Genomic DNA, 72,089 nt, shown 5'->3' with positions numbered 1-72,089 from the left:
TGTATTTGATGTGTATTCGGCCTAAGTGAAGATTAGTGTGCACCAGCCGATTGTCGCCAATATTGCAACCCATCGGATCCCTCTTATAGCAACCGTACTGCTGTTTTGTTTACTACTTTTTGCAATGGTTGAGTTGTACTTAAACTACAATTAAATTAGGAAAAATGTTAAATTAAAAATATTAAAAAAAATATCGATTAAAGATTTTACTTTTGTTCTTTATTATGATTAAAATTTATTAAATAAAGAAATTTAAGCTTATAATTAAAAGTTATTTTCTTCTTTCTTTTTTTCATGTGAATACGAACAGAAAATATTTATTCTTTTGCAATTTTTAATTGTCAGTAATCGCTTTAAAAAAATCGTCTGCATTCTCACTTTCAAAGACAGCTGCAAATGGAATTCTTCGCAGTTCTCGTAATTCTTTTGGTGTTATAACGGTTGGTTCCCTTCATAATTTGTTATGTCGGGATTATTTCGAACCTGTAGAATGGATGAAGGGCGAGTTAAATATGCATACATATATATTTTACGAGTTAATGAAATTAGGAAAGGATGCTTGTTTGAAATTTTGTATTGAGAATGGCTTGATATCGAACCGGCAGAATGGATGGAGGGTGAGTGGAATATATTTTTTTACAAGTTGATGAAGGTGGGAAAAGTATGTTTGTTTGAAATTTTGTATGGAGAATGTTCCGATTGCTTATTTCTCCGTTTTTTCTTTTCTCTTGGTTATGTACTGTTTCTGTTTTCCACACAGTCTTTATGTTCAATGTGCTAGCGAAGCTACTAGGTTCCCGCTCCCGCTGCTAGCGAAGCCGTAGAATGTTTTTTTTAAGTTAAAAAATTCTGCCCGGTGCCTTCTACAGATGCCGAAGGCATCTGTAGAAGGCACCGGGCAGTATGAAAAAAAAAAAAAAAGCTTATCAGTAAAAAGTTCTAATTAGATGGCGGGAAATAGTAACCGTAACTGTCCCGCGGAAGTATTTGTTTATTTTGTCCGCCATCTTTATTGGCGACTTGGCATTGTTGGCGCAGCTGGGTGCACACTAAAATTCACTTTTACCGTGTATTCTTCCTCACTCACTTCATTCCACATTTTAAAAAAATACGTTTAGCATTCATTAGCTCTCCTCTTGATTTATTTGATAAATTTCTACATAAATGTCTTTGTATAAAGAAGAGAATCTGGTATGAAATTTGGACTCCACTTTTTCCTATTTGGTCCAAAATTTTTTACTTATCTAAAATTTGTGTGGGAAAACCATACACCAAATTTTATTTATCTAGATTCATGCGATTTTAACTTTCCATGTACACATTGTTACGAATCTGTAATTTTGCTTTTTTGCCGGTTTAGTGTCATCACTGGAAAGAGAAATGTGAAGGAATTCTTCATGGATGCCTCATCTATGATCCCTGAATTTGGCGACGCACTTGGTGAATCAGTGCTTTAGAAAGTATAAGGCCTCATTTCTATCAGGAATAGAGATCTCGTGATTCTTCTAGAAAATTCCACACCAAATTAGGAAATTTATATAAATGTAATGGATTGCAGAGATTCACTTTCTCTTTTTAAATTTGTGAGGTTTATTTGTATAATCTGAGCTCTATTATTGTTTCGACAGCGATTCGCCGTCTTCTTGTAATGTGAGCTGTACTTTGAATATTATTCAGTTGTGTTTTTGCTACTTAAACTTCGTGTTTTTCGTGGAAAAAGGTGTCCTTCTCCAGGATCCATCTGGTACTAAATTCAGCTCCGATGTCCAGTAACATTACGCAAGTGGATAGATAAAATATGCATCCATGTTTATACCATTATGTAATGTATAAATTTGATATTAAATTTCTATGCCTGATACTGTGCTTAGACAATTGTCTATACTTGCATGATGTATTTTGTATATTTTTATTCTTTTTAATTCTTCATATAATTCGTATTTCAGCGCTTCAAATTATTTATTAAATTTTTTTGAATTTGCATTAATAGTATGATTAAAACATGAAATGAAACCTTTTGTATGTTTTGGGCAAAAATGGTGTTATTCGCCTACTTAAATTACAGATTTTATTTCTGATATATTTACTCAGATATAATTCGATTAAATCATCACTTCATCACTATTTGAATTAGAAAACGTGTCCGATGATTGAAATGATTACAAAATTGATAAAATACGTTAAATAATTTTTTAAAAATTCAGAGTATATAAACCTGTATTTCTAATTTTTTTCCAAAATTGTTAAATTGAAGAAAAAAAAATCACTTAATCAAAAAAGACATTAGGACTCTAAATGATATCTTTTTAAACCTTGTTTAACAAAAGCAGACTATTAACAGAAAGTGTTGTACATTAAACATATGTTTTATGATCATATTTCAAAAAACAATATTTCCTGTAGATAATGGAAACGGCCATCATAACTTAAATCCCTGATGAAGCCATTCTGTCACACTAAATGGCACAATAAAGCATTTTTAAGTGTATTTTTTACACTGATTCTCTCACAAGATAGTGTATTTTTAACTACAATCAATAGCTGTTGTTGGAATAGTTACCTGAAAATAGTTATTGTTGGCACTTACTGATACCACTCTCAAGCCGGTGAATCAAAATCTATGTGATGCTATTTAACTAAAATGAATGACTCCACATATAGATATATCAAATGTTCCATTTATCATAAATAATACCTGTTCCTAAAAGTACTGGGACTTCTTCATACGACAATGCATTAAAGTACATAAAAGGAAAATAAAATTTCTTTTCTTTTTTCTTTTCTTTTCTTTTTTTTTTTCTTTCAAGTTTCAGCTTCGGAGGTCTTCAATAATGATGGATAAAGGGCTTTCCAAACAAAAACTGGGTTCTTCTTTATGAATGATCCGATTAGAAACGGTGCGAAAGATCTCTCGTCAAAATGGCGCAAGTCAGTCCATTGTTTCAGGCTGAAAACAATAGCCAGACTCTGCCGTCGGTCGAGAAGAAAAAGTGCAGCGTTTGTAAAAATGAGATTTTCCAAATAGGGAATGGGATTTATAAAAATGAATAAATTTTTGCCACTGCAAAGATTTTCTTTTCGGGAAGAATAAAAAAAAAAAAGCAGAAGAAATTCTTCTCCTTCATCTGCTGTTCAGAAAACATTTGTGCGTAAGAGAAAAATGGCAAAGACAATGATTTTTTTTATATATTTAATGAGAAAAATGAATTTGGCGATTTTTTTTATCTTGAACTTTGCCATTTAAAACTTTTTAAATTGCTTTTTGATTCTTCTATTAAAGTTAACTTAGAGAAATATTTGAATCATTTGTCCATAAATGAAACATTCATCTAAATAAGTCATTGTCAGATTCATCGGGGCCGCGGTGGCCTGGTGGTAAGGTCTCAGCTTCGGAACCGGAGGGTTTCAGGTTCGAGAACCGATTCCACCGAAGAAACGTCGTGTAAGGAGGTCTGTTGCTTGTTAAATCCGTCATGACCAAACGTCCTCCCTCTGGTGTAGTGGGGTGTGGAGAGGGGGGTGCCAGCTCAGGTGTCGTACTCGTCATCTGACCGCGGTTCAAAATTACGAGGTCCGTCCCAAAATAGCCCTCGTGTTGCTTCAAACGGGACGTTAATATAACCAAACCAAACCAAAATCAGATTCATCGTAATATGCAACTGATAAGGCACTTTCTAAATATTGTAAAGAAGGCGAATATAAAACGTAATGAAAAGTACTAAAATGTACTACACAAACAGGAAAAATATAAATTTTTTTTTAATTTTCCCAAAGTAATTTTAATTAAAATTTATTTTTATTTACAGTAGCTAAATTTTATATTATCATAGCTAATATTAGTAAACTCTGTATTCTTTATTTATTTTGCATAAAGTATTTATTTATTTTGAACTAGTATTCTTTATTTTGAATCAAATATGTGGAACGTTTGGTCTGTACTTTTTGCGCATGCGTTTAATTAGCAAATGCTAAAAATCGCAATGACTTAAATTAATGAAATTCGATTTGTTATCTTTTCAGTTCCGTAACAAATTTTGACTTTATTTGGTCGGCATAAAGACGTTCAAAATATGTATTCGCACAAAAGATTCATTAAAAATATGAGATTCACTCCAAAGATCTATATTTCATAACTATTATTCGCTAATTCAATGGAAGGCTTTTTTGGCCTTACCTAAGATCCATAATTTTAAGTGGAAGGGGAGATAATTAAGAGTATGCAAGAAAGTTTCGAGGAGACCATTTTCGCTGGTTTAGAAGATTTTAAAGCAGAAAATTAAGATCCCGAGCAAAATTTTGTATGTTCAATTTTTCTAAACATAATTATTTACACAATTATTAGCAGCAACTAATACATCTTCCATACCATCAAATGATCTTGAAATGTAGAACTAGACTCTAAAATATACGCACGGGATGCTTACTCGAACTACCTTAAATGCTTATATTTTCTGTGAGTAGCTGAAATTGGCAATCATTGATATATTGCGAATAAGAAAGAGAGAAAGAGCGTTGCATTTATGATTGTTGCTGACATTGCAGAAATAACCAAATGACTATCTTATATTTGATGATTATTTTTTTTTGTTGTAAGTAATTGTTGGGTTCAAGGATTATTAAAAAAATGTATTTATTTTATAGCCCTCTAAGCAGAAACCCCAACTAAATAAACTCTATCTCTCTTACATTTAAAGCGAGTTCACAAATGCAAAATATTGTCAATTGCTACTTGAAGTATTTCGTTCATATGCTTATTTTCAAACTTATAACTCGTACAAATAACGATCCATTTGCATGCAATTTCATTGATTTAGTTTTTTCATTCAACTGAACGAATGAATGATAAAACCAAGAAAATCTGAAACTACATCAGGAACTCATAACACCCATTCTCAAAAACCCGCAACTATAATTAAATATGTACGTATATAATTTTTTCTTTAAACTAAAATGGCCGAAAATATGTTGATAATAACCACATACAGTAGACTCCCGATTATCAGCGGGCGGATTATCCTCGCCTGCCGCACTAAGTGTTGTTTTTTTTGCTTCCAAGCAAAGAGAAAATGCTTCCAAAGCAAGAAGCAAACACAAATAACTGATTTCTTCAAAAAGGTGCAGTTTTACAGTTATGCTTTTGTAATTATATAATACATAATAGTATTAAAACAGTACATATGTATTCATTTTTCTGTGTATCGTTGACGCCTCTCGTAAGTACAAAGCACTTTTCTGTTTTCATTAACAAAATGCATTTTAGGTTAGTTTTGAGTAATATATTAAAATATTAAGCGTTAGTTAAACATTTCCTGCTGTTTATTTTACGTTTTATTGTACATTAAACGATCTTTCAAAGTTGGAATGACTGTTTTCTCTTTTGCTATACCCGTTTTTAGCTTTTTTCGGATTATCCGCGAATTTTGTTATCCGCGGCGGCCGCGCCACCCAATCCCGCGGATAATCGGGAGTGTACTGTATATAAGACCTTTTACTGTGCAGTTGTACAACACAGCGAAAAAAATCGGACATGCATTTAGTTTTAGTACCTTTTCGCGTTAATGGCTAATCTACAGTTTAGATATGAGGATTAGGCATAAAATTGTGCTTTATAAGTAATGACATGTATTAATTATTCGTACTATTTATTATGAATGTAATAAAAAAACTGTTTTTCTCTTCAGAATATTTCTAAAACATCGAAATTCATAAAATTTAGATGTCCAATTCTCTTTTTATCAATTCTATCGTTTTTTTTTTTTTTGCAACTTTCTTAGTATACAAGAAAAGAATTGAAAGATTTATATTGAGCAATAAGAAATTGGTTTGATGGTGAGGCATTTTCGATTGTATTACAGAAAGGTGAAACAAACAATAACTTAAGATATCCTTTTTTAAATATGTTGTCTCTACAATTGATAGACATATTATAATTCAAATGGTCTCATAAAACTTTCTGGCATACTCTCTAATAAAGATGTTATCCTAAAGAACGCCTTCCATAAAGGGCTATGGTTACGAAATATTAAACTTTGGCATGAATTTAACTTTTTTGCTGAATACACCATGTGATCCTTTGGAGAACTTTTTGGCGGTTATTCCCCGCTTTGCGCTTAAAAATATAAGAAACTCGAATTTGTATTTTAGACGCGTTTTTTCCCAAACGATTAAAATCAAAATTTGAATACAGAACTACATTTTTAGTCACAAAATCATATACCAAATTTGATAAATGTTGCATTTTTTGAGTTTCTGAGAGTACAAGCCGAGAAACAATCAACTCCTTGTTGAATTAGGTTCAGAATTTGATTGGCGTCTACACTATAGAGGTAAAATAAGTGAATCAAATTTCATTTATCTAACTCTTTTCCTTTTGTATTTGCGGCGTTAACTTATATTCGAACAACCGAACAGATAGACTTCCTCTGAACGGATTTACTCAAAATTCAGCAAAAATCTACACATTTGGTGTAGTTTTGGTAGCCTTGGCGATTTATTTGGCGGTTCATTCCTGGCGTGCAGTTAATAGTATCCGAAAATCAAATTTCTGTTTTAGATGCATTTTTACCAACCTACTGAAGCAAAAATTCGACACAGAATTGTATTTATATTCACAAAATCACGTACGAAATGTGATATATTTTAGTGACTGAGTTTTTTAGTTATCCCGCTTACTTGATTCTGAAAGTACAGACCGACAGATTGTCAACCTGTTGTTGGATTTGGCTCGAACTTTTATAGGTGTCTGCACTATAGATATTAAATCTGTGTACCGAATTTTGTCCATCTAGCTTTCTTCGTTTTATAGTTATTAGTTTAAATCATATTTGAACAGCCGGACAAACAGACTTTCTCTGAATAAATCTTGCTCAAAACTTGAAGGAAATCAACAAATTTGGTTTAAATACCGTGTACCAAATTTCACTCATCTGGCTCAAAGAATTTTTGAGTTATCTTTGTTATAGACAGGCAGACAGACAGATATAATGTCTTTTCGAGGAGATCTAAAACGTCAAGATTCGTCAAAAGTTTCTAAAAAAATAAATTAATTTAAACAATTTAATAAAAATTACTTATGTTCTTAATATGCAAAAGCGTTATCTAAATTAAATAACAGATACAATATTTTTTTATTAATTAATAGGGTAAACAGTTTAAGAATTCCGCTTAATAGACAATGCCTTTCAAAAATCTAAGAAAGTTAAAAAAAAAATGGTTTGATTAAATAAAGAGCCTTCCCCTTAAATAAACAAAACCTATTACGTAACGGAATATAAAAAAGAAACTCATTTAAACACATGCAGTCCAAAGTTAGTCGTTTTCGGAACATTGCCCCTTAGACCAATTTCTCTCTGGATGACCTCCGAAAATTACTTCACTTCTTTTCAAAAATGATAAAGAATATAAAAGCTTAAGATGGAGCAAAGATTTTATATATCGAAATTTTAAGCAAATAGAAGGGATTTAGGATGCTGTTTTGCTTTTATCTAGTGTTCGATAAACATCATTTGAGCGGAGAACATGAAGTCCCCCTTTTGAAAAATGGAACGAAAGGTCCTCTATTTCTGCCAAATATAATCCCTTCTTTCTTTCATTCAACCACTGAAATTTAAAACTAAGACGACATACTAGCAAACATTCTTCCTTTAAAAATGACATAAAAATAACTTCGAATAAAAAGCACGCTTTTTTACTTTGTTGTATTAAAAGTATAGAGAAAGTATTGTGATCGTCAAAAAATTCGAAATTGGGATTTTAATGACTCTGCACGTTTCAGAAAACTAGAGTTCGAAAAACACATTTTTGGCATTACGTCTGTCTATTTGTCTATGATTAGGATTACTCAAAAACATTTTGAACTAAAAAGTTAAAATTTGGTATATACAACCAAAGTTGTGATACGATCATACGGCCGACGTTGACCAAAGTTTGAACTAAATAGTTTAAATTTAGTATATACGAAAAAAATTTCGATACAATTATATGGCCGACGTTGACTAGAGTTTGAACTAAATATTTGAAATTTGGTATATACGACCAAAGTTACGATACGATTATATGGCCCGTATATATGGTTGACCAGAGTTTGAACTAAATAGATGAAATTTGGTATATACGACCAAAGTTACGATACGACTATACGACCAAAGTTGTATATTTCTGTCAAATTTTGAAAGACACTCAGAGGAATTCAATTTATCTCGTTCTCCGAGTGCAGGGGAACTCGATAACAATAAAACGAAAGAGTTAGATAGCTAAAAACTTGAAACTTGGTTAACACAGGCACACAAGTTTACAGTCCAAAATATAGGCTCGTGTTAGTTATGGAACTTAATCTATCAAAGAGTTTACTGTCTGTCGGTCTGTTCTTTTGCATGTATGTAAAATCTATAATTCATAAACACAGTGACTGAATGAATGAAATTTGGTATGTGATCAAACTTCGGTCAAATTTTGTTTCTAATCGGTTTTAAAAAAGGCGTCCAAAATGCAAATTCTCGCGATATATTCAGAAAAAATATTGGATACATGTCAAAAACCTATGTATCGTTACTATTGTTCGCCTATGATGTGCAAGGCATTCGCTGCCTTACCCAAGGTACGTAATTTTATGATGGGAGAGGAATACGACCTTTATCGGAGAGAATGCGAGGAAGTTAGGGGAAGACCACATCCATTTGTGTGTTTATAAGTCAAGATGAAATATGAAAGAACCTTCTAAAAAATTCTCCAATTTTCCAATAATAATTAAATTTTAATTTACTTTTGTTGTCCAATAATTTTCCGGTGTTTGCCGATACGTTTATTTTGTAATAAATTTAAAAAAAAACTTTTTAATTTTCTTTCTATCTGAATAATTTAAAGTTACATTTCATCCGAAATCTTTTTATATTTTATATGAAAAGGAAGTTTATTTAGGAGGGAAGAGAGAAAAAGGATTTTTACCTATATACCTAATGCCTAAAATAAATAGCATAATATTGGTTTTATACTTCAGAGTAATGTTTATCAATATGGACTAACGAGTTGCTTTCTGCTCTATGGAAGCTTCTAATCAATATGGGCATCGAATGCACATTTTTTGCTATCCTTAAATTTAAAGTAACAATTTTATACATAACGCAATTATGTTAACAAAAAGCAATACATTTTTTTCAAAACATGACCAATTTTTGCCTCCTCTTATAGTAGTATAGAAAAAATATAGTAATCGTCAAGAAATTCGAACTCGAGATTTTGATGAACCTCTACGCTCCCTGAGTTCGAAAAACCCATTTTCGGCAATTGTCCCTCCGTCTGTCTGTGACAAAAACGCTTTGATCCGGGCCGGGATAGCCTGGTTGGTGGAGCGTCGGATTCGCGTCACTTAGGTTGCGAGTTCGAACCCCGCCGGCCGAAGATTCTCCACGTGCTTGGTGGCTGACGCGCGTATAAATCTGTCGTGGTCACAAAGTCCTCCATGTCGAGAGTAAAACCACTGGGAGAACTGGATCAGGGGTGATCGTTCTCTGATTCAGGTCTAAATTACGATCTGTGGATGAGTGAATGAAATGCGTGAATGAAGTCCCCCCGTAAAAAGGGTTGTGACGTGTGTGTAGCTAAGTCGTTCTCTTGGCCCTAGATGGCGCTACTATAGAAGCTAGAGGCGCTCCTCCTCAGGCTTAAATCGGCTGTCTTCGAACAGCGGGCTTGTCCATGGAAAGTGCTATAAGAAAAAACAAGAACAACAACGCTTTGATCTAGATGGATGAAATTTTGTATACGGTCTTTACATCAAGTTGGTACTTCTCTATCAAGTTTTGAGTAAAATCCGCTGAAAGGAAGTCTATCTGTCCAACTGTTTGAATATAATTTTAAACGATAACTACAAAACGTAGAGAAATATAGATAAGATTCAATGCACAGATTAAGCATCCATAGTATAGAAACTTAACTAATTTTGAGCCAAATCCTATAAGGGATTGAACATCTGTTGGTCTGTACATTCAAAAACATGCAAACATGATAACTCAAGGACGCAATGACTTAAACATATCAAATTTGGATGCGATTTTGTGACTACAAGGGCAGTTTTGTGTCTAATTTTTGTTTCAATCGGTTAAAAAAAAAGTATCTGAAACACATATTCAGTTTTGGGATATTGTTATCCATATGCCAGAATAAATCAGCAAATAAGTCGTCAAGAATGACAAGATAGATTGGATGAAGTGAAGAATAGTGTGCCCTCGAGTTTGTCGCCTATATGGCAATCCATCGGAACGCTCTTCTAGCAACCCTAATGCTGCTTTGTTTACTACTTTTTATAATGGTTGAGTTGTAGATGAACTACAACTATATTATGAAAAATGTTACATTAAAAATATTAAAAAAATATCGATTAAAGATTTTAATTTTGTTCTTTATTATAATTAAAAGTTTATTAAATGAAGAAAGTTAAGCCTATCATTAAAAGTTATTTTCTTCTTTCTTTTTTTAATGTGAATAGAAACAGAAAATATTTATTATCTTGCAAATTTTAATTGTCAGTATACGCTTTAAAGAATCGTCTGAATTCTTAATTTACGAAATCGTCTGCATTCTCACTTTAAAAGACAGCTGCAATGGAATTCTTCACAGTTCTCGTTTTGGTGCTCTAACGGTTGGTTCCCTTCATAATTTGTTATGTCGGCAATTGTGCAAGAATGGATGAAGGGTGAGTGAAATATATATATATATATATATATATATATATATATATATATATATATATATATATATATATATATATATTTACGAGTTGATGAAGTTGGGAAAGGCTACTTGTTTGAAATTTTGTATTTAGAATGGTTTGATATCGAACTGGCAGAATGGATGAAGGGTGAGTGGAATATATTTTTTTACGAGTTTATGAAGTTGGGGGAGGGATGTTTGTTTGAAATTTTGTATGGGGAATGTTCCGATTGCTTCTTTCTCCGTTCTTTCTTTTCTTTTGGTTATGTACTGTTCCTGTTATCCACACAGTCCTTATGTTCAATGTGCTAGCGAAGATACTAGGTTCCCGCTCCCGCTGCTAGCGAAACCGTAGGATGTTAAAAATTCTGCCCGGTGCCTTCTACAGATGCCTCCGGCATCTGTAGAAGGCACTGGGCAGTCTGGAGAAAAAAAAACTATACTTATCAATAAAAATTTCTAATTATATGGCGGGAAATGGTAACCGTAACTGTTCCACGGAAGTATTTGTTCATTTTGTCCGCCATCTTTATTGGCGGCTTGGCATTGTTGGCGCAGCAAGGGGCACACTAAAATTCACTTTTACCGACAGATTCAGTAGAAAAATTATAAATTCCCGTTTAAAGTTTTTTTTTTTGTATACTATGTAAGGTGTACACAGAGATAACAACTTTATTAGAGTATATGCGAGGAAGTTTTAAGGAGATTACTCCAGCAGGCTCTAAATATTTATCTACTGTCGTAAAAGTAAATTATATTAATCGACAATACAATTTTACAATTAAAATACAGCAATACAATACAGCGACAATACAGCAATACAATTTTTACTTACAAACCTGCTTTCGTCCATTCTGTTAACTATGATTTAATTATACGTAGAATAGTCAATGAAAGATTAAAAACATCCATTGTTTTTGGAGGAGGAAAAATCATCTGGTATATTAAAAATGGCCTTATTAATAATCAGGTTATTATGTGTATTGAATACATGTTAATAGTAATAAAGCAATAAAGCAAGCTTCATCGCGGATGGCAGGATGTACCTTCTTGGCAGGGATCTGCGCATGAGACTCTGATAACGTTGTTTACCCTTTGAGTTTCTCAATTTTCTTAGTGTTATTGCAGTGATTAGGTTATTCAATTAATTCATACTTTTAAATGATTGGATGTTTCTTGCTTTTGTTAAAATAAAAACTATATTGTGAAAATTTAATGTGGATATTCTGTATAAATTATAAAACTTGCAATTCATTACAAAAAATTTCAGTGTTCCAAATGCATTCAGACGATAGCAATATTAAAAGCTACCTTACAATTGAACTGTTGAAGGTAACTGAACTTTTTTCAATAATGCTTTTAGATATTAGATCCATCTTTAATACACATTAATTGTTAAAAACTGATTTGAAAATCTATATTTATGTTTTTTACCAATACAACCCAATTATGATCAAGTAAAGCTTCATAATAGCCTTGTGGAAAATTGGGTAGAATAGAACCTGGGACCTTGTGGTTCGCAGCCGAGTAACAAGACCACTAGACAAAAGTAATTAATCGTGTCCCGTAGCTGTTATCTGGCTTATAAGCTTCACCACAGCCTGAAATGAGTAACGGATATTTTTTCTATTTCTTTACATGATAATCAATAACTGCAAATAGCACTGTAATAAATTAAGTAAGACTCAACAACATCATAGCAATTGATTACAAAAATTTCAGCGTTTTAAATGCATTAAGACAATAGCAATATTAAAAACTCAGCTTCTGAAGGGTGAATTCATTTTTCAACAACGTTTTTACATATTAGATTTATATATAATACATATTAATTATTAAAAGCTTCTTTGAAAATCTAATTATGATTTTTACTTATAACAACTCATTTATGACCAGGTAAAGCTTTAATAACATAATAGCCTGAATCAGGAAAAGATTTTTTTTTATTTCTTTACACGATAATCAATAATTGTGAATAGCACTGTAATAAATTAAGTAAGGCTCAACAACATCTTAGTAATTGATCCATACTTTTAATGGTGAATATTTCATAAAATATCGGCAAAAATAGATCTTGTCAATCTATAGACAGCTGCAATTGTTCACACCAATACTGACTCTGTAATTAAATATTTATTTATTGCGAGCAACTTATTTTCAACCACCTCGCCTTCCATTAGATAAAATATATAACTTGAGCGATGTATTAATGGCACTTTGGGATTTGATATTACACTGCCTGTAATTGCTGCAGATTAATTTCGAATCTTTTTTGGAGGGGAGTTATGAAAAATTACTTCAAATATTATTAATCGTTAATCTAGTCTGAGTAATGATTAAACATATCGTGCTTTTAGGTAGAAATAAAAAGGAAAATATTTCAATTTATGACTCGTTTCCGAATGTTTTTTATAGTACACTCAATTTTGGAAAATCATTAAAATTTCTCCCATAATTCTAATCAAAGTATACGATTCATGATATTTCAAAAAAACTCTCCACAACTTTATGCTCTAATATTTTGAATTTTGTAAAAAAATCTCATGAAAGGATCTAGTCCTCGGATATTAAAAAAATCTTATGGAAATATGGCGATTTTATATTTTCACTTCATGATACCAGAGTGGGAGGTCACCACAAAATTCTCTTTCATAATCCAAGATAAAGCCATCATTTCCACCCAAACCCTGCTCCACAAATACAAATTGTGGATCTTGGCTAAGGTAATAATATTCCGAGTTCTCAGATTTTTATTTGAAGGAACTCGCACATGAGCGCTTTGAGCTTCGTAGTATAGAGAAGAAAACGAGTATGCATTTTCGACGCCTTTTTATCGACTGATTGATACTAAAAATTGACAAGAAACTACTATTGTAGAAACAAAATCACATTGCAAATTTGATTTATTTATGTAGTTGCAAAAAAAAAAAAAAAAAAAAAAGCAGCATGATAAATGTTCAAACCCTTGAATTGATTTGGTTTAAAATTTAATATGGATCTATCAACCAAATTTCATCCATTCAGCTTTGTACATTTTGTTGTCATCGAATTTCACTTGAATTCACATTTCAAATCTCTACCAAAATTTTACAGAAATCTGCTAAAATTGCTAAAGACCGCATATTAAATTTCATCTCCAAATTCGAAGTCTTTTTGAGGTATCGTGTTTACAGACAGAGAGACAAATACAAAAATGTATTTCTTGGATTCTGGGAAGATCTGAAATTCTGAGATTCTTCAACCTCACAATATCAACGAACAGACAACGCTAGACAAATAAAACTTGGTACGCAGATTTAAGATCTATAGTGTAGATACTGTGATATTTTGAGTCAAATCCAAATAAAGGTTGACTGTCTGTCGGTCTGTACTTTCAGAAACATGTAAGCTCAATAATTCAAAAATGCAATAACTTAAATGTATCAAATTTGGTATGGAATTTTGTGACTACAAGTGCAGGTTTGTGTCAAATTTTTGTTTCAATCGTTTGAGAAAAATGTATCTAATAACACAACTCCGATTTTTTGATATTATTAACCGCATTCCAGGGATTAATCATCAATTAATTCGCCAAGGATGACTCGATAGATTCCATTAAAATGCTAAATTCACGCCAAAGGTTAAAATTTCGCAATTATTGTACGCCGATGCCATGTAAGTTGTTCTCTGGCATGACAAGTTTATTTGAGTATGCGAGAAAGTTTTGGGGAGACTGCTTCTGCTGGTTTCCCAATCAACTGGAATCAAATTTTGGCACGGAAATATAATGGCTTTCCAAATTTGATATATTTTAGTCATTAAGTTTTAGAATCATCGCGTTTATATGCTTTTGAGAATGCCGGCCGAAAGACGGTCAACCCTTTGTTGAATTTGACTTAAAATTTGATAAGTGTCCATAATATATAAATAATATCTGTGGAACAAATTTTGTTTAACTAGCTCCTTTTGCTTTGTAGTTATGGTTTTAATTTATATTTGTACAACCGAACAGCCTTTCTGCGAATGGATTTTGCTCAAAATTTCATAGGTATCCGCAATTTTCATGCACAGATCGTACACCAAATTTCCTCCGTCTAGCCCAAAGCATGTTTGAGTTATCTTGGTTACCGACAGACAGAGAGGCATTTTCTAAAAATGGGTTTTTCGTACTCAGGGAGGTCTAAACCGTGGAGATTAGTCAAAATTTAGAGTCGAATTTTCGGCGATAACAAAACTTTCTCTATACTTCTCATACAAGAAAATAAAAATTGTAAAATGTTTTTAGTATCTCAAAATTCAATATTTTTTCAATGATGAAAATGTGTTGATTGTTATTATAAGAGACTGTTGTAAATATTTGAAATTAATTCAAGAATTTTTTTTACTCAGACAATACACAGGCAATATTGAGATTTGCTTAAAAGTCTAACTCAACTATTTGGAGGTTTTTCCATCATTAAAGTATCGAAAGACAATATTGTGAATTCTGCACATTTCTATTTTAGGCTTGATATACTATGACAATTAAATTTTTTTATTATATTTAAAACCGAACAAGAAAAGAATAAATTTTACAAATGTTTTGAAAGTTTTAGATTTACACATTCTTTTCAGAAACCAAATCTATAGTGATCTACTGTATTCTAGATGCTCTAATTTTTTTTTATATATTTTTTAGAAAATAAACAACACACGCTCTTTTTGAAAGAGGTTTTATGGGCCAATAAGGAGTTTTTGAGAAAGAAAAAAATATATTTATTATTAAATGTAATTTTACTAAAGAATATTACTAAATTGAAACTTAAGGAAGATTTTATGAACAAAATTTTTGTAAATTGTGGGAAAATATATGTACATTCAAGATCCTGTTACCACTTACCAAAGATTAAATCCCAACCCACAGTTTAACAACTTCTCGAATTATTTATAAGTTTTTCGGCTCCCACCAGAGGGCATCTTATAAGACGACGAGAAGCTTCCGGCATGGTAGTTGGCTCTCGCCACCCGAGTGGGTGCAGCAATTATGGAGGTAGGCTTTCACCTTCCGATGCTTCCCACAGGAAGGTTTTAACCGTGACCGGTGATAGTTCTTAGGACTCAAACTTAGTTCATGTCAATGCTATCGCGGCGGTCTGGCCATTCAAATTTAATCCGAATGTCCTTAATTAAGTGGGACAGAGTAGTCTTGTATGGTTATATATTATTTGGCAGTGGTGACAACAGTATGCAATGGGGAATTAAGTTCTCATCAAGGGAGCAGATTCCTATGCATAGGTATAGAATATTATGTTTCAATTTACATTACTAGAAAATATTATTACAAGCTTTACCACTTTGTAAAACTCAACGGTTCTAAAAGTCAATTCCATATGGGAATGAATTTTGAATTTAGTTCTTTATAATAGCTTTACAAACAATAGTCTATTTAAAAGATAACAAAACATTTTCCGACTTTTTTAGAACAATCTTCTGTACAAATTGTTTTCTTCCTTGACTAATTTTCCAGAAAGAACAGTGATTAAAACCAGTTTGAATGGTCTCCCCGAAACTTTCTCTTACATTCTCCAATAAAGGTTTTATCGCCTTTTCTCCGCTTAAAATTAAGGACTTTGGGTAAGAAAGCGAATACCTCGCATGGTATTGGTGAATGATAGTTATGAAATATAGATCTTTGGCTTCAATCTAATATTTTTACTACATCTATCGGAATATGTGCGGAATTCGAATAGCAACGTCTTCTATGCTCAAATTTTTTTAACTGTGACTGTATTCTGCTGTTTACAAGACCGTTTCTGACAGTGAATTGCCTTTGAAAAGTGAGCCTCGTTGCAACGAAACTGTAGTCCAGGTGATGAAATTCCAAAACAATAAAAATACGCAGTTCCAGCGAAGAATCCATTTTCGAAGCACACGCCAGGATGGAGAAGTAATATTGATAGGATGGACGGAATGCGTACCGAAAATAGCAGCGCCATCTAGGATGAAATTTTCTTAAAAGTGCCTGTATTGTGCCGTTTACAAGACCGTTTCTGACTATAAATTTCCTTTGAAAACTGAGCCTCATTGCAACGAAACTATAGTCGAGATGACAAAACTACAAAACAATAAAAATACGCTGTTTCAGCGAGGAATCCATTTTCGGAGCACACGCTATGGAGGAGAAGTAATACTGATAGAAATGGACGGAATGCGTACCGAATTGGAGCGCCATCTACGCCGAAATTTTTTGAACTGTGCCTGTATTTTGTCCAATATATATTTTGAACACATTTTAATACCAAAATTTGACGCGAAACTATAGTTCTAGTTATGAAACAACCTAATGAATTTCATTAATTTAAATCAAACCGACAGACAGTCAAGCGTTTGATGTATTTGGCTCAAAATTTGATATTTAAATTTAAAATTCCAAAAATGTGCACCAAGTTCTATCTGTCTAGACCTTTTTGTTTTATAGAGAGTCTCGAAGTGAACTCTCACTTGTATTCGATAGATCGACAGATTTCTTGTGCATGGATTTCGTTCAAAATTTGACAGAAACTTACACATTTAATCATAACTCCATATACTGAATTTCAGCCATCTGGTTCAAATTATTTTATAGTTAGCGTGTTGACAGACAGACATTATGCCAAAAATATATATTTCGGATTCAGAGGTCTGAAACTTGAAAATTCCTCTAAATATCGAAGTCAATTTTTTTTTTTTTTTTTTTTTTTTTTTTTTCAGGATTACAATACTTTCTCTATACTTCGAATACGAAAAAATAAAAATAAAGCATTCCCATTTTTTTCCCTTCGTTGTTATGCCTTATCTCGAATTCAGTAACAATCGTGGTAGACAAGCAACCTAATTCTTACACCTTATTTCATATAATATCGCAAATTCTTTTTTCCTCGAAATAATACTTATATTACTTGGAAACAATATTTATATTTGCAATAAGAATTGTCGCCATATTTCGTTTACCCTCTGGGAATTAAGAAGCTGCAATTCCTGAATGTGTCACTCACACCCCTAAATCCAGACATACGATAGGCAATTGTCAAATTTCCAAGGGCAGATTCGTTTAGATTAAAGTTGACATTCGCTCGGAACACGAATCAAAATATATCTAGGATTTCAAATTTTATTTATTTGAAAAATTGAAATTCTCACCTCGTATGGATGGAAATGTTTAAAAATTGTATTTGTTTTCGAAAAGAAACAAATTATGTATTACGTATTGAATATTTATATAGATATAGATAATATATAGATAATCGTTACTCTAGATCTCAATTTTGGGAAATATATCAAATACAAATTTATCTTTGAATTGATGTCAACTTTATTAAAATAAAAAAAAATTCTGAATTTATGCGAGTTTAAAAAACTTTTTTTTTTTGCTACTTTTCAAGAATAGATTGCTTTGTTGCCCCAAAATTCACATATTTATCATTCATCAAAACCTTAATCTTTTGCATTAGGAAAAGTAATTCGGTGCATAATTATTCGCCTAATATAAGTATCTCTTTATTGATCCGAAAAATAAATATGTATAATTATTTTAAGTTGAATTTTTCTTAAAAATCTAATATATAAAAATCTCAAGTCACGGTGTTTGTGTTCATACTCCTCCGAAACGGCTCGTCCAATTTTTATGTGTATTTGGTAGATATGAGAATAGGTCGTAAAGTATATTTCATAACGCTAGGTAATTAGGGTGTTCCTATCCACGTTCATCGTACGCTAATGAGATCTACGCTTGAATGAAATCATCGCCGCTGTGACGTAATGTTGAAAAAGTCCAGATAAAAATAAATATGCGCGTCCAAATGCTACAAGATCCATCTGCTGACAGATTCTCGGACCAATTGTTAGATATTGGCGATTGAAAAGTTGCTGTCTATGAAAATACTGGATGCATAAAATTGCCCACTAATTTCTGCACTATCATTGATTCGCAAAATGCTCTCATTGACCGCATATCTCCCGATGTACGCACATAATACATAAATCATGCGTGGCTGGCAGAAAGAGCCATTTTGGCAGCAAAAAATGTGGACGTCGACGATTTAAACTTCAAGATACAGCAGTTGTTGCCAGGTGACTTGGTATCATACAAATCGATAGATACAATTTGCAATGCTAACGAAGCTGTAAATTATCCAATAGAGTTTTTAAGCTCACTGGATTTGCCAGGCATGTCACCACACCTTCTACGACTGAAAGTTAGATCTCCGGTTATTTTACTTTGGAATTTGAACCCACCACGGCTGTGAAATGGTGTGCGATTGGTCATTAAAAAATTGATGAAAAACGTTATCGAAACCACCATTTTGAAAGGTAAATTACAAGCCGAAAATGTTTTGCTGCCACGAATTCCAATGATTCTCACAGACGTGCCAACTGAATTCAAACGCATTCAATTTTCTATTAGATTGGCATTTGCAATGACAATCAATAAGTCGTAAGACCATACGATGTCTGTTTGCGGCTTAGATTTGTGCACACCATGTTTTTCACTCAGACAATTATACGTGGCATGTTCTAGAGTTGGCAAACCATCGAGCTTATTTGTATTGACTGACAAAAAATATCGTACACTCAATTGTTCTTCGAAATGAATATTGATTTTCTTTATTTCATTTTTATACTTTAGGATAAAAAATATATTACTTTTTTCACTTTACGTTTAACTTTTAAAACATCAAACAATGTATATGTTCGTTACGTTAATGAAATACATTGTATTGAGAAAATGAATGGTTGGTGTGTTTTTTTTGTTTTTTTTTTTATCGGCTATCATCGTTTACAGCGCTCCATTCGCTTTTCTGTCATAGATCCCACCCCCACACACTTGCAATATATTCGTTATTTTTTAATTAACAATCAAAATATTCACTAGAAATAATTTATATGGCAGAACAACTCTTGCCGGGTCAGCTAGTTAATCTATATCTTCTTACTAGTATGTAAGTATATTTAAGAATAAAAATTTCAAATAAATAAATAAAATGTCAAATGTTGAATGGCGTTTGAGAGGAAATATCCAAATGCAAAGAGTTAATAGCATGATTTCCCCCCTTTTTTGAATGCTAAGAAAGAAAAATTCTGTTTAATATCTGTGCAATTTGCAAGACGAATAAAAACGCGAAGCTACAATAAAATGAATGGTAGAACTTCAGTTATTTTTTTAACAGAACTGGGATGTCGTGCACACCATTTGGAAGGTTCATGTACGCAACAAATAGAACATGTGTAAGGCTGTTCAAATAACACGTCATTATTTCCTATGAAAATTTGATTCCTAAAAGTAGCTTATTGATGCAATCATGGATATGAAGTTAACTCTAAGAGATTTAATTGAAATTGAAAACTATCAATACCTGCGGCGAACCAGATAGTTGTCAAAAGCGGCTAGTTTCAAATAAGCCAGAAGATGGTTATTGATTGAAATATAAGACGTGCATACAATTTTGAAGAAGAGAGAGTTTTCTACTTAAAATTATTCATCTTTGATATCACTGATTTATATTAAGGATACATAAGTGAGCTCTTAAGAAGTTCAGCAGATGTAATAAACATTAACTCAGTCATAAGAATTTGAACAGTTTATTAATGAATACAAATGAATGGAAACGATAAAACAATCAAATATTTTTCTCAATATATAACATTTATTAAATACAGATTTTAGAGTGATATATTTTGTATCTTATTAAAGAAAAGAAAAAGACTTATTTTTAAAAAATAAATATCCATTGATCTAATTATAAATTTTACAGTCAATCTAATTATACTCTACTAAATGATAAACTATTAAGTAATTTTAAATATAATTCTTAAACTTAAAAAAAATTAAAATGCAGTTAAATTCTTTAGAAAATACCATTCAGTACCCATCCTCTGTAAATAAGTTTTCTAGAATTTTAATTTCCATGTGGAATTTAATTGCATTTCTTAAACTTTTAAATATTGATTTCACACATTTAAATTGCATATATCTTTGAAATAAAATAATTTTGAAGTAGGTTATGCTTCGTTTTCCTTTCCATTTGGGACACCTAAAATATAGAGATCGGAATTTGCTGTATAAATAAGTAAGTTGTCACTTCCCCAGTCGATGTAAAAATGATGTGGAATTGAGTTACCTTTACTCCATAACGGGTCATACCACTTAAAGTAAGACAGCACAGGGGCAGTATCATGATAGGGAACTATTCTGAATCCACCTGAGTGTCCGATTAATTATTGCGCCGACTGGTCTATCCGATTATCTCGCATACCAGGACATTTTCTAAGAAAGTCTTGGGTATACATTTTGGTCAAAATTTTGACTTGTTTATAAGACTATAAATAGACTTATTTCTTCATTTATTGCTAATTTATGCAGTTTAGATGAGGTGATAAATAATTAAAATTTAATAGAGTTTAACAGCTTACAGATGCGTGATATATATGAACATGGTATAGTAAATAATTGATAGAGGTTGAACTTCTGAACAATTTTTTTAAATAATTCAATGTACGATTCCTCTTTCAAATTTAAAACTTCGAAAATTTCATTGTTATTAACGATTCCACACTTTTAATAACCTATTGCAATGTATGTATTATCAAGAAAAATTCTTAATCGGACATCAGTTTGAAATATAAAAAAAGTGAACTAAATTAATGCATTTTCCCTGATTGAATACCAATTAAATAATAATTAAAGTTATAAAGACCACCAATTGATTAAAAAGACTTGATCAAACACTAATTTGAGATATAAAATGAGATCTGAATGAATAAATTTACATTTTAATATCCCAGAAAATTTTGCAGAAACCTTCTTCATAGATAAAAGCAAGAGAATTTATTTTGCTACTTGATACTTTTAAAATAGAAGGACCAAATAAAAATCTGATTTTTTAAAGTTTTTTTTTATATCTAATCCATTAAATCAACTTTGTATTTGAAATTTAAAAGTAACAAATAGTTGTTCCATTTATTGACATGCCCTGTATGTCTACATTGTGATAGAAATTTCCTTGAATTTTTTCTTTTTCTTTTTTAGCATTTCTCTCTTTGCCACTTTAGTTTAAAATCAGTATTAATAGCAATTCCATCTGTATTTGTACTATGCTTTCTCCTCCCTGTGTTTTGGATTTTTTTTATTTGACAGCGAAGTTTAATTTGGTTATATTAACATCCCGTTTCAAGGCAACACTAAGGCTATTTTGTGTCGAACCTCATAATTTTGAAACTCGGCCAGATGACGAGGACTACACCTGAGTTGGCATCACCCTCTCCAAACTACTGCACCACACTAGCGGGAAAGCATTTGGCTCAGACGGATTTAATATGCACCAGACCCGCTTACTCAACGGTTCTTCGGTAGAATCGGGTTCCGAACCTGGAGATCCCAAACCTCCAGGCCGAAACCTTATTACCAGGTCACCGGTGTCCAATTTGATAACAAAAAGAATACTATAAGTATTAATATAAATTTATAAATATCATCCTGTTTGTCAACAGCGAACAATGTAAAATTTTATTACATTCGAAACTAGCAACAACAAAATAATCGCAAAGAAACATAATTTTTAAGCTTCATAAAAATTCAGTTTTCAGAGCAGAATAATTACTTTCCAAGAAGCAAAATGTATCCATTGAAACAGAACAAATTTAAAGAGACGCTGGAACTTATAAATACCAAACGTTTTAAAAAATTATTTTTATTCGAAAAAAAAATCAATATTTACTATTTATTTTATCGGAAATGCATTCAAAGAATATTTAAGATGATGGATTGAATGAAATTCCTTCCAAACAACCCAATTCTAGGGTGGAAATTCTGAAATAAAAGGAAATTTGGGAGATCGAATGAGTGTTTCGCTTGCGTGACCCGGAAGAAAGGAGAAATACTAAACAGCACATAGTTTCAATGAATGTTTAAAAAAAATCAAAAATTAAATCCAGTGCATGCTTATATGGTGATCATCTGAAAAGTATTCGATTTATAAAAAACACGTGTTTTGGCTTTTTTTTTAATTTTCATCATTTTTTACTCTATCGTATATGTAGTATAGAGGAAATATAGTGATCGTCAAAAAATTCGCACACGAGGTTTTGAAGAACCTCCACGTTTTAGACCTTCCTCAGTTCGAAAAACACGGTTTTGGAAAATGTCCGTCTGTTTGTCTACCTGTCTGTGACAAGGATAGCTCAAAAAAGTTTTGAGCTAGTCGTATAAAATTTGATATAGAGACTTTAAACCAAATTTGTAGATTTCTATCAAATTTGGAGTAAAATCCATTAAGAGGAAGTCTCTCTGTCTGGCTGTTCGAATATAATTCAGCACGATAACTATAAAATGAAGAGAGCTAGATAGATAAAATTTGAGATTTAGCATCTTTAGAATAGACGCCTATCAAATTTTGAGCGAAAGCCAACAAGTAGTTGACCATCTGTCGGTCTGTAGTTTTAGAAACATGTAAACGCGATAATTCAAAATCGCAATGATTTAAATATATCACATTTGGTACGTGATTTTGTGACTGCAATTGCATTTTGTGCCTAATTTTTGTTTTAATCGGTTGAGGAAAATATGTCTAAAACACAAATTCAATTTTTGGATACTATTAACGCATACCATGGCTTAATCGCCAAGTAATTCGCCAAGGCAGATTTAGTAAAAATGATAATTTCACGCCAAAAGTTAACCATTATACGCCGCTGATATGTAATGCATTTTCTTAAACGACAAGTTTATTAGAGAATATGCGAAAGTGCTTTGGAGAGACCCCTCCCACTGGTAACATAACTAGTTCATTTTCGCCAAAGACTGGATCTACGTAAGATTTTGTGCCAAAAGACACATTAAAGTTAATTCTCAGAGAATGTTTTTTCTTGTGAACAGAAATCCATTTTATTCGCATTCAAAAATCAATTCAAATACGATCATTTAAATAAACCCAGCTTGGATACACTTGCATTTATGCAATTGATGACCAACCGGCATTTTATGAGCATTGAACTCACTATTACAAATTGTTCATCAATATGCATAGCTTGAAAAATGGAACCAAATATTTGAAATACAATATTTATTTTGGGAAAAAATGCACTGTCACAATTTTTCCTATAAATATGAGCGAAAACGATAATATCTTAAAACTGCGTTTTTAAGTTAATTCTGTATTTCCATTGTTGCATCTATCTTCAAGATTCGTATTGTAATGCAAATATTTTTATTGCTTTATATTTGTACTTTAAAACTTCTTTGCTATTTTAAAACTAAATAGATACTTAAAAGGTTTTTCGTTCATTTGTTAAACCCCTTAAAGAAACGGCGCAATCCAAAGGTTTACTCAAAGGTTAATATTTCGTGACTATAGCTATCGCGAAATATTAATCTTTGGAGTGGAGTTAACCTTCTTACTGAATATATTTGTACTTTAAAACTTCTTTGCTATTTTAAAACTAAATAGATACTTAAAAGGTATTTCGTTCATTTGTTAAACCCCTTAAAGAAACGGCTCAATCCAGACGTTTACTCAAAGGTTAATATTTCGTGACTATAGCTATCGCGAAATATTAATCTTTGGAGTGGAGTTAACCTTCTTATTGAATATATTGTGTAATCCTTGGAGATATTTTGTAAGATTAATTCCTGGCACGCTATCCGAGAATCAAATTTGTGTTTTAGACGCATTTTTTCCAACCGATTAAAATAAAATTTAGACACAGAACTACAATTGTAATCATAAAATCCCATAAGAAATTCGATACATTTAAGTCACTGCGGCTTTGAGTTATCGCTTTTACAAGTTTACAAAAGTGAAGATTATCAGACGGTCAATTTCTTGTTAGATTTGGCTCAAAATTTGATATTAAGAGTGAGATGTTAATTCTCACTAAATTAAGTGTTTGAGAGTGAGATATTAATTCTGTGGACTGAATTTTATCCATCTAGCTCTCTTCGTTTTCTAGTTACCGCGTTATCTTATATTCGGGCAGCCGGAGAGACAGACTTCCTCTGAAAGAATTTTGCACAAAATTACATAGAATTCTACAAATTTGGTGTAAAGATTTTATACCAAATTTACCATCTAGGTCAAAGCGTTTTCTAGTTATCTTTGTCACAAGCAGAGTCCCTCGGGGGGGGGGCACCTCGAAATGAGGAGAGATGCTTCCGGCATGGTGGTTGGATGTCGCCACCCTGGAGGGTACACTAATAGGTGGGGGATCTGGCTCCTCCCTCGATGACGGGACGTACTTCCTACGGGGAGGGTTGTACCGTGGCCGGTGACGGCCCTTAGGACTCAACAACAGTTCCCGCCAATTGCTGTTGCGGCGGTCCGGTCATTCAGTTTTATGGTTTAAATCCGTGTGCCTTAGGGCGGGTCGGAGAGTTAGATGGTTGACTTGTCACAAGCAGACGGACAGACAGACATAATGTTAAAAGTGTGTTTTTCGAACTCAGGAAGATCTAAATCCTGGAGATTTGTCAAAATTTCAATTTCGAATTTTTTTGTGATTACAGTATTTTTCTATATTTCGCATACGAGAAAATAAAAACCATTTATATAAAGAGTGAGAAAATAAATTGATAACGGAAACCATTTGGAAGCATCCCCAAACTACCACCTTTAATTTAGAATGAAAATATCGAAACTTTGGAATTATCATTTTAAAGCAGATTATATTCTCTATAGAATAATGCCAAATACATTTTAGTGGGATTTAAAATGTGATCAGTACAATGTGCCTTAAAAAAATGAGACATATTTAGGCTTATTCTTAGCAATCTTTTTATGAAAACATTAGGTAGTTTTTTTTTTTTTTCATGTAGGAGGGATACTCTTTCATATATGGACGTTTTAAAGTTGTTATCGTTTTGGCCATATTTTTTACCACATCTTTCTTAGAAATTAAAAAATCACAAAAAATATAGTATTTGGTGAAAAATAAGTAATTTTGTCATTTTAGGGATCTCTCAGATCCAAATTTAACGCAAGGTTATATTGAAATGAATCACACATAGGTTACAATTTTAAATTAATGAAGAAAATCACTTACACTACTGCAATTCTGACTTGCCCATTATTCAATTCATTCATCGTGTCTTGTAAAGGCCCCACTGAATGCGATTATCTTGATAGGTCTCTTAACAGTGACTTATGTCGAGAGTAGGGCTCAAGATATGTAAATATGAATTTTCAGAAAAGTGTGATAAAATATTTATGTAGGATCGTGTCCTCAATCGAAAGAAGACTGCACGTTTGTCTTTTCCATATTTTAATAAACGAACACAGGACACGAACATTAAGCAAAAGAACAAAAGTATAGGGTTGGTTGCAGTTCAGGCGAACATAGCATGGCTGTTATCCTTCAACTTCGAAGCTCACACACTCTCGCACCAAGTGTCTCTCTTCTGCCGTTTGCCTCGCTTATACTTCTAGTTGAAACACTACTGCCATCTGCCGGCGATGTAGAGGGAGTAGCATAGGGGCTCATACTACATTTATATATATATATATTTTTTGTTTTTGTATTATTTAGATTGAAAAAAATTATGAAAAAAAAGTTTTTGAAAATTATAAGAAATATGTTGTTGTTTTTTTTTATTTTTATTTTTATTTATTTATTTATTTATTTTGAAAAAGAAGAGGTATAAAGAAAAATATTTTAATTTTGAAATGTATCAAACGATTTGCTCATGATCTTGCAGATGACTTAAGAAATGTATGACGTAATCTTTGAATTAAGAAATGAGCTATATTTATATTTAATCTTTAAATGTTGACGTATAATGATAAATAATATGTCATTATTTTTTAATTTCCTAAATGAACAAATTGTTTGATTTTTAAGTTTAAAAACTACGAAACACATTGGGAAATTATTAAGCGAAATTTAAACAAAAAATATGTGTTTGAATTTAATTTATGAGGTTTTTCGTAAAATTTTACTTAAATTTAGAAAGAGAGAGAATAAAACATGAACCAGGCATGTATAATAAGCAATGGAACATTTAAAAAATGGAACATGAATGCATGGTCGGTTTTATATAGAAAAGTATTCAGGAACCAAGAATACTAAATTTTTAAAAATATAATATTTTGGCCAAAAATCTATTTTTCAATGTAATCATAATCCAATGTAGTCTCTTCAAAGTAGTCAATCTTGAATATAATAAAATTTAATCTCAAAAAAATTTCCGTTTAATTATTTCCATTTATTTTTTAATTACGGAGGAAGAAAGATAAATTTACTTGCAAATGAGTCAATGAAATAGACAAGGAAGAATAGACAGAATGAATATTCATTGAAATAAAACGAGATAGCTGTATTGAAAATGAAAGAGACAAAGATGAACATGAATGGAGAGAAAAAAAAAGAGAAAAATAATCAGAGTGCGCGAAAGAACAATTCTAGACTAAGAAATATATGTGCTTGTTTTCGTGCTTTTTCCTGGACGAGGACGATTCGGAAATCCAATTTATTTATCGCAATACTTTAAAGTCTATTGCATAAATTTAGAATATTTTATATGTGATTTCAGAACAGAGCTTTGTATTTTAAAATAGAATCCATCTTACTTGAAAAAAAAGTTTGAAATGACAGTGCTAGTATCAATATATAAAATGCTAATGTTTTCATCGTAGCATAAAAGGAAATAAAAGAAATTCGAATATAGAATTTGAAATATCGAACGATGTAGTGCTCACATGTCAAAATGCACAATTTATTTTATCGTCTGTGTTTGTATTAGTATTGCTCCGTCATTTCTAAATCAAATTTTCAAATGAATCCATTTGTGTCAGAATAACATGAAATGCGAGACACCTCCATCAAATTTAAAATGAAAATGAGCAAGAAAGTGTTGAAAATTAAATATTTTTAAATGTAGTTTACGAATCTTTTTAATTAAAGGTTAAAGAAAGTAGCCCACTAAATTAAACAGTCTGCTTGGATTTCAATAGCGAATAAATCTATAGTAAATAATAGTAAATTTTGAAAAACTTAAAAAAATAATTAAGGAAAAAATTGCATGGAATTAAAGTTAATAACTATAAAAACTAATTTTTTAATTTTAAATTGATAATTTTATTTTTAAAAGAATAATTTTTAATTTTAAACATCTTATCATGCAAACATATATTACTATAAAAATTATCCAATTAGTATATATATATATATATATATATATATATATATATATATATATATATATATATATATATATATATATATATATATATATATATATATATATATATATATATATATTACAAACCTGTAATGTTGCTTCCCAGCACGGTTAGTTCTGTCACCGGAAAGACCGATTTACAATCATCCGTATTGGATGCTGCTCGGGTACCGAGTTAGTAATCCCAGAGCTTGGCGACCATTTGGCCACTTGGCGACAATTTGGTGACTTTGGCGACAAAATAGATAATGCTGGAAACGAGAATTTTAACGATCCATCCAATAGGAACTAAGATACGCCTGATTGGCCCAGAAGGTTCTCGGTCCGTCTCCCGGGAACTATAAAAGGACTGCAGTCTCAAGTTGCAAGGCATCGCAGTTGGAGTCATAGTCAAGTATCGAGTCTTTGAGAGGATAGCGAAACAACGGCGGAGTGCATGGATCCGAAGCTATTGCGGAACTGAACTGTGTGCCAAGTCCTTGTATTTATTGTGGAAGCAGTATCGAGTCCTGTGAGGAGTAGCCAGTTGTATGGTAGTGAGTCGTCAGTTGGATACAAATAAAGCGAAGAGACAGTGGAGAATTTCAGCCGTTTGGAGAGACCGTAAAGCGAAGCTCTGAAAATTCCCTCACCTGCTGAATTCTGTCTGGCCGCTTTGTGTGCTGTGGTCGACTACTATTTGTGGGCTACTGTGTGTTCTAGTGTGCTGTCCTGTGTTCGTTTCCACTGTATATAATTGCCGTCTTTGTGTTAGTGTCTTGGTGTTAAATAAGCGTCGTTATTGTCTTTTAGTGAGGCCTGCGGTTTGTTTTCACACCATGCACTCACTATATATATAATTTAGTATGTGATTTTGTGATAGCAATTGTAATTCTATGTCAAATTTTAGTTTCGGTCGTTGGAAAAAACGCGTCTAAAATACAAAATCGTATGCTAGGGATTAATGCTACTAACCGCATGCCTGGGGTGAATCTCCAAAGATGACATGATATATTTGTTAAAAATGCTAAATTCAGGCAAAAGATTAGTATTCACAATTATTGTACATCAATACCATGCAAGGCCTTCTTTTCCTTATCTAAGGTCCAAGGTTTTTTTTGGTTTTTTTAAGAGGGTGAGAGGTAGCAACTTTATTAAATAGTATGTGAGATAATTTTGGAGAGACTATTATGACTGTTAGGTGATCAATTTCTCGTTGAAAAGGTGAAGGAAAAATGAAAGTAAAACAATTTCGGTACCTAATAAAAGTGGAATAAGTGTTTATTTTCCTAAATATTGACCTCAGACGTTTACTTTCAGTTACAAAGTTTCATTAAATAAGGTGGACAATTGCATGAAAGCATTTAGACTTTTCTATAGACTCGTAATATAAAGCTTTCAAAAATAAATTTTTATATGAAGAGGGTATTGTGTAAAATAGGACTGGAATTAATAATATTTTCTATGGTTCCTTAAGAAATGCAACTTTTGGAGACCCTTTTCTCTTTTAAACTTTCAAAACTTGATATTTTTTTAACTATTTTAATTTAATTTATACGTAAACAGTTTAAAATGAAATTTTGACAAATTAAAATAGCAAAGAACTTATTTTGCAGAACATTTTCTAAATATTTTTTTTCAATATAAATCACAGGAAAATGCTGAATTCTAATTTAAAAATAATATTAGGTAAAGTAATGATAAAAAATGGGAAAACTTTTAAAAACAGAATATAAATAGCATTCAATAATAGGATCGGATATTCTTTTAATTAAAAAGCATCGCATTTTTTAGTCATAAAATAATGTAAACTTACAAAGAATAATTAATTAGAGATGTTTTTAGAATAATGTTCGAAAATAAATTTCAACAATAATTCGTTTTAATTTGAATAAATTCAGTTGCACGACCTTTATAATTAAATGAAAGTGCAAAATTAATTAACTTTCAAAATATCGGGAAAAAAATTTCGAGTACTCGGGCACTCGAAAATTGTAGAGCCCCTAAGCAATGTCCTACTTACTTATTTTAAAATTCGGTATAGTGAATAAATGTCATTTAGTGAAGTATTTCTATTGCATTCATCTGTGCACGTATAAAATTTTACTCTTACTTCTACAGAATTTGTGAAGATATGTTTATTTCTAAATTTAGAGGGGTTTGAAATATTTAGAACTGGAAGTATTATGTTAGAAATAAAAATTCATGTAGAACAGTTGTTTTTTACAAGCAAATATTTGCTTAGTAGTACATCCTCCATGCTTTACGACACGAAATAAAATTGAAAAAAATAAAATAAAATAGCGATATATTGAACAAATTAATAATATATTTTATTCCCAGTTTTATGTGATATTATGCTTTCCTAAAAAGTGACACATTTCACTAACTACGAATGTTTCGTTACACGTAATCATAATGCAGCTGCACGTAAAGGGTGTCCCAAAAATGCAAGATTTGAATTTGCCACCATTCGTGCAGTAAAGTGTTGGCAACCTAATTAAAAAGCCATTTGACAGCTGATAGCTTAGGGCTGGTAAAAATAGGGTGTCATTCGATAGAATAATGTGTTTTCATTGTTGAACAATATTTCAAAAATGATGAAAGTCTGGCAACCACAGTTCAGAAATTTGAAAATTATCCCCCCTAGATTGTTTGACTTAACACCTTTCCTTTTTATGGGGTTATTTGATGTAAAAAGTCAATGCCAGCAAGCCCTCAAGCACGCGTACAACGAAGGAGGAAATTTAAAGCTGTATCAATGAAAATCATCAACAAAATGGTCATTGAAAATCTCGACAAAAGCTTGCGTAGTACCTGCAAAGCCATGGAGGCCATTTGCCCTATCTATTACTCCATACATAACTTTATCCTGTGTATTTTACAATTCAACAATAACAAAAAAAAAACAATTAAAAAAACAGTGTTTTTTATTTAATACAAATCTTGCATTAACACGTCGTTCTCTCGTGTAACGCTTCATTTTTAGTAACCCTAATTATGAGCTGTCAAATGATTTTTTACTAGGATTGTCAATAATTTGCTGCACGAATAATGGCGAATTCAAATTTTGGGACACCCTTCATATGCAAGCATTGTCAAAAAAAATGCAACTTTACAGACATTTGAGAAAAGTTTTATTAATATTTTAATTAATATATTATTTGGCTATTTTTTAAACTTAATATGAATGAATAAATGCATTATTATTTTTATACCTTTCAATGGCTTATTGTGATAAGTATTATCCATGAAATATGCAATGAAAGTATCTGTATAAGTAAGTGATCTATATATTTTTTTTCGTGTATCTACAAATCTTGCTGGTAGAAGCATAAAATTTTGTGCGTACATAAATGACTGTAAGAAAAACATCTTGCTAATCTGTACAGTACATGGGGGACGTATAAAAACCGATTTTTTTTAAAACTCTTTATTATCAACCTTGATAAAACCAAAATTTATTTATAAAATGACACCTTAATTAATAAAATATTATAATTAAAAGCATACGTATAGTTGTAATATTTAAACAAACAAAGGTTGTTTCACTTTTCTAAGATACCCTATATAGCATTTTTTGTTGCCCAGGAAGATAACGAATCATTCACTTTTGGATCGATAAATACATATTTTAAGAGAAAATATCGAAAAAAAGAAACCTATACTTTTTAATACACACTTAAACGAAAGTATAAAGGTTATCGAGTATAACCATAAGTTTTCTTTAATGGACATAGTTTCGGTTATTTATTTTCTTGTTGAAAATCTTCGTCTGTTAATCATTTTTATTTCGTATATCACTTTGAAAGAATTTTCACAAAGTATGCTTGAATCATTCGGCCGTCAATAATTATTGAGATACTTTCCTAGCTGTGACCGTTCGCTGTAAATAAGAGTGAATTGCATCAGTGAATAAGAAACTATTATGATTGAATTAATGATGGAAACTGTCACATTTATCAAAATTTAATTTTTTTTTCAAAAAGTCTAAGAAACTGCTATTTGTTGAAGTAAATTGATGTTACGTAATTAATAATCCAGAGAATTTTCATATTGTACATTATTGCGAAACATATTTGTATTTATTAATATTATCATGTGTACATTTAGATGCAGAACAACTGGCATTCAAATTTTTTCCTATATAAGCAAAGAAGAATACATCCTAACATATTCTTTAATCCTTTTTTTTTCACATCTGATCCTTTTATGTAATAAAATTTTGCTTAGTTGATAAGCAAATTATCTGTTAATTCATACGATAGTATTAATCAAGCCAATGCATTTTTAAAAAAAATGTAATATTACATATTTTGTTTTCTAAAAACACTTATAGAAAGAAAAACTCTATTGATACAACATTCTATTATTTAGCTTGATTTTTCCTTTGCTTAATAAAGAGGCGTTTTGTAATTAATGTGTCATTTCTTGATTTACTAGAGTTTTGAAATTTTATAAGCTTATCTATTCTTGATGCCAACATACTTTTTAATATCGTAAAAACTTATTTATCCTTTAACTATTAAATTAATTAAATTTAGTTTCCATGCAAATGAGGATATTTAAAAGGTAATTAAAATGATTTTAATATTGAAATATATTTATAATAATAAATTGTTAATTAAAGATTAAAAAATAGAAAATAATTAAGATAATAAAAAATCGACCTTTTGAAGCATTTATAAAAATGTATACAAAAATACTATTTTTATTTCATTAACTATTTTATAAAATTAACTATTACTAACTAACTATTACTAATTAACTATTATTAACTAACTAAAACTAACCTATTTAATTAACTATTTTAGAAGTTTCTTTTTCAGAAATTACATGAAATCCGCAGAATAAGAAAGTTTATAAATATATCATTTCTTCATGAATATTACAGCTTTCTTGTACATTTTAAAAACAATATATGTGTGTGTGTGTATGTCTTTTGCTAAATATTATTAACATCAAGGGACGTTAATAATTTTATTCGCTTATTGATAAGCAAATTAAATTTTTGCAAATTTATTTTTGTGTTCTTGTAATATGATTAATTTCTATGGAAATTCGCTTATTTGTGCAATACGAAAGATAATGCAGATTCTAAAAGAATTTGTATATATGAATATATTAATCAACGAAGTTCGTCTTTGAACATAAAATTCTTTAACACTATGATTTTTATTACTTTTTTTTAAAAACTAAAGTCCCGTTTTGAAAATGTACAAGGTTTGTAAGGAAGCAAATATAACGGTGATTCTGTAAATCTGAAAATCAAAAAGTTGAATCCTAATAAAATATTTATTTATTTGAGGCAGTACGGACGTACGATGTCACGCAAGCGTACCATACATATATAACAATCAGACTTTTGAGCCAATTATCGAACCATAACATTATAAGTGTTCAAACTGTAACTGTATCTGCTGTCACTGCATCGCCAGAATTAAATACAAGTGAGCGACATCACCCATCAGCAGTGTTTGAATGAACATTACATTTTATCAGGCGCCAACGATTACATCCCACAGATTCGAGCTCTACGTGCTCTGGTATATTTAGCTACATTCATGAATCAGGGATTCATGATAAAATCGCTGCATCTTTGGTTTGCCAGTGTGACCTTGAAACACTAGAAAATATTAGAAATAGATGTTTAAAATGGCTCTTATATATTGGGTATGTAATTTCCTTGGAAAGATTTCAAAAGAAATTGATCCACACTTGGACTTAAGATAAGACCTGAAAGATAACCTTTATTAATTCAAGATCTATAAAAACCAGTTCATCTCATTGCTTTCAGATAATTAATTAATGCTCCAAAAACATTTTTCCTAACGAAGGAGCTAGGAGACGCACAGAAGTGGAGAAATCGAATTCAAAGTGAATGAAACTTACATTGCTATTTCAATTTTAGTAGGTAACAGATTAAGCATAGTTCTTTTGCAGCTTCTATATAGTAAAAGCGTTCGTTGAATTTATATTTCGTTTGCAACAGAACACAAGAGCAAAGTGATCGAAATAATTTCCTTTGATGATTTTAATTAGAGATTCTTTTTGGGGTTTCTTTGGCACTTGTAGATTTAGAAAAAGGATTCTCTGGTACGTTTGAAAAGAACACGTGGGTGATAAGGATTTTGACCCCTTCGCTCTGAGTTTTGGAAATTCAGAATCGGCAATTTTTGAGTGCGCGTGTTAGAAATAATTAAATAAAAAAATAGGAAATTTTAGAATATAGTAATATGGATTAATTTAAGATAAATATTAGAAAATTAATTATATTTATATTAAAATTATCATATATATATATATATATATATATATATATATATATATATATATATATATATATATATATATATATATATATATATATATATATATATATATATATATATATATATATATATATATATTAAAATTATCATATATATATAGCTTATTTTGTTTGAAGCAGCAGACAGGTTTGAAGACATAGAAGACGCTTTGGATTTTTTAATTCTCTTTAATATCCATCCCGGGAAGGCAAAATTATTTACAAGCAGAGACACGGACAAGGGACGTCCGCCACAGCATACCACAAAAGCAGAACTAAGGAGGGAGGAAACAAATGATCATTAGTCTTATATAACATGGGATTTCCGGCCACGTGGCGATTGAATACACGTGTTGACCTTTGACAAGGGCAACGGAGGGATCATTTTCACTTGATACGTAGAACTGAATGCAACAGTAAATTTTACACAGCTTCAGTTGAATTAATTAAACAGAAAGTGGAATTGGATTAAGAAATTAGAGAATGAACTTACTATGGGCTAAATTAAGATAAAGTTTTGGAATTATTTGGTTTAAATTAAGAGTTTAAAATATCATTACATGTGTGTGTGTGTGTGTGTGTGTGTTTGCGTGTGTGATAATAAAACACAATATTAGCACAGTATAAATGAGTACATTCAACTAACAATAAATACCTGTGGAAGCTAAAAGAATTCTATATGAATTTTAACGATAAGAAAAAGATCAATACAACTGAGATGATGTTGGAAAGGAGAACCTCCAGTAATCTGTTCAACCACTGTGAACAATTCTTTGTTAAGTGTATCTTAATCAATTAATTATTGAATAATGCTGTTTACTAGTACAGAAAGGGGAGAGAACAATAACCTTCTTCCTCCAATTCATGTTAGTTAATCACTGTTCATTTTGATGATTCATAAACAGTGGTGGATTTCCTACAAAGTAGGTTAGGCAGCGGCCTAGGGACGCTTCAATGAGGGGAGCCATAGGCTTGATTTTAGCTTATTTGGCAATAAATGTAATTGTAATTTTTTATCAATTATAATTTGTTAGGACTATAATATTGTTTACATTGAATTATTAAATCATTATTAAATAAATAAACACATAATTAATTTTATATTTATAATTTGTTGTAATATTTATTACCTATTAAACTGAGTAGGTTATATTCCAATTGATAGGTCCTGTAAAATATTAATTTTTTAAATATTATATTACGCTTAAAGCTTATCATTTTTCTTACTATCTATCATAGTAATTAAATACTCTTCCTTGTAAGTACAGAAATTTTTAACTAATAATTTTAGCTGATTTATCAAAAGTTTTATTTCTTGAAGCATAATGTTTCGTGATATAGATTTAAAAGTTAATAACGCTTAATATATACAAAACTAAAATAAAAAAAGCAAACTAAAATAAATTATTATTATATTGACTTCGTTAAAAACTTATTGAAATGTGAAACTAAGTTAATCAATTATCAAAGGGGGAGGGGGGGAGGGGGGGCTGGCACACTGCCTTGATCAGTAAAGTGACTAAATCTGTCGTTTTCCAATAAGATCCCTCAGGACCTGTCTTTAGCCCATGGCCGATGACTTCCAGTATTGCCTCGTGAGAAAGGGTCTCCATATCAAAGCGCTACCAAAAATTATATTTGAACTTATTCAAAATAAAATCAAATACAAGTTTATCTTTAGATCAACAGTTTTCAGATAAATCCGATCTCAAGTCCATGTCACTATAACTTTAAAATAAAGATTGTTACCAATTTACTGCAGTCATAAAAAAGGGACGTTCTCAAAGGCAGCATTCAGAAGAATTTTGGAGGAATGCATAAAAAGGAATGTTGGTTATTGTTGACCATGATTGATGATTTCACATCTCTTTGAAAATGAGAAATGTATGAAAGGAGGTAATTTCCGAAGTCGAATCATTTATCAAGAACCTACCGATGAAAAGGAATAATTCGAAGATTTTATGGAACATTTCATAATATCCAGAGATGGTATTCCGGAAATTTTTTAAGAATAATCTATTCTTTGCTATTTAGTTTCAAACAATGAATCCAATTGGCTATTGGAATTTGGCACAAATCCGCTTTTTTCTAAATAAGTAAGTACAGAAGAATCCTTTTGCTTAACTTCAAGTGGAATTATTTCAAAGTGGATTTCACCAATGCTTACCATTTTCACTTGAGGTCTTTAAAGAGAGGAAAAAGATCTCTTAAATAGACGGTAGAATTATTTGCCCAGATCTTATAAAGTTTTTGATCTTTAAAAAGTTTTTCAGTATATTTTCTGCAGAATTCATCTAAGATAGCGTAAGATTAATAAAAAAAATGGAAAAAATGCTAATTCAGAGTATAGAGTGACCCAGAAATTTATACTCATTTTAAAAACTATAACATAAACAATTAATTATATGAATCGAGTTTCATGGTTGAGACAAATAAATAGAACTATAAAAGTTAAGCCAACTGTTGGAATTTTTATGATTTTAATTAATTAATGCAACAATTTGTCTTAAATAAGAGTTCATTCCGTTTTTATTATAAACAGTACTCTGTAAATGACAATTCTTACTTGGCAGCGGAGGTGTTTATTACATATAACTGTAATCCTCATTCAGTTTTCTCTTCACATAATTATTTGAGACATAATCCCTAAAAACAAAGATGCCCGGTAATACTATTAAGATATTTTTACGTAAATTCCTTTGTCGGGGGTTCTTTTTCAAGATTTTTTGGTCGATAGAATAAACAGTCCTTTAGCAGAAAACAACTACGACGTTTATTGATTACGAAGACACGTATACACAGAGACGACAAATGCACAGACGAGACGAACACAGGCAACACAATACACAGCAGCGCCCTACAATAAACAGTATCTCACAAGTAGTAATTGGTAGCAATAACAACCACAGCACACAAAGCGGCCTGACAGAATTCAGCAGAAGGGGAGAATTCACGTAGCTTCACTCTACGGCTCTCCAAACGTCTGCAATTCTCCATTGTCTCCTCATTTTACCAGTATCCGACTGCCGACTCTCTACTACAAGACCAGTTACTCCACACGTCATGATGATGTTTCTACAATAAACGCCAGGACACGGCACACAGCTCAATTCAGCAATTGCTTGAGCCCTACTATTCCGCTGTTGCTTCGCTATCCTCTCGACGACTCGTTACTTGACTACTATTGACTGCAGCTTGAAACTGCGGTCTTTTATAGTTCCCGGGAGGAGGACCGAGAAGGTTCTGGACCAATTAGACGTGTTTCGATTCCTATTGGCTGAATTACTAAGATTCTGAAAGTTTCCAGTAATATCTATTTTGTCGCCAAATTCCTCACCAAATGGTCGCCAGGTTTGTCTCCAAGTTCTGAGATCACTGACGCTGCACCCGATCATCACCCAATAGAGTAAAATGGTCTTTTCAGTGATTGAACTAACCATACTGGAAAACAACATTACAGGTTTGTAACAATGCTGTCAAGACTTTCTATGGCTTTTAGAATTCGATGAGGGCCGTGGAGTTTTCTTACAAAGTCTTGTGCAAATAGCAGTACTGTTACGATATCTTCACGGCATTGAACAACATTCAGATTATCGATCAACGTCGTGGAGATTTCTTACAACATCTTGTGTAAATAATGATACTAATACGATATATTTATGACATTCAAAATATCGATGAATTGCATACGGGATAATACATCATCAGAGAAATTCATGTAAATTCAAACACGAGTCTAGTTTGTAACTGTGCATATTGTTAGTGATATATTACTTCTGTACTTTCAGTTCATTGTTCATATATATAAACATGCGAAACTTACAGGTTTTTTTATGCTAATTACTGAAAAAAACTATTAAAAATTCTATCACCCATTATTTTATTAAAAAACCATAAATCTATATGTATGGTCTATACTTTTATCAGAGTTATATCATATGGTATTATTAAATATATGAATAGATTTGAAATATTAATTTGCGTTATATAAATAATTTCCAAGGTTAAAAGCTACTATTCACTTAAAACCTTCTTCTAGCTATTAACTATTTATCAAACAAATTAGCAGAATTAGAGGAACTGTTGAAACTTAATTATAATCCTGTTGGTGTATATCTATCACCCTCTCCCCTCATCATTCCTCTTCCACTTCCTATCAGTTTTCCTACACCCCTCTATCAACATCTCTCTTAATTTAGAGCGGTATTTGTATAATATGATTCAGATTTTTCTGTCAAAGTGCTTTTTATTTTAGTTCTTGCTGCTGTTAAGAAAATTGCTTCCAGAGAATTAGTCAATACACCAAATTGTTTCTACTATATTTACAGTATCTATAGAATAACAAAGGAAAAAATTATTCCAGATTTTGAGGCAAAAGTGTATTTGGTTATTTTACCATGAAACTGAGAAATGAAATAAGTTTGTATACTAATACATATATAGTATTATTATATACATTTGTATAATAATACATTTCTTTTACGCAGAAGTATTAAGACAATTTTTGAAATTAAAAAATACTTTTTCTTTTGGTTTGGTATACTAATGGTTTGTAAAATGATTAAAAATTATACCAATGATTGCTAATTTTGTGCATGCAACATAAATATATTTCTTATTAAAGAGAAAAAAAAAGGGATAATTATCCCAACATCGACCTTTCATTATCTGATAGGCCTGTTGCGTTTCTTTCAAAAAACTGGAAAATATTTTTGATGGTTTAGAAACAGTAAATATGAAAGTGATGATGATAATGATAACTGTTTTAGCCAATTTGTCTTTAAATCCTCCCGGTGAACTTTAGAGTGATGGTATTAACTCCGATGTCGTCCTCATCATCTGACTGTATTTAGAAATTACGAGGAATCTTATAATAAACTTAGTGTTTTTTGCATACCTAGCTTATGGATGTGGTTATTCTGTCAGGTAAAGATTTTTCCCCATAAATTCGCTACTACACAGAGCCACCCGTATACTAATGCGAAATCAAGGATTTATTAAATTGATTGGCCAATAATAAAATGCTAAAAATGTTTAAATAGTCTATTGTCATCGAAAAAACATAAGTAAATAAAATTTCAAGATTGTAACACATGAGTAAGTGGGTAGAAAAAAATCGATTACAAATATGAACTATTGTCACTTATAAACACGAAGCAAATAAAATAAAATAAAAATATGGGGAAATGATTCAAATAATTCTTAGTTGAAATATGTCATTAAAATATTAAGAAATTGCATTCAAGTATTTTTTTTTAGATTACTCTCATTACCATTCATTTGCTTTATTTTTCTCTGTAATTATTTGTCTAGGCTATTTTTCCTGGCAAAAAAGAAGAAAAATAGTAAACAATATTTCTCGAACGAAAACGAGTTGAAAAATTTATTAAGTACTGTTTTATTAATATTTAAATTTTCGAAGGAGTTAAGGTATCCATCTAGTTAATGCCTGTCTGCTTTAGTTATCCATTGAGAGAATATATTTGACATAAAATAATAATAGAATAGGCAATAATAAGACGTTATCATATCATAAATCATACAAAATATTCTATTGATGATGTAGCTTGTTTCTGATAGTTAAATTGCCTGATTGATTAACTTTGTTTGATTTTTGATGGAACTTCAGATGATATGTATCAGAAAAATACACATCATTGACCATTATGTCGTAATCTGACAACTCAACCCGTCTGCAAAATATCTTCACCATTTAGCAGAAAGTATCTTGGCATCCAAACGGAATAGGAAAGGACGACATTACGCTGATTGACAGCTGACAAATGATTTGGTGGAACAATTACCAAAAATTGATTAGAAGACCATGCACAGTTTTGTAAGTTGGATAATATTCTGTCAGAGCCAATCAGAAGGGACGACCATTCAAGAATCGCTCTGACGTAATAGAATACGTCACTGGGGCAAGGAGCGAATGGTGGAGCTTTCTTTATAAAGCTCATCTATGATTTGGATGAAGCAAGCAACTTTTTCCAGATTTTTGGAAGTGCGCTCTCTGAATAGTTCTAACAAAACTCCTTTGTTCTATCCATTCGAGTCTTCGAAGTCCGTAAGTGCTTTTTTTTTTCTCTCTCTCTCTCAGTCTGCTTTCTCTAAAGTTCGTTACTAAAAATTATTCAAACTGAACTGTACGTGACAATTTAAGGTTCTGTTAAATATTAGGATTCGTGTTAAAAATGGAATTATTGAACGTAAAATATATAAATAAATGTTTAAAAGGAATTCGAAATTTCCCCCTGGCATTTCATTTATATAAGAATCTTTTAAGATAAAATAATCAATCTTATATTGCCTTCTTTTTATATAAAGCATATATATATTTATAAAAATATAGCCTTCTTTTTATCTTAAAAATAAATATTCGAAATTGACATAACGATTTTAGAATATAGGATACAAGAATAAAGGAAATTAATTCGAATTTATTCTATTAAATGCCATTAAGGCCTCTTTTTTAATCTATGTTGTAAATGCTTTGTTGAGAAAATTAAATAATTATAATATAGTCAGTGCATAGCTAGCTAATCAATTTCAAATTATGTGCAGCATATATTGCATACTAATCCGTTGTTACTATCGTAACTTGTAAATTAATTGATACGCGTTATTTTTCTTGTTACAAAAAAGACATTTTCCAACAATATGAATTCATTAATTTATTTTTGCTTTCTTTTGAATTGGCTTCCTTCATTTGCATACCAATGATATCAATTGTTAATGAAGATTGGAACTTTAAATTTACCCTTTCTAAGACCGTGGTATGCTTTCCACCAAATTTATCAATCTTTGTATGAAATTATGTAGGTTGGCATAAGTTCTGACAAATTTTTTTTAGAAAGACAGAAACTTAGATGCTTCAGTTCTTTATCTTACACAAAATAATGTGTCTTGGTTTGTTACTTAATTATTAATTAACCAAATTAATTAATGAATCAAATTAAATTTATCTAATAAGCTAAATGAAACCCTTCTCTTCTTCTAATTTCAAGCCTGAAAATATTTTAACATAATATGACTAGAAAAAAATGGCACTTTAAAGGGTTAAGATTGAATCCCTAACTCAAAAATGATTTCCTTTTCAAGATTTAAATGCTATAACTTAAATTCTATTATCTCACAGAAAAGATAGTAAACACTTCTTTAAATTAGCAGTAAAATGCGTTCTGTAATTATTACAATTATTGCAAAACGCTGAAAATTTATACATATAATGAAATCTCCATTTAGATTAATACATCTCTTAATAGCTTGTCAGTAGATATAAGTTCAACTATTACCTTAATTAATTGGGACTTTTGTTTGTTTACTAAAATACTAAAGAAAACTGTTAACGGTGTTCACTGTCTGATTGCTTTCATTGAGCGGCCATTTAAATTATTACAATACTTTATAAATAAGAATTGAAACTGATCTATAAGAGATAGCACATAAGAGATCTAAATAAGATTTTGAGCAAACATTTTAGAAGAAATGTGATAAAACTTCATTTAAAATTCCGAAACACAGAATATGGTAAATAATATAAATCTATCATCCAATCTTTTACCATTAACTTTATTAAAAGGATAATGAATGAATTATTTAATTTTTTTACCATCTAAAATTTATTGTGTCATTAATTGCAATGAAAGCTTTCAAACGAACAGTACTTAATAGATAGAAAATAAAAGAATACAGTACACTCCCGATTATCCGCGGAATTGGGTGGCGCGGCCGCCGCGGATAACAAAAATCGCGGATAATCCGAAAAAAGCTAAAAACTGGGTATAGCAAAAAAGAAAACAGTCATTCCAACTTGGAAAAATCGTTTTATGTACAATGAAACGTAAAATAAACAGCAGGAAATGTTTAACTAACGCTTAATATTTTAGTATATCACTCAAAACTAACCTAAAATGCATTTTGTTAATGAAAACGGAAAAGTGCTTTGTATTTACGAGATGCGTCAAGGATACAAGAAAAATGAATACATATGTACTGTTTTAATACTGTAATGTATTATGTAATTACAAAAGCATAACTGTAAAACTGCACCTTTTTGAAAAAATCAGTAAAAAAAAAAAAAAAAAAAACCTTTGTGCGGTAGGCTCGGATAACCCGCCAGCGGATAATCGGGAGTCTACTGTACTTAATAAAAGTATATAAAATGTATCTTCATTCATAAAAAAGTTATATCTAATAAAAAAAATTATACTAAATAATTCGATTAAAACAGTAATTATTTAATTTCAAATGAATACCAAAGCCATAGAATCATAAAATAATCATAAACATTAAATTATAAATGAATTAAAGGTAAAGTGTCAATAAACAGAAACAGAAGAAAATATTAATTCTCTATTTAGTAATTCTTTTTTCTCGAATTAAATTACCATTCTGGTAGGAAAATATTTATTACCTTTTAATGGTAGCATGTTCATGAAAAATGGGTGGTCAATATATCAACAAATTATTGTTTATCGTTTCTATACATAAATGGAAAATGGTTCAATAAGCAAAATAATTTTTGGTTGTCGTGCGAAGTCTAATAGGTAATATTTGCGATAATGACAGTGGATAAACCGTTGGCTTTGTTGGGCGCGTTATTCAACACAAAGATCAATATGGAATTATCATCTCCTTTTTATCTACGACACAGAATGTTTTTGACTGGACTATTTTCAAAACTATTTTTTTAAGCAAGAAAAATCATAAACAAAGCAAATGTATAAAGAAATTATTGTAACATTTTTTTTTTTGGAATTGTCGCCCCTTTTATTAGAATATTTGTTATTAAATCGCTAAAATTATTGCTTCGATATAATTCAACAAAAGATAATAACAAGAAACAGATTTTAATTGATTCCATAAAGAAAGATTACAAATAATTAATCATACATTTTAACTTCATTTAATTACATTATTTTTAATTAAAAAGAAACTCTTTTTGTAATAAATATAAACCCCACTGAGTCTAAATAATAAATTCTTTTTAAAGAAATATAAGCATAAAATATCATTTTATAATATAATACAAATTAATGATTTGACATTTAGTTTTAAAAAATGTCAACTTAATTATACAAAATATTATTATTGTATAAAAGTCAGCCATATTTTAAACAATGCTACTGTATAGCCATTGGCATTTAAGTCCATCAACAGTAAAGCAAAAAATTAGGATTAAATCCTAAGGATCCTAAGGTATTAAAAATCAATTTTGTATATACGCGCTTTGTTGTATAACTAAAAATATTTCATCTTTCTTTTGTGAATTCTGTTAATTCTGTGAAAGAAAATTATCGAAAATTATTTTAATATATTGTATATAACACTTTTTTTTTCCTTACTACAATAATCAATGCAATTTGCTTATATTTGTACACTGTTTATAAAAGCAGATTCTGGAAAATGCAAATTTAGTTGTTCTATAAAAGTGTTTATCTTACATAAATTTTCACAGTGCAAAAGAACAGACAAAGCTAGCGCAGTTCAGAATTTTCCTTGTTGGCCATGTTTTTTGTTGTTGTTGTAGGCGATGGAAAATGAGAAAAAGAAACAGAAAATATGAGCATTTATTTAATACAGAAGCCATTAGTTAACATTACTTATGTAATATTTTATTCAATTTGCTGGTGTTTTAAAAGTCTTTGTAAAATATTCTTTTAAATCTTCAAAAATAGATATACCTCAAAGTTCCATTTTTATAGAGAAATAAATTACTTTCAGTTTTGCACAATATCTTGCAATTATTTCCGAAATGTTTAATGCACATGCAAGTTTCCATTCCACATTTCTTGTATTTATTAGTAATAAAAAGGAATTATAAGCAGTTTTTCGTTAAAACATCAGATAAATTATTTAATTGAAAACTGATGAATTAAGTTATATATTGAGTTTTGGAGGAGGTTTATATGCTTTTTCTATTATTCGCTTTTTATAGAAATTTATTGTTTTGAAACGGAAATTTTCTAATGAAAAATTACTGAAAATTAAATAATAGTTTTGGTGTAATCTTCATATTTATGACTTAACTTCATGAATATTTCAAGCATTCAATTTAAATTATTTTGATGACGAAATTTCAAAGAAAGAATACTGAAAATAAATGCAGTATTGTATTAGAAAAATTAATAATTTTTTGTAAATTTTTATATAAGATTAAATGTTTCTAAATAGAAACAAAACTTTAAACAATATTCAACAGAAGATATTTACCACATTCCTAATGCATTGTTTTCCAGTTTTGCTCATCTTTATCATTAATTATGTTATTCGATGTAATTAAAATGGTAAAGGTATTAAATACTTATTTTTAAACAAAAATGCGCATGAAATAGGGTAAAAAATTCCAAATATTATTTAAATTGATAAATTTATTTAAAATTCAATATTAATTCATTTTTTTAATCTTGTTCAATATAACCTTATAAAAATTTTGTTTGTTATTTACAACGATTCTTACACTATAAACCGCAAATTAAAACCAAAATTTTTATATGCCTTTTTTTATTTAATGAATCTTTAGTTTCACTTATGTATAAAAAATCGAAATATTTGAGGATAAGAGACTGTATAGTAACTTCTGCCACCAATTCTCATGAAACAGCCATGTGAGATGAAAGCTCTAATATCCAGCAACTATAATAAACATTGCCCTACCATAGCATTCTATTATTATTTCTAGGTAGTTTTCTTGCTGTATATCCGGTGTCATAAAAACATACGCAGCGTTGAAGTATCTAACTAATAAGAACAAATCACAGTTTTTTCTTAGTTGTTATATTTAAAGATTGAGGGACAGAGGTAGGTAAGAAGAAATTTGTTGACATACTTGTTTCGTAAGTCAGGAACCCTCAGCAAAACTTTAATTAGGAAATATTTAATAAAATCTGTACTTATCCTGGGATAGAACTGTAATAATAATAAGTAAATCATTTAACTTTTTGTTAAGAAATATATCTTTTCAAAAGCCTGTTTAGAGAAACTAATTCAATTTTTTTTTAATCTATCTTCTTACATATTATTCGCAAAGATACAACTTCAAATCCTTAAATTGAAAGTTTAATGTTTTTAATTTGTTATGGAGAAATGTCAGATTAAATTATTTAGAAATAAAACTGATGAAAGCAGAATTCCAAAGATAAGTATTCGGAAAATGTTGCACACGATTTAGATGTTTCTAAAATTGCAGGAAAAACATCTAGTTTATGAACTTACTTTAACTTTTAACACAGATATAAAAATATATAATTAAAAGTTAGAATTCTTAATTATATATTTTATTATATATTACATAAATAAAATTATTAGAATATGTAATTATATATTCTTTTTTAATGAAAAATTTATTATAGGAAATTAATAAATAGAAGTAGATATAAAATTTATTTATTTATCTTTGAAGTATCAATGAGTTAGCGACCAAAATTAATAGAGCGATTAAAAAAAGAAGGAGAGAAAACAATATTTACTTTAAAGTAGCAATCAAAATAATTTCGTATAAAGCATTTAATTAACAAATCATAGATATTATGGAGTAAAATCAAAAATTAAGATTGTTCAAGAACAATACTCTATTTCATTTTAAGCATTAATATATATATATTATTTTAAGCATTAAGTAAAAATCAAACAATAATAATAATAAAATGGGCCTAATTATTTCGGCAGATCATATAATAATAAAAGTGGTTGCAGTTTATTATCAGTAATAACTTTATGTAAAATAATAATGTAATTTGTGCTTGTAAGATTTTTAGTAAACACTTCTAAAGAAAAACAATAAACTTTTTGTTTTAACTATTTCAATTACATTCTGCTGGGTCTTTATTTTCCCAATTCAAACTGAATTAGATTTAAGGAAATATCGAGGTCTTTTTATTCCAGATAATAGTTAATTGGAAAACGTTGAATTTTTGCTTCCAATTTTTTTTTCTCAAATAAAACTTTAAAAATATGTTAGAATAACTTCTTTTCCTGAACGATACTTAATGAGCTTTGTTCTTCTATTCCACTGAACAGAAAGTTTGAGTTTTTGAAGTCTCTTTTTTAATGAAGTCTTATTTTCGAACGAGAATTTAAAATGTTCTTATGATTTGTTTTACAATTTCGGCCATAATTAGAGACCCGCTAATGTCGTACAGTTTCATACTGAAACTCAGCGTGTCCCAAAGAAGATTTAGCGAGGTGGGTTTCTTTTACTTTTACCTCTTTTTTTTCAGTGAATGAATTGACTCTCCGCAAGAAATATTATTGGGGATTCGATTTATTATGGATTATGTTCTTTAATGATATGGGATTCTGGTTGAATATGACTTACTTTTTAAATCTCCACAAAATGATTCATAAAAATGAAAAGCAGCTCCTGGTCATGATTAATGAAAGAGTTTTTTTTTCATATTTTATCATCAGTCCAATAAAATTATGTTTTTCTCTTTTCTTGGCAATAAATCTACCTCTTTCATAATAACTAGAATTTCAATGTTCAGTGCTTAACGAATATAAAAAGAACATTGGTGAAAATGTTCTGGAAAGTTGTGTAATTAAGTCATTATCTCAAACATTATATTCAATGGTTTATAACCCAAAATTTTACTTTAAGTCTAGGTGTTAGAATGTATTATGGCCAGGAATTATATTTAGTAAAGAAATGTCATGTAAAAGAAAAGTCTTTTCTTTTCAACTTTCACATTTTGAAATCCATTACTTCAGGAGTAATTTATTCTTTGAACTCTGGAATTTTTTTCTCTTTTAGATGGCATTTCATTCACATCAATATCTTAAAAACTGAAAAAACTGATGGAAAGATGATTTGCAAACTATCATAACGGTTTGCACCATTTCAACGATTTATAAAATTAATGCGAAACCATATTATTTTCAAGACCAGATATTATGATCAGGTGTTTTATTTAGGATAGAGCTGTCTTGAAAAAAGAAAAAGTAAATTTCAGTTTTTGTATTTCGAAATGCAATTGTCCGATAGTAATTCATTCCGAATTTTTTAAATTTTTGATTTTCTTCTCTTTTAAATGGTACCTTTTTCATTTCAGTGTCTTAATAATTGAGAAAAGTGCAGTTGAAACATGATTTGCAATAAAAAAAAATAATAATGAAGTCTTACCACGGCTCGATTTTCTAAACCAATGAATGAAAAGAGAAATTCTATTCATCACAATGAAAAAAATTCATTTCTTCTTCTCTTTGTATGAAATGTTTTTCAGAATTATTGCTACTAAATGGATTGATCATATAACATTCCATAACTTACAAGAGAACTTGGAAAATAAGTATAACTAAATATTAAATAACATTTATTTGTATATACATATAATAGTTCGTATGCCTATGCCATAATTGTAAGTGGAGTCATATTCAGAGTAACTTGAAATGAAATGGATCGAAGTTACTTGGCCAGTTTAATTAGTTTACAGAATCCATTATTGCTCTCTGGTTAATAGGTATATTTATAAAAATTAATTAACACCCCTTTTCTCTTTGGTTCATAGTTGTTCTCTCATAAAGAAATCATCAACACCATTTAAGTGTCTTTTTATCGGAAAACTAAAGGATTCTGGATCTCTCTTTATGGTTCTTTAGAGAGCCTCCTTAGTCAAGAATGGTCAGCTTCCAGATGATTCCTCAAGGCTGTTGCTGTAACTGATTTGTTATTTCAGAGAGTAAAGCAAATGTCCTGTTAGTATCCTTAAACAGTCGATGACTCTTTACATCTCAGGGATACTTCATAATACAAATTTTCAAAGAACTTGGCTGGATTAAGATAAAACTAAAGTCATTTTCAATGAATTATTTCGCCAAAGTGAAAAATTGTTACATTAAAATATTATTTAGTATACGATTTTGCTGTCCTTTGCTTCTGAATTTCATATGATTGTGATAGAAGCTTGAATGCCAAAGCATATATAAATATCAGATACGGCACGATTCATTTAAATGCATTGGAATCAGCATATTCATAGGATAACTTATTTCCAACATATTTCGAACAAACACCCAATAAATTCATAATATCTCCTATTCGAGATATACCCTGAGAAAGAATAATAATCTTCAAACAAAATCATCTTGCTCCACATATTTAAATAAGAATATTTCTGAAATTACGTCTGTCCTTCAGTGTGTCTGTGAACAAATCAACTAAAAAAAAGAGAGAAAAAAAACCCACAAAGATATTGAGAAATAAAATTTAAAATCCAGTAGAATTGGTTTTAGACTAAAAAAGAGCCTGGAAGGTAGATATAAATATCCAGATAATATAAATATCTTGTATATATAGTAAGAATAATTGGTCAGACTAGAGAACCAGTCTCCAAGCGCTAGCCATTGATCAACAATGTTTTATATGAAAATTCGTGGCCCACGTGCCATCCATCACTTTCCATTTTTGAGACATAACGCAAAATGAAGTTTTGGTCCACTTTAGCCTCCACAAATGGACTAGTATCACCAATTTACTTTAATACTTTCCAACAATAACTTGTTAAAGCTGGTTGACATGACTTAATATGAACATGATGAGAAAATAGTTGGTCGTCTAAGACGACTGGTATGATTTTATAATTAAAACTGTTGATCAGTATCAAATTTTGAACCAAATTCGTTGAAGGAATGCCTATTTCTTAGTTAGCTAGTCCCTATGTAAGTGAATTTGGTAACCAAAAATATAGCAAGTTAGATAAAGGAAATTCTGTTTATAGTCTTGATATCAAAACTGAATCAAACTTTATATCCACTCGTACAAAAAGAAGAGGCCCAGAATACGTATTTGAATTTCTTCACAATCCTGCCAAATTGTGTAAACATACGAACAATTCAAGTGGGGAGATAATCCAGTTGATTTGTAACAGCTTATTGATATTATAACTTTAAAATGGCGTTTCTTTCTCTTTTTTTTTCACTTACAATACACAAGCATATCTGATGAGTCTAAAGGTTCCTCATATTTGGCAAAATAGTTTATAAAATGTCGGGAACGTTCCAGATACCTCAACGTCCACTAGGGCTATAATACCGTATGAAATTCTTTAAAGGACTTTTTCTTTTCGTTTTTAAATCTATTTAATTATTTTTTCCGCATTAAGAATCAAATAAGCTCTGAAACTAAAAAACAATAATAATAATATTAAAAGTAGAGAAAGGAGACAGTAAATGAATCAATAAGTAATAGGCTTGCAAGCTGGGAGGCCAGCTAAGATGATATCCAAAATTCTTTCACCACGCAATAACTGCATAATAACTGATGGCGAAAAACGAAAGATTCCTCCATCGAATTTAGCAATGATTGGTCTGTTTTGAGTGCAGAAATGACTTCGTGTGCAACCAAATGTGTGCTTTATTTCCGTTTTCTCTCAATGCTAAACTCATCAAATAGTGATATAGAGATTTTTTTCTTCACTTTTTTTTCGTTAATTATTATTTGGTTCTATTTATCGTACGGTGAAAACTTTTTTCGTTTAACATAATGCTTTTTTTTTAATTACAAATCACTCATCGAAAAAAATGTGTCAATAAAATTCTAAAATAGAGTGAAAAAAAGTTTTGGGATATTTAAAGTTAAAGCTTTGGAAAATTGAATTTTAATTAATTAACTTTTGCAATACTAATCGGTATTGAATTGCTGTTAGTATAGATTGACTTGGATGCAATGAATTAGTCATAGTGAATGCTTTGAATTTCCTAAAAAAGGCTTCATTTAACACAAAAACACAAACTGAACATCTGAAATTGCGAGATTCTTACCATTATTATCTAACACACTTAAGAGAAATACTGAATCAAACAACAGCAAGGGGCATTTTCCTTTTCTGCACTGGAAATACAATTTAAATTTAGAAGTTTTAAACATACTACTTTATGTAATTTAAGTTTAACTATAAGCGATTTTTAGAAGCTTTTCTGATTCCACAGAGAATTAGTCACCTAACGGTTGCTGTGTTTAGTTAGTAAATATTGTGTACCGTTGCTAATACGTTACAAATGAGGAAAGAATGTACGTAAGCAAATATTTGCACATATAGCGAATTCTAAGATATTTAAACTTCGAGTAAATTCGAGAATTTGAAATTTCTCCCACGAGCTGTACAAACCCTGTGACAAATACTAATTTTTAAATTTGAAAAGTGTCATTTACATTTTTAATAATTCAAACTTAAACTGTTGTTTATATTATTTTGTACTATGCTTAGAGACTAGTGTAATACGTTTGCTTTATTACATAAATTAAGAAAATATTCTGCTCATAATAATTATTTGCATTTTTTTTGAAACTGTACAGAAGTCCATCCTTATCCATAACATATTTTATAATAGAAGGCTTTGGGTTTTAAAAAGGATAATTTATGAAAGCACTCATTTATTCATAAAAAAATATTATTTTCTAGAAAAAAATTGAAGGATAACAATTTTATGTCATTAAAATAAGCAATGTAATGATTGATCATTATATTAATAATAGATTCAAAACTAAATTTAATCAATCGTGGATATTGTATAAGTTTTTATTCACGTATAGTTGTGAGTTTATGCTTATTTCATACATTTTATCTCATCTCACGAAAATCATTGAACTTATAAATCAGCAGTAGAGATTACATCGGGTATAAACTCAATGATTAAAATAATGAAAAGTTCTTGCAAAATATGCTTAAATTATTTTTAAAATTAGAAAATAGATGTTACGGAAACAAAACCGGTATCGCTTAAAAATGTGTTTTTCAAATTTAATGGTTTTTGCTTTCTCGCATATAAAGCATACAAAAAGATAGTATTGTAATCATCAAATGTCAAATACAATATTTCAGACCCTCCTGAGTGCGAAAAACACATTTTTGTCTTTGTATCTGTCTATCTGTAAACACAATAATTCGAAAATTCTTTCAGTTAAAGGTAAGAAAATCGGCATATTAATATTGGTTACAACAAATTTATATATTTCTATTAAATAATTGAACAAAATACTTTCAGAGTAAATCTGTCCGGGCGATTGTTCTAGTACAAATCAACACAACAATTCCGAAACGGGTAAGTCTAGATAGATGAAATTTTGTACACAGCTTTAACATCTAAAATTTGAAATTAATTCCACCAAAGGATGGATCATCTAACATAATGAATTATATTAATAAAATATTAACAAATTGCATAAATGAAATTTGGTTTATAGTTTTAGCAGTTAAACTGTAGAATTTTGAAACAAATCTATTAAAGGTTTGATCGGCTGTCGGTCTGTACTTTCGTATGCATGTAAACGCAATAATTCAAAAACTCAGTAAATTAAATGAATGAAATTTGGTATGTGATCTTTTGATTACAATTGTAGCTCCAAGTCAAATTTCGGTTTTAATCAGGAAAAAGATATCCAAAATACACATTCGTTTTTGAGTACTTGTGTATTAACTGCCTGCCAGTGATTAATCCTCATTGATTCTATATTTCATAACTATCGAACATGAATGCCGCGCAAAACATTCGCAGCACTACCTAAGTTCCATAATTTTATGCGAGGAAGGGGGGGGGGGAGATACACTCTTTTTGAAGGATACACGGGAACCATTCCCATTGGTTAAATTATAATTTTCTGTAAAACTTTTCAGGAAGGACGTCAAAGTGCTCATTATTTTTAATAAAAATCTAATTTAAATTTTCGGAAACTTTTTCTTTGTGAGTTCATCCTACCTAAGAAGTAATTATATTGCCAAATTTGATCCCTTTGAATGTTCTACAGGACGGTCTGTCCTGTAGAAGGGTTTGAGATTTTTCCCATGATGCATGTCCCAATACATAAATAGCGTGATATGCTAGTCTATAAACATTATTATGCTGATAGAGTTTCATATTAGTATTAATATACCATAATTATACAGGAATCTAATCCCGGAAAATTGCAGCAATAGTGATGATATGTTGAGAAATAATCAGGAATTTATTTACAATTTATATTCCATGCAATAATATTTCATGTAAAATATACTATGCAACAATATTCTGCGCAAATTTTCTTTGATTACCAAGGCCAAGTTGAAATGAAACAGCAGAAAGACATTATTTCTTTTAACGATCCGTGATTAATATTTGAACCATGCCAAGATTTTTTTTTCTCCATTTTTTTAAAGTCAATGCTGACAAGAGTTTGTTAACAATGATTGAAGAACTGTGATCATGAGAGGTCTTTTGTTCAACAAGTTTGTCAAGAAAAGAAAGAAAGAAAAAAATGCAAAATATCTTGACACGATGTTATGTAAGCTTGTTTCTAAAAACTAATTAAGCCGAGGAATTCTTAAAGTCGAAGTTTAGCGGAAAAAAACATCGCAAATAATTTTGTTCGAAGATTATCCCATCTCTTCGAAAGATTTCGTCCTTTTTTAGAAGCCTCAAAGGTCTTTTAAATCTCATTAAATGACGAATGTAACTTAATTCTTCATTTCTTGTTACATTAGATCTGAAAAAATATTTAGTGCGATTATTTTTATTGTAGATAAATACTACATAAATATTACCTGACTGAAAAATTTATATAAACAAGAATTTTTGTTAAAAAAAAATGTGAAAATTATTCTAGAATTCAATTATTTTCAGCAAGTTATATGTAGAAAAAGAAATATAACCGATGTAGATGAATCTGATTCGTAAATTTATACTTGAAATGATAAAACATTTACTGTTTTCCGAAGCAACGCTAATGGTTCTTATCCCCCTCGAATCGAATCACTTTACACCAGGGATTCTTCTACCCTATTATTTTAATATTTTAAGAAAGGAGCAATCTTGGCCTGAAACTGTACGAGATTTATGGAAAGAAGATAAAATGGTTATTTTATACTTACTTGCTCTAACACAGTGTTTCTCAATGTGGTGCTGATATTCCCATGGATATATGAAATGTTCTCTCGAGGCATGTGGCGAAAAAAGATATAATGGTGGGCATATATATAGATGTTAGTAATTAAATAAAATGTTATTGGCTTGAAGGGGGAAGTGTACGTGGAGCAGTAAAAAAAATGTTGTGAAACGTTGCTTTAGTTATAGTTAAATCCATGGATTTAAGAATAATAATAAACGTTAGTTTAGTTTAGTTAGTTATACTAATGTCCCTTTTTATAGCAACACTAGAACTACGTTGAGATGGACCTCGTAATTTTGAACCGCGGTCAGATGACGAGGAAGACACCTGAGCTGGCATCCACCTCTCCAACTTCCACACCACACTAGCAAGATGATGTTTGTATTTAACGTGCCCCAGACCCCCTAACGGATTTAACGTCCCCAGACTCGCTTACATGACGGTTCTTCGGTGGAATCGAGTCTCGAACTCAAAGCCCTCCAGTTCCACAGCCGAGACCTTCCCACCAGGCCATCGCGACCTAATAAATGTGAAGTATGGCATCTTCTGTTATTCATCGATTCTGAAATATTTATATATCATAAGATGTAGAAATCGGATTAAACTTCTCTCTATCTTTTGAGATGATCATTTCAAATAGTGTCGTCCAATTAGAAATTCAGGGGAAACTGGTCCACTTTGGGACTAACTCATTACTGGAGGAAAATCTCTAACAGTCAACAATTCGTTATTATAAAAGCATAGCTGTTCAAGACTTCATTCCAACTACACATTCTTCCTTCGAAATAAGTTCGCCATTCATGCCGTGGCTTCCTCGCAAAGACCTTATCAAAAATTCGAGTTAATCATAAGGACTATAGTAAAAGGCTATATAAATCCATTCGTATCTGCTTATTGCTGATGTTCTCTCCATAAAAGAAGGGAAATTAGCATTAACGAAAAGATTTTTCGTATAAGATTCGGCCAAAAGTATATGTCGCCGTGAAATGAAAGGCCGGTTTGGTTTAGTTATATTAACGTCCCGTTTGAAGCAACACTAGGGCTGTTTCGGGGCGGACCTCGTAATTTTGAATCATGGACAGATGACCACACCTGAGCTGGCACCCACCTCTCCACACCACACCAGTGGGAGGACGTTTGGTCTTGACGGATTTAACGTGCAACAGACCCCCTTACACGACGGGTCTTCGGTGGAATCAGGTCTCGAACCTGAAACCCTCTGGTTCCGAGGCCGAGACCTTCCCACCAGGCCACCGCGGCCCAAAGGAAAGGCCGGAAGAGCAAAAATATTTGGATTTAAAAAAATTCCGACTCTGAACGTGTTTTTTTGATTAACAGTTCCATATTTAGATTGTAAATCAGGACTGGCATTGACTAAAAATTCCAAATATTCTGAATTCTGTCCAATCTTGAACAAAATCCACTTAGAGAAAGTCTGTCTATCCGGCTGTTCGCATACTAAATTAACACGACAACTACAGTCCAAAGACAGTTAGATGGATAAAATACGATACACAATATTAACGTCTATGATCAACACATTTATCAAATTTTGAGCCAAATCCTGATCGTCTCTCAGTCTGTACTTTCAGAAACCTGTAAACGCGATCATTCAACGAAGCAATGGCTTAAAAATATCAAATTTGTGTCTACAAATATACGTGATTTTGTGTCTATAATTGTAGTTTTGTGTCAATTTTTTTATTTAAATTGGTTGGGAAAAGCGTATCTAAAGCTCAAATCCAATTTTCAGATACTATTGACCGTCTGCCAGGGATTAATCACCAATAAAAATCCAAGAATGATAGGATAGATTCAGTAAAAATTCATGCCAAAGGTTAATATTTCGTAACTGTTGTACACCAATGCCATGCAGGGCATTTTTTGAGATAATGCATTTATTAGAGAGTACCCGCTAGTGTTTTGTGGAGACCATTATCGCTGGTTTTTAGTAGACTTAAAACATTAAATTATGAGAATTATTCATTTGTCTGAAAAATTGATATTACTTGACAATAATGTAAGCCATACATTGCACCTTTTTGTTATTAACTGAAGGTGTATCGCTGATAAAATAAGAAATATTTTAGAATTTCGCTCAAAAGCATACCGCATATAAAAAATTGCATTTTTCGCTACTATATTTTATTCAAGTTGTACCAATCACTAAAAAAAGAACATTCAGGCGTGGGAGGTAATCTATCTGAACATATCCTCAAAGGAAAAGCATCACTTTTTCTAGGCAGTATCGAATGCAATATATCGGAAATGTCCCTTGTTTTGAGTGATGGATGCCTAAATTGAACTTGCCCAAAATTCTAAAAGGTTTTCAAAAAGCGCCAGTCTCTATTGCACTTTCACCCTGAAAGTACTTTGAAGGGGCACTTCGTCTGATTGAAGAATTTGAATTTTAAATATTTTACATTTTTTTTTATATATATTGCGCGAACGCTTTTAATACTTTGCTTTTTAATATTTGAAAATAAGTGGTTGTGTAATATAAGTGCTCTTTGCTTTGTTTCCAAGAAGATAAATTATATAAAAATGGTGTCTCGGATAAAAGCCTCTTTAGTATCAGTCAGCTCGCTCAGCTAAGTTCCATTTTTGTTTTTTCAAAATTTGTCAAATGAAAAAAAAAAAAAAAAAAATTCGAGGGAGCTGGAGAATAAAAATTATTTTATCAATTGTATAATAGAAAATTATAATATGTTCTATTGATTATAGTTTTCATAAGTCACGATGATAAACGATAAATTACTCCCTGGAATATATTGTTACTTTCTCGCATACGCGGTATAGAGAAAGAGATATTTAGACTACCCTAAGTTCGAAAAATATGTTTTTAGAAAATGTCCATCCGTCTATCAGTATGTGACAAAGATAACACAAAAACATTTTGAGCTAGACGATTAAAATTCAGTATATGGTCTTTACATCAAATGTGCAGATTTCTTTCAGATTTTGAGTAAAATCTGTTCAGAAGAAATCCGTTTGTCCCGCTGTTCGAATATAAGTTAACACGATAATTATGAAATGAAAAGCCGGCGTCCTGGCCTAGGGGTAGCGCGTCTTCCCCGGGATCTAGGCGTTCCGGGTTCGAGTCCTGGTTCGGGCATGGTTGTTCTACATCTGTGTTCTCTCTGTGGGGCGCGTGAATGAGCCCCCTGTAAAAAGGGATTATGCAAGCGAGTGTGTGTGATCTATCTTCATTTGAGCTAGAAGTCAGACTTCTGCCCACGGGTGCTCAGAGGTCTTTACCCTCAGAAGCTACTGCGCAAAAATTTGGCTTAAAATAGTCAGGCGATGACAAAAAATAAAAAAAAAATGAAAAAACTTATATGAATAAAATTCGGTGCACAGATTTAACATATATAGAAACCTGTCAAATTTTGAGCCTAATCCAACTACGGGTTAACTCTCTGTCGGTCTGTATTTTCAGAAACATGTAAATGCTATAACTCAATGATGCAATGATTTAAATTTATCGAATTCAGTATGTGAGTTTGTAACTACAAGTGTAATTTTGTGTCGAATTTTTGTTCAGAACAACATTTCTAAAACACAAATTCTATTTCCGTATAATATTACACGTATGAACGCCAGGGATGAATAGCCAAAGAACTTGCCAAAGTTGACAGGATAATAAACTCGGTGAAAATACTTCATTGATTCCAAAGACTAATATTTCGTAACTATCATACGCCAATGCTATGCAAGGTGTTCTCTGGGATAATACCTTTATTAAAGATAATGCGAGAAAGTTTAGTGGAGACCACTCTTGCTGGTTGCAGAAATTAAGATAACAATGTTTTCAATACTTAAAGCGAGAAATGAAATAGGTTCATAACTATTGTAGAATAAACCTGCTGATTTTCAAAGACTTTTTATAATGCAACATCAACATTCTTCGAACAATTTTGCTTACTTTATACTTAGGAGACATATTTGTAACTACATATTTTAATGGATGTTATGTTTTTTTTATGTTTGAGAAAAATGTTTTTCTAATGATATATCTGCATCTATGAATGTAAATACGATTAAGTGAACATTGCTAGAATGAGATAGAGGCATATTGTCTGTGCCATTGGGATGAGCCAGGATAGAACCTGGGAGCTTGTGGTTCGCAGTCCAGTAACATGACCATGATACAAAAGAAATTGCTCGTGCAGCGTAGTTGTTAACTGGCTTATAAGCTATTCACTACATGTCCTTACATAAAAATATAGATTTTTATCACATTTCGAAAGAAATATGTTCACAGAAAGATTATACGATGCCCTTATTAGTTGACTGTGATAAAAAAAAGCCATGTTTACATAGATATATGTCTTATGCGTGTTATAATTCACGTCGAATGATATTATTAAGAGCAACTTAATTATTAGCCTTTTTTTTATTTGTAAATTTTCTCTCGTTACTCAGGAAAATATTAATTTTTTTCATCATCGCGTTTATTTATTACAATGTTGTCATTCCATAGAGTAAAAAATATTACTAGAATTACTGAACAAACATAACTAGCTTGGGTTAATTTATTCAAAATAATGCTTTTCTGAAATGTAACAATGTACATCTGTGCTGATTTTTGCTTTCTAACTACAGATTCTTATGCCGGGTTTACACTCGGCCAGTTATAAGACGACCAGAGGACAATGCATGTTGAGAAAGGGGCTAATTTATGTTTGCCACAATTTCATAAGATAGATTCAGACATTCCATGCTTGGCTATAAATTGCCGTTTTGGCGTCCCTGAATTTTTCTTTTCCACAGCGTATCGTATTAAAATGATGGATATTTAAACAAAGAAACATGATAAATAAATAAATAAAAAGATCAAAATAACTAAATTTAGAAAACTACAGAAAAGAAAGGAAAATAAAATGAAAAAAAAAAAAAAAAACCTAGCATTAGAAAGAACAAAGAGGAAAAAAAAATGTCTGAATTAATCTATGATAAGTGGTCAATTTTTCGCGCCAAATTCTACAAACGCATGCGCAGTAAGAAAAAAATACAATACAGCGGCATGTTGTTGTCCCGCCGGGACAATTACTTGCCATCAACGCAACATCATTTTTCAGCCTCTCTACGCATGCGCTGCCTACTGGCCGAGTGTAAACCCGGCATTACTTTTGCTTCGGCCTAGCTGTACTTGTTAATGAATGCATATTCATATTAATAGTTTTAAAAATACAATAACATTCTATAAAAGCTAGTTTTTTTAATATAGAATTTAAGATATATTCATTATTATAAAGATGTTTAATTTGCTCATAAGAATCTTATGCTATAGTATACTAGAAAGTTGATACTATGTTTCTACTTTATTCAAATGTGAATTTCTTTTCAATTATAGAAAATAATTAATTTTCATAGTTAATTTTTTCTTGCTCATAATTCTTTATTTATTTTTGCAAACATTATAGCAGAGTATCAATACTCGAATCAATGGATTTATTGTTCATAACATGAATAAATTCTATAAAAAGAACACTCTTGGAATATTTTTTAATATTTTTTAAAAAACAGTAGATTTCGAAGAAGGAAAAAATACGATCCGTCCAAGGCGGAAAGTGAATAATTTAGTTCATTTAGCAAATTTAATTAAGTCTTAGGCATTCCAAAAATGCTGTACAAGCGAATGAGTGGAAGAAGGCCACTCATCGATTTTTTTTTTAATCCCAACTTATTGAAGTTTTGTATTATCAATGTTTAATGAAGAACTGCGGCTAGTGAATTCATTTTATGGAATGAATATTCCTATTTTTCTGTTTCTAGGATTGAATATTAATTAAAAGGATAATCTCAAAATTAAATTTTTAATAAATAATAAGTCATACACTGCATTTTTATTAACAGCAAATATTCGATTTCTGGCATTAGTTTTTAGACGCATAATAAAGAAATTTAGCAATTAATATTTGCATTCTATTGAGATATCTTGGATGAACATTTCATGCTTAATATTTTTTTTAAATATACACTGTTGAAAGCGCATAAAATTCTTTTCAAATAAACAAAATTTTCTTTGGAATTAAATATGTAGCAATTTCTAGATTTTACATTTTTGTTTCAAAGAAAGGATTCTTTAAAAGATAAAAACATCTAACATAAATTCAATTATTTGCTAAGAAATTTCTTGAGCTTTAAAAATGTTTACTTGCTAAATAAAATTCGATACTTCTAATTTTACATTTCCCAATTCGAGACATACACCAATGAAATCATTATTGGGGGTTACTTTCTGAAACCTCGGATGATTTTAAATTTAAGTATAAGGCCATCAAAAAAGGTGGTACCAATTCTGTAGCTTCAGATGAAAAACTGTGAGCTCTCAAGTAAATTTCACATTGTATTGGTTATCAATTTGTATTATAAAGTATTTGTCTATTGCTATTGTAAGAAATAAGAACAGAATAAGGGTAATTTAATAATATGTTTCCATTAAAAAAAGAGTAATTTCTTAATGAGAATATTTCCTCTCTTTGATTTTATGGAATGGATAAATTAATGAAAAACCAATACAAACTTCAGTTTGATCATTTGAAAGATTTAATCGAATAGAATTTCAGATTATCATTACGATTAGAACTTAGGTTTCAGGACACAAGATATTGTTGTAGGATATTAATCAAATCCAAGAAATAAATAAAACATAAATAAAAATGAGGCAATGAGATAATTATTTATTTATAAAAAAATTAAAAGCAAGAATGGTTTAAGAAGTAGAGCAAGAATTTTGCTGTTGCTTTCATTATTTTCTCCTCTCAAACTGATTCAAAAAGCAACAGCATTGGGTATATTCGGATAACCATATTCTATGTATATTAATACGTATAGCATAGGAAATGTATAGCATATGTATAGTAATCTATATATAGTGTAGGAAACAAAAATTCTTCTGAAGGTAAATTTTTCAAAACTTAACTCTTTTTTAGTAATTTTCTGTCTCTACTATTCATGGAAATAAAAACTGAAAAATTTGAAGAAAAAAATAAAAAAGGAAAGAAGGAAATAAATTAAGCCTTTTAGTATGAAAAATATATGACTCTAAAACTAGATGAATACTTCTTCTCAACTTCATTCATCTGGAATCGTGCTTAGGTCAAATGTTGATACAAGACAAATAATAAAGGCTTTCAGAATTCTAGATGAAATTCTACAAATTCCCAATAAAAAAATATTAATTCACCGACCTTGATCTTTTGAATGTCCTTTAGAAAGAGAAGAACACTGTGAAGCTTCAAAAATGCACTACACAATAGATTCCGAAACATGTAAAACGCATTAAAAATGGAATTCTTTTTGCTATTTTTGCTTTCTTTTGTACTGTTATGTTAACTTTTTATGTAACTGTCAATATCGTAATTATAAGAAACCAACAATATATTCATTTCATTAGAAATTTACATTATGCCATATTGTTAAATAAACTATTATAAAATTTGTACTGTTGTTGATACTGCTATAAACATTAGCCTTAACAATATAAAATCTATTTATTTTACTTTTTGAGTGAATATTTTGCAAATAATCTTTGAAATTTCTTACAAAAATTCTAAATCTTGCCAAATAATTCCATGGAACTTCATCACGCTTCGGTTCTCTTTTTCTTTTTTATACAAACTGTTGACAAGCACGGAAAGATTTGTCAACTCTGACCTCGTAAGATCCATTCGCTACAAAAGAACCATTCGGCGTAAATGGGAAAATATGGTTCGTAAGTCACATTATACCAAGCCAAGATAGGAAGAGTCTATTACCCTGAGACGGGGAAGTTTCCAGATAAAAATTTTAGATAGTCATTTCCCTGGGATGGGAACAGATGATGGATGTGGTGCAAGAAGTGGAATGAATCTTCCTTTTGCCTTTTTTATCGAAAATGGCGTGTTCGGGAAATAGTGGGTAAAGCTGAAAAAATAGCTCTCAGAAAAGATTGCTTACAAATAAGGCCATTACATAAATGTCGGTTTGTGTACTAAAGGGTAATCCTTATTTTCACAATTTTTTTAAGAGTCAACGTCTACCTAACTTCGCCATTTTGATAGTTAAATTTTTGCATTTCCCAAGAAATGTAGACTATATCATCTAGTTTTTGTTAATTATGATAACTCTTTTAATACTTAAGAATTAATTTCCATTTCTTACCTTTAAAATTTTATTTCATACTTTTTTAACTGTTCAGCATAAAAGCTAAAAAAAAAAAAAAAAAAGCTGAATTTATTTTATTCTAGATATTTTTCTTTTCTTTTAAAACAGCTTTAGAATTCAGAGAGGTTACCAAAAAAATGTATTTTTAGGCAGTAAAATTAATTGCTATTATTTCTTAAAGTGGGAAATTATACACTTTTCTTGAAATAAATGGCCCATTTTATTACAGACGAACTGTTCCGACTAAACCAAAGAATGCAAATAAGTTTAATTCTTCTTGAAGAATTTTTCTCAATAAACTTTTCTTCCATGCTTATGTTCATTACAAGGAATTCTTTTACATTTCAGAAAAAAAAAAAAAAAAAGATTCGCTTATTTATGAGAGCGCGTGTTTAAGAGAAATGCAAAACTTTGCTTTCTAATTAAGTTTTTAAAAGCTTTCTAGAAGTACTCTTCAACCCAAAATTTCAAAAATGCCAAGATGTTTTACTTCTGCTCTTCAGCAGTAAATAATATTTATTGATATAAGGCTTTCATACTTTCTCTTCCAAAAGTTGTATGGATCCAAACGATTTTTTTAAATGAAGACTTTGGTATTCTGAACTAATTTAGTAAGTCAAAAGCATATTAGAAAGGGTATTTTACTGTATAATTGTTTTCCCAAATATGAATTTTATTACATTTAGCATTCTTTTTAAAATTAAGATTTCTAATAATTTATATTTTCTAAAAGAATAAATTCAACAAAAAAATATCTATTAATTACTTGTCTTTTCTAGAGTAAAACATGTCAGCTAAACGTCATACATGTCTGCGTTAAAAAAAATAGCTTTATTTGTAGTTCTTTGTTTAGAAATATAGGAACATAATGTACGAATTTATTCGACCAAAATTTGCTTCTGAACTTATCGTTGGAAAGCATAAATCTACATTAGCGAATTGGTAAGTAATCTCTATAAATAAAAATAAAAGGATTTTTTTTCTTTTTTTCATATTTTACTTAGTATTCCTTAAGAAATATGGAAAATATGATTCCTTTAGCATGTTGCTAGAATAAAAACTCATATTATTGTTATTCACAGCTTAATTAGCTTGCATAAAATAAATAAAACATAAAAAGCACAAATAAATAAATAACATAAAATACATAACATAAAACATAAAAATAATATAAATTATATTCAAGGACGTAATTATTTATTGATGTTAATAAATAAATCACTTATAATGACTTGGTTAATTCACAAAGCATCGTGAATATATCTCTTGAAAAACCATAATTTAAAGAGTATAAATTTAGCAAATAAATGTTTTGGAACTGCGTATGCAACTTACATGATATAATAAACAAATTGATTGCATTAGTAGTATAATAATTTTTAAATAAATAGCGAAATCATTTACAAAAAAAATATTAAAACATTTGGAAATCGAGCTTGCCTCTAGATACACTTAACTTTCATTTCTTAGTTAAAAATTAAATTTTATAAAAGTAAACCCTAAACTAAAAAGCTGCTTTCAAACTAAGCTGTATTCTTTTTAAAGCTAGCGTGTTGCTTCAAATAAAACAACGTTATTTTTAGGAAACAAAGCATTTCAAAGACTTTTTCTAACGCTTATGGCATTTTCTATTTTTAAACTTATTTATATGGAATTAGGAGCATTCGTCTAAGATAAAGTTGGAAATAAATAAATATTAATTATTTTTCTTTAGATACAGAATTTCAATACCATAAATTTAAAAAAAAACGATTAACAGACAAGATAATCACAAAATTCAAAGACTTATATCGAAAGAATTTGTTTTAAGATCTGAAAATATATATGCATATCAAATTTGAACCAAATCCTCCAAAGGATTGATTGATTGTCGATCTGCTCTTTCTAACACATGCGATCGCGATAAATGCAAAACACAGCGACCTAGATAAATGAAATTTTGTATATGATCTTCAGACTAACAGCGATGTTGCGTTAAATTATGATTTCAATTTGTGGGGGGTAAAAAGGAATCCATAATGCATACTCAATTTTCTACTCTACAATATGATACACAAAATATTCGTCTAAGGAGCTCTGAAAATAAAAATCTGAGCACTTGTAGTATTATAAAAAGAGGGCCTGATAACATATTTATTACTGAATATGCGAGAAAATTTTATGTAGATAACTCATATTTTCTCACAATCTCAAACAAATATAAATTATCATTTTACTATCAAAACTTTTATTAAAACAAACCTGTAACTGTTGTGTCATTTCCTCACTGATATATTTCCATCTGCTTCTTTGGAAATATCTGAAAAATCCCCATTTCTTTCAAACAATCTGCACGGAGAAGCAGTTACATTTTTTTCGAATGCTGTAAAGCGTTTTTTCAGGTATATGCTAACATTAAAAAGGAACGTGATGTTTTTGTGGAATGACGTACAAAAACTATTGCTTACTTAAAGAAAGCGAATGCCAAAGAAAGGTATTCTATCGACAGTCGAGGACTGCGTTTGCATCATTTAAAATATCTAAAAGTAGTTCTGACGAAGAAAATGGAATTTATTTACTTGTATATTGATATAAAGTAACTTCTTTCAAAAATGTACTCCATAAAAATCATATTAATGTTTACGATACGATTACTAGTTGGAAATGTTGATAATGGATATAGGTACTATCATTTCTAATTTTAGCTTTATAATACTCTAATGCTAAAATATATTTATATTTATTCCTTGACATTTAAGTTTCATATTCGTAAAAAAGCAATGTAAGATCGATCACTTTTTTTAATATGTTGATATTCGTAAAAACACAATGTAAGATTAACCCTTTTCTTTAATTTGTTGATATTCGTAAAAAAACAATGTTAGATTGATTCTTTTTTTTAATTTGTTGATATTCGTAAAAAACAATGTAAGATTGGTCCATTTTTTTAATTTGTTGATATTCGTAAAAAATAAACAATGTAAGGTTGATCCTTTTTTTTTTTAATTTGTTGATATTCGTAAAAAAAAATGTAAGATTGGTCCTTTTTATTATTTGTTGATGTTTGCAAAAAAACAATGTAAGATCGAACCTTTTTTTTAATTTACAACTTTTATTATGTGATAAAAGTTGCAGTTATTGCATTTGAAATCAGTTGTTGACGAGTTGATCAGTTGATCAGTTTCTCAACATCAAACTTACGAGACAGTTCGGGTCGGAAATGGATAGTCAAATTTCTATGCATGCATCTTTATTGTACACACAGAGAAATTTCCTTTCTTTTTCTTTGTATATGTGTGCACTTAGAGGTTCTATTCATAAATCGATTGATAATAAAATACAAAATCTGAAGTTATTAATAATGTATAACTTGTTTTATGGTATTGAAATTTTATTTTACGACAAGGATTATTGGCGATTTTGAACTTGGTTTATCTGCTAGATTTTTGTTTAATTTCAAACGCATTTGGATAGTGAGAATTTCTTTTAATCTATTGGGACAGTGGGATTTGCCTTAACTTTCCGAAATTTCACGTAACACTAGTGCGAGAACATATGAGTTTTTAGATAAAAAGGTCGCCAGTTTCAAGAAAGAGATGATTTTTTTTTATTAGAGATCATGAGCACTGTCTATCTGCTGGCATCTAGATTTAATTTCAAATCTATTTGCAAAATGAGATTTTCTATCTAGTCTATTAGATTTAGATTCACGTTTCAAGATTTCACGCATCTATATGAACATGTTAAATCTGCCGTCAGGATCAAATGACCTTACGTTGATGCAAAAAACTCTACTGAAAACCTTGTTAAAGCATCGACCCCTCACCTTATCAAAGATTCAAAATCGAAATATTCGTCCCCAGTGGCCCTGTGTAGCCCCAAACAGCATACTAATCAAACAAAAACAAGCACCCAGTTTTTAATAGCAAGCAAATATATTTCCCAACTTATCATTGTATTCTGGTCATTAACAGGTTTCCCTTTTTTAATATTTAATACAATCAAACAAAACTACGTAGAGCGTCCTCTATTTAAATAAGTTCCTCTTCTGAAATAGTATCTCTATCAACCTAATTATTTCTTTATCGGACAGCTTGGACTGACCACAAACCACCACGAAGATAACATGGTAGTCGAAAATAAATATTTAAGTAGATCTCACGACAATCTTAATTGGAGATCTTATTTCTGGCACTGAAAAAGCGTTGCTTAAGTGACAGATATTTCTAGAACCTTTGCGTGTCGTATAAATTAAACTAAATGAAGACATAGTGCTTTTTCTGAAAACTGGGCGTATGAGAGTCGTGTAAAAGTCTTCTTCGGGAAACATTAATAAGCAGAATTTTTCTTTTATTGATTCTGATATCATGTTTTCATAGCTTTTTGAAACTGGAACCAGTATTTATTGCATCGCGTGATTTTATTTAATTACTTTCATCCAATTCATTCTGTCATTGTTTATTTTAATATTGATATTGCAGCAATTTTTCAGGGGGCGTGAAATATAAATAATAAATACTTTCCGAAAATTACACATTTTATTTGTGTCTTTACAATGTATTTTATGATGTAATGCCACATTTGTTAATGAGCAATGACTGTAATGATATTTCTTGTTGAAAATCGAACTTAATGTAGTTAAAAAAACAAACAGAATTTTGTGATTTTTCATTTTTTATAATATATTGATGAGAAATATCAATCCTATATCATTCGATAAGTATTGTTTCCCAACCAAAATTTAAGACTCTTCAAATTTTTTACAGTAGGAAAATCAATTAAAGTTTTCAAAATATTAATATTATTTCAACTTTTTAAATATTTTCAACATAAATATATTATTTTAAAAATTTTCAGAATAATATTTTACTTACAGTGCATATTATTTTTTTAATGTAGTATTATATTTCTTTTTTTTTTCATTTAAACTTTTAAAGGTTTTAAAACGTTTACCTATAAGATCAATTTTATCTCCTTTCTTTCTCTTGCATTTTATTCTTAACGCATTATAGAAATAGAAAAATGTAAGCATTACGTGTAAAATGCGTCTTATATTTCAGATTTTCCCAAGAAAGCTTTAAAAATTAATTTCAGAAAATCGATATTTCCATTAATGTATTCGAATATTAAAAAAAAAAAAAAAGTTTAAACAGAATCAAATCCGACATCCGTGATAATAACTACAATTATAATAGATTCCTGTTGACCCATTTAAAAAGAAAAAACTTCTTTTATTTCATTTAGAAATGAATCCATTAACTTTAACCCTTTAAAGGGCTATTTTTTCTAGTCATATTATGTTAAAATATTTTTAGGCTTGAAATTAGAATAAGAAAAGGGATTCATTTAGCTTATTAGATAAGTTTAATTTGATTAATTAATTAATTTTTTTAATTAATAATTAAGTAACAAATCAAGACACATCATTTTGTCCGAGATAAAGAACTGAAACATCTAAGTTTCTGACTTACTAAAAAAATTTGTCAGAAACTTATGCCAACCTACATAATTTCATACAAAGATTGATACATTTGGTGGGAAGCATACTTCCCACGACCCTAGAAAGGGTTAAAACGAGACTATTAGATGAATTTTGAGTGAAACATTTACCTTATTTGTTTATTTATTTATTAATTATTTTGTTACTCGTTCCAGAAAAAATTTTAAAAAATAAAGATTATTGCATTTTTTGTAAATCAAAGGAGTTGAACCTACTTTGATCAATGATACACAAGTACCAAATCAAAGCAAATAGAAAATAAAGCTTTCGAAAAATATTGGAATAATTCATATCTACTGTTACCAGATGCATTAATAAAAGTAAATTTTTAAGATACTGCTCTTTTATAGACATCTTTTTTTTTATTTGGCATGCCCTTGTGTACTAAATTTCTTTTCATCAAAAAAAAAAATGATGTAAAAATTCTTCTTAAATTTATAACTTTAAATGCAGCTTTTTTTTCTTTTTCAGAAATAGTTTGTGCAAGATGTTGAGCCATTTATGCGCCATCGCTTTGTTTTTATGCATAGTTGCCACCAGCATTGACTCTTCTCTCTCTTTCCCATCCAACCCTACGATGAGCATCAGGTGAGTCTGAGTGTTTACCTAACCCTAAAGATATTGTCACGTAGATTCTCTAGTGCTGAACTCAATGACCCACACAAGAAGTAGAGCTAAATCAATTTATTAACTCAACTCAGAACTGAGAATACAGTAACTGACAAATCTTCTGCTTTTATACTAGCAGAGAAAGTTCCAGAATACTCTCCTGGAGACAGTAAGTCCAGAACACTTGTCTGGTAAGCTAAAGAAATGTCCAGTGTCTTCTGGAACATGAAATAAAGGAAAACATAAAATCGAGGAATTAAGTATTTACATATTTATATATACTATTAATCGCATTGTCTCTAGCGGGATTCGAACTCCTGATTAGGAGACCAGTGCCATGACCATTCGGCCATGGAGATTCGACTGTCTTTCTTCAATGCTGCAATATTGTACGATACTCCCAGGATGTTCTTCGGTATTCAAAGTACCGGCCAATATAATGAAGGTATATCAATGTTGTTGAGCATTTGGTACTAATAAGGAGCATATTTCTCGTTGGTTTTAACATGATTGAATGACCTGGGCGTCCTGGGTTCGAGTCCCGGTTTGGGCATGGTTATTCTTCCGTTGTTCTAGCTGTGAGTTGTGTGAACGTGCCCTCCTGTAAAAAGGGGTTGTGCAAGCGAATGAGTGATGCGTGAGTCGCAAAGTCGTACTCTTGGTCCTAGTTGGTGCTACTAAAAAAACAAGAGACGCTCCCCCACTGGCTTAAAATCGCTGTCTTCGTAACAGCGGGCTTATCCATGGAAAGTGCCATAAGAAACAACAACAACATGATTGAATATTTAGTGCCATCTTTGTTTGTTGGTTTTTTTTTATACAATTCATAATAATGGCAATATGTTGTTCCTTATTTCAGATCGAAAAGATCAATAGACAATGAAAGTCAAGAAGAAATTGTTCGAATCCTGATGAGACTTGCACAAACTGTTTCTGCTCTTGACTCAGATGCCATGATGCAGTAAGTTCAGTCGTCAAAGTATTTTCATTTCCTGTAAAACAATAGTCCAGTATTTTAGCAGATAACAGAAGTATTAGAATTCTTTACAAGTAAACTAAACACAGTCTTTATCCTTGACCAAGAGTTTTACAGTGTGTAATCATAGACATGTTTTATAGTTAAATAAATATGTGGCACACTCAGTTTGAAAGACATAAATATTTTTTTGACTGATTAAGAATTTTGAGAAAAAATTATTTGCATGAAAAATTACAAGCACTCACACTTGAGATGAAGTTGTACCGTAGAAGAAGCATTGGAGCATTAAAACACTTCTTGCTCTTCAGGACACACATATGTACAGTTTTCTTCCCTTTTATGTTTCCCCCCCCAAGAATAATGAGTAATAGCGCGCACTCCTAACTCTATACTAAAGTCCCACCCCCAATAATAAATTAATTCGCTGATGCCATACACATCTTTATAACTCTACCTGTTCGCATAAATAGTTCTCATATTTTCCCTAGTCACTTTTGGCGACCTCGGAGTTCCTCGGAGATATTGGTTATATTTAATTCCAGTTATTAAATCATCTACTGTAGATATAACATCACTTCCATGATTCTGCCTAATTACCAGACATTAAAGGCGTGTTATTTTAATTATCTTACGTATATTCTCTTCGTCGTGTACATGAACCTTTCATCTGAAGACCAATCCCATGGCATAATAACTCTATTAAAGACATAAATGTGTAGTTAATCAAACCTCTAAATTTCGAGTTGATGTAATTTATTTTTTTATTCGTCTTTTAAACTACACATATACTTAAATGGATGCTTCTTCTTAAACATCCAACAATGGAAGCAAATCACGTGATTAAATATTTGGTAAAACAATGGAAAAGGATTGAATTAAAGGTCAACAATGCAAACCATTGATAATGAAACAAAAATATATATTTTAAAAAATGCCTAAATTTGTAAAAAATTTGTAATTATTAAAAAGGACTTTTTTTTAAATTTTAGAACAGTGTAAAATTTATTTTATTTATATACAACAATATTTTCTGAAGTTATTACAATAAAAAGCTCCAAAGCTCAACTTAATTTTTAATTAATTAAAATTCTAACTAAGATTTCGAAATCGCTCCGAGATGCATATTCCCATCCTGAAGATATTTATGTGCCAGATTTGGTACTATAGGCACCAATGCACACACACCAAGTACCAATGCACACACACATTCATCTGTATTATTAGAAGAGAGAGTAGTAAAGTAGTATTTGAAATGCTACTTTTTTGGTAAAAGATTCAGACGATGAATTTTTAAAATGATTTTTTATTGTCATCGTAAAATTACGAAAAATGCTTCATTTTTCGATACACTTTTAAAATTATTTGTTAGGCTCATAATCGGACAGTGATACAGACCGAATAGGAAAAGGGGGGGGGAAGAAGAGGGCTGTTGGAACATATTCGAAATTAATGTAACTTCAGAAAGGAATTTAGTTGGGATTAAGAACACAGATAAGATATTACATTAACTACTAACTACAGATCTATTTTAAGAACACAGATAAATCGGAATTATTACATAAATTACAGCATTGATGATTATTACAAATACAAAAATAATAATGGATATATTGTAAAACTGACTATATAAAAACTACAAACATTTTTTTTTTTTTTTTTTTTTTTTGCTTTTTAAGAAAGAAATATAAATATGATTTCATGCCTCTTCGATTCTCTGTTTCTCCCCTTGTGTTTCACATTACAAAAATTTCTCAATGCATCTCTTTTATTTTCAAATATCAGCAGCGACAAACGAGGCATCGATCTTGGCTTGTCAAGAGGATTTTCTGGTAGCCAAGCCGCCAAACATCTGATGGGACTGGCTGCCGCCAACTTCGCCAATGGACCTGGACGCAGGCGCCGCGATGCCGACAGTCAGTAAGAAACACCGACCATATCAGCTTTCAGATGCTCTATGTAAATAATCCCTTTCAAGCCCTTCTGTTGTTAGAGTGGAAGAAGTAATGCGTTCTTAGTTCGATTATGGAACCTTCTTATTAAAATTTGATTTTTTGTATGTACTCATGTAATTATACTTTTTTTTGAATTGTTTAATTTTTCTTAAAATAAAATGTTTCATTTCCTTATATCTGATGTCGTTTATTTCTGCTTATAAATCTTATTATGATGCACTAAAATTTCCAGTGTGAATGTGAAATTAATAATTTTACTTAATTTTTTTTGGCAAGAAAAAATAAAATATGAATAACATTTATGAAATGTATTTGATTCTGAAAAAGAGCAATTTTTTCTTTTAATGTAAAGGAGACTGCTGTGTCTTGGATGAATTTTATATTATACGGCAAAAAGCTAAAAATTTAATTTTTAATTACATATATACTATAGATATATTCTATCTATAGTATATATGAATATATGTAATATAGCTGCCTTTGGTGACCAACTAATTCATAGGAAATATTGCTTGTGTTTATTTTCTTTTAAATCTCTTGTGTATAAATTGATGTTTAAGATTCCTTATGAAAAAATAATTTAAATATCAGGTACAATAATTCTTACTCCTGGTCTATTCATTGTATATATAAGGTATCACAAGGTGTCCCAAAAAAAAGTGGAAAAAGCATTTATATCCTTAATTACTACAATTAAAGCTATACTTTTGGTTGCGAATTTCCATTAAATAATGTTCCAAACGTGTGAAAATATTTTCTTCGGGAGTTGAGAATAAAAAGTTTCAAAAATTAAATTTTTATATAGCCCCCATGGAAAAAAATCTTTGAGCAAAAAAAAAAAAAAAAAAAAAAATGTTTTTCTTATAAGAATATGTGTAAGATGATTTTCTTATAAGAATATATGTAAAATGATTTTCTTATAAGAATGTATGCTTCGTTTTTATCATTACCATTATTTATCATTTTTATAACACCATCCTCTCCGTGGAAGTAAGAATCCGATAATTTGTAATCATTAAACCGTTATCTAAATACATTTTCGAAAAAGTTATGAAAATTTGGAAAACGACGTTGGCATTCATTTACAGTTAACCAAGCATTACGATTATAATAATATAATAAAACATAAGTCGTCAATCTTTCAATCATTCATCGTTTCTGAAATATGCCTTTCTTTTCGAAAGTTAAATACAATTGCAAGCAAGGGATTTTTCTTTTCTTTTTCGGTATTTTATTACTTCACAAAGATATTTTAAATGTTCCATTTCTCAACTTTCGTTAAAAAGGAGTGTTTATATCGAAATTTGAATGTAATGAAAGTTTTCATCTAAATTTGTGACGAGTCCCTACGAATTTTAGAATAAACATATTTCTGCAAATACTGCAGAAAGAAAAGTAAAGCTTAATGCTTGCATAGATGATTGTAAAGGAAGCATTTTACTAGTTTAAACTTTTATATTGTGGAGACCGTATAAAAATTTAATTTTTATAATTTATTTATTATCAGTTGCTTCAAAATCCAAATGTTTTCACGCATTTAAATATCTTAATCGGTGAAACTTTACAGTTGAAAGTATATGTCTAGGTGCAATGTTTAGAAAAAGGAATCTTGTTCAACTTTTTTTGAAACAGCTTATGTATGAGCCATTCTAATAGAATCAAATGCCAACCATACCATCAAAACTGCTGTTGAAAACGCAGCTATTCGTTTCATCCATCTTCGAATTTTCGCAATATTGTAACTTTGCTTTCTTCTTTTCCATATAAACTGATAAGTATTTAACAAAATCGTCCCTTTGTTCTTTTTAAAAATGAAAGCACTCTTTGATTAAATACTTGATGAAATAATTTGCGATATAATTTAAGGAGTTTTAATGTTTTATTTGTTATAATTTAATCG

General features: G+C 30.3%; 1 protein-coding gene across 1 annotated transcript; it reads left to right on the top strand.

Moving 5' to 3' along the window:
• Nucleotides 1-40,068: 40,068 nt before the first annotated feature.
• LOC129988576 (diuretic hormone class 2-like) lies at nt 40,069-70,363 on the top strand. The gene is made up of 4 exons (XM_056096826.1): nt 40,069-40,227; nt 67,121-67,237; nt 68,118-68,219; nt 70,020-70,363. The coding sequence occupies exons 2-4, from the start codon at nt 67,137-67,139 to the stop codon at nt 70,156-70,158; spliced, it is 342 nt and encodes a 113-aa protein (XP_055952801.1). The 5' UTR covers nt 40,069-40,227; nt 67,121-67,136; the 3' UTR covers nt 70,159-70,363.
• Nucleotides 70,364-72,089: the final 1,726 nt, after the last annotated feature.

Source organism: Argiope bruennichi, chromosome 10 (genome assembly GCF_947563725.1).
Source record: "Argiope bruennichi chromosome 10, qqArgBrue1.1, whole genome shotgun sequence".
NCBI lineage: Eukaryota > Metazoa > Arthropoda > Arachnida > Araneae > Araneidae > Argiope > Argiope bruennichi.
This window is presented reverse-complemented; position numbering and strand designations above follow the sequence as displayed.

Bases quoted from the DNA above. Each gene is read 5' to 3' on its own strand.
- LOC129988576 (XM_056096826.1), top strand. From the start codon at position 67,137: ATGTTGAGCCATTTATGCGCCATCGCTTTGTTTTTATGCATAGTTGCC. The intron at 67,238-68,117 runs GTGAGTCTGAGT...TCCTTATTTCAG, and splicing joins AACCCTACGATGAGCATCAG to ATCGAAAAGATCAATAGACA. The intron at 68,220-70,019 runs GTAAGTTCAGTC...TTCAAATATCAG, and splicing joins GACTCAGATGCCATGATGCA to CAGCGACAAACGAGGCATCG.